Source organism: Sardina pilchardus, chromosome 1 (genome assembly GCF_963854185.1).
Source record: "Sardina pilchardus chromosome 1, fSarPil1.1, whole genome shotgun sequence".
In the NCBI taxonomy this organism is placed as follows: domain Eukaryota; kingdom Metazoa; phylum Chordata; class Actinopteri; order Clupeiformes; family Clupeidae; genus Sardina; species Sardina pilchardus.
Window position 1 is genome coordinate 27,647,174 of NC_084994.1, and position 60,000 is coordinate 27,707,173.

General features: G+C 43.1%; 2 protein-coding genes across 2 annotated transcripts in view; both read right to left on the bottom strand.

Annotated features, from left to right (window-relative positions):
- Positions 1-22,144: 22,144 nt before the first annotated feature.
- LOC134087335 (NACHT, LRR and PYD domains-containing protein 3-like) lies at positions 22,145-54,321 on the bottom strand. Its single transcript, XM_062540774.1, has 13 exons — positions 54,253-54,321; positions 51,785-51,918; positions 49,210-49,365; positions 46,782-46,895; positions 45,431-45,544; positions 40,698-40,792; positions 38,696-40,514; positions 29,719-29,889; positions 29,186-29,356; positions 27,101-27,274; positions 26,681-26,854; positions 23,992-24,038; positions 22,145-23,489 (listed from the first exon to the last, which is right to left on the bottom strand). Exons 3-13 carry the CDS (start codon positions 49,362-49,364, stop codon positions 22,903-22,905), a joined length of 3,621 nt encoding a protein of 1,206 aa, XP_062396758.1. The 5' UTR covers position 49,365; positions 51,785-51,918; positions 54,253-54,321; the 3' UTR covers positions 22,145-22,902.
- A 5,580-nt stretch (positions 54,322-59,901) lies between these two features.
- The window catches only part of LOC134077831 (stonustoxin subunit beta-like), a 1,782-nt gene continuing 1,683 nt past the window's right edge, over positions 59,902-60,000 (bottom strand). The window contains exon 2 of the mRNA XM_062533473.1: positions 59,902-60,000. This exon is cut by the window's right edge and continues 1,101 nt beyond it. The gene's annotated coding sequence lies outside the window, so the exon portion shown is untranslated.

Sequence of the window (60,000 nt, forward strand, 5' to 3'; positions counted from 1 at the left end):
TTTAGACAAATTAAATCGCATTACTGACAAGCCAGACCCGCATCAAGATAGGGTCTGGGAACTCACCGTAGGCAGGGCTCAATCGGAGAGGTGGGATAAACAGTTGTCTTTCAAATTCCCTCTCCTCAATAGGATAACACTAAACGAATCATCTTCTTGTTTTCAAATAGCAGGATGCGTTACCGTCGAAACTTATGGTCGCATGTCAGTCACCATTATGTTAAGCCCGCCCACCGACTCTATACACGCTATTGCCCGTCTGTTTCTCGGTTTCTCGCGCTCCCTACATGTAGCTCTACGGATCGTGCCTAGACTGCGCCGCCAGCCAAATTACATTTGCTGCCGCTAGGGGCGTCTGGATTTCTAGGCTAGTAGAGAGACTAAATTAAATCCATGGAGATGTGATGTTCAAACACACACACTTCGTTTACACACTTCTCATGAACCACACAGCAACACAGGACCATGGAGCCCATTACGGCCTATAATACGGCACATTTTGGAATTCTAATAATTTGAAGTGAACACCACCTTACCTGTTCAGTCCTCAGTCTTGTCCCCTTCTCCCCACTCTCACATGTTTCAGAAGACAGGAGGATCTCTGAAGTGGCTGTTGTCTTTAAGATGGCGCCCGACTGAATTTCGACAAACAAGACGTCTGAATTAGGGATGGCGAAAACTACAATTTTTCTTGACCGACCACCGAGCCCCATTAACCGGTTGAAACCGGTTAACCGATTCGTTTAAAATATGCTACGCTATTTGAAATAACAGCCACGCAATTTCGCAACTCTGTCGCATCTCTCTGTCCCCCGCTCACACACAGCCCCGGCGCCGTCCTTTCACTCACGTCACTTTTTTTAAAGTCCCCTACAGCGCGAATCTAGCCTAGAAATCTAGACGCCCCTAGCGGCAGCAAATGTAATTTGGCTTGCGGGGCAGTCTAGCAACAAGCTGAGAACCCCCAGCACCAGCGGGCCAATCACAGGGCTTAACATAATGGTGACTGACATGCGACCAGAAGTTGCGACGGTAACGCATCCTGTTATTTGAAAACAAGAAGATTATTCGTTTAGCGTTATCCTATTGCGTGGAGAGGGAAGGTTACGCATCCTGCTACTTGAAAACAAGAAGATGATTCGTTTAGCGTTATCCTATTGCGTGGAGGGAATTTGAAAGACAAATGTTTATCCCACCCCTCCGATTGAGCCCTGTCTACGGTGAGTGTCCAGACCCTACATCTTGATGTGGGTCTGGCTCGTCAGGCTAGCGCGAATCATGAGTCCCGCAAACCTAAAAGCTTGCAAGTAAGTGGAGGACAAATGGCTCCTTCGTTTCGAAATGGTTTGGGTACAAGGTCATCGCGTTGCAAATAAAGGCGTTTGTCTAGCGTTAGAAGCTAATTGGAAAAAGAAATTGCCACGGCTCACTTAAGAAAATGACAGCTCCGAATAGACGGCGCTTAGTTTGAGGAAGTGCTAACAATAATAAAGAATGATCATCATCATTACCTTATTTGTTACCATTGATGCCCCTTCCTGAAATGTATATGTAATGTATTTCCAAATCTAAGCCCATCTTATGCGAAAAGTTGCCTAATAGATTGCAACACGATCAAACCAATGGATAAACAGGCGCCTCCAGATTGCAAAAGACGCGTCAGCCAAGGCAGAGCGCTCAAACCTCGTGACAAATGTTTTTATTGGTTTATTAAGTAGCCTAGCCTACAAGCAGGCGAGTTATGAAAAATGTAGTTTGAGGTATGTTAACTTCACACAAAAAAGATCTTGGAATGAGATGACTAGCTGTAGTAGCACTTAGTCCACAGTCTATAATAGCCTAATTTAGAGATCGTTTTTTTTCTTTTTCCCCGACTAGCGAAAACTTTGATCGGTTGACGTGGATACGGTCAACCATCGGTCAAACAGTCACCGGTTAACATCGTGTGTGTGTGTGTGTGTGTGTGTGTGTGTGTGTGTGTGTGTGTGTGTGGGCGTGTTTGTGCATGTGTTTGTGTACCATTTTATGTACATATGTGTGTGTGCTGGTGCGTGTGTGTGTAGGTACTGTATGTGTCTGTGTGTGTGCGAGTGTGTGTGTATGTGTGTGCGCATGTGCCTGTGCGTGTGTGTGTGTGTGTGTGTGTGTGTGTGTGTGTGTGTGTGTGTGTGTGTGTGTGTGTGTGCATGTGCCTGTGCTTGTCTGTGTGTGTGTGTGTGTGTATTCCTGCATGTTTGTGTGTGTGTATGACCGTAGTATCCAGCACCCAGAGCAACCCTTCGCGTAATACCACCATCTACAGGCCGATGGGTATACAGTCCTGAATGTACACATAAATTCATTTATTTTATAGCCCCCCATGGATGGAATTCCACTGGAACTTGCCATACTCCCAGAGGATATCAGGATAATCATACACATGAAATTTGGTGCAGTTCATAACATCTCATCCAAAGATAGGGGAGATTGAAGCAATATAATATTGCATTTTCCTTTTTTACCATGGGGGTGCAAATCACAAATGACTGGTTAAAAGCTAAGTTGATGTGGGCTCTTGAGACCAACATACCATAAACATTCCGTCATCCTTGGTGCCACGGTTCAGGTAGTTATTGAGGAAAAACTGTCATTTTTGGGTTTCGGGGGGGCCAGCCCGGGGGTGGAGTGGACCCCGGGAAGGAAACAAAATTTTTCCGTAAAAGTTTACTGTCTGGGGCTACATGCCCACCAAGTTTCATGTGCCCCGGGAATGATGACAAAATGTTTATGGTATGTTGGTTGAATGTCGACTTCCTTGTTAAAAGGCAGCAGGGTCCTTTTTTCGTGTTTTTTGCCGCCCTGTGTAAACGAGAATGCTGAACTTCTTGCACGCCTACAGAGGAGACCGGGCAGGAAGCTTGTAAGTTGTCCATTTGAGGGCTTACTTTCTAGACATCGTTAATGGCCAAACACTTACTGCGCAATGCACTGACATATACTGGAGCTAACTCAACTGTGTATTTTGGAAGCAAAGTCCTCTGCACTGAACGGTCACAAAACCAACCGGGCTTATTTCTGTAAAATAAAATGCAGGGGCCTTTGTAAGGTCCAAATGCATATCACACAAGTAAAGATACAGAAATCTGTTTTTAGTAACTAATGTATGTAAAAACAGAGCTCAAATGATTACAAATACAATTAAATCTGCTATATGCCATGCGTGTTATACGGATTCACCCTTGAAAAAAATCCATATTAATTTGTGAGTAAAATTAGGTTAACCAGTTTCCGGTGGGATATAGACAGGGTCAATTTTCAAGAAATCAGAACCCCGAAGGCATTTTGTGATTAATTATGTTATACAACTTTTCTAAGGGTATTAAAGGGTGCTGAATCCAAATCTGCTGTATATGAAGCTCAAAAATGTCCCATAATGCCTCAAAATTGAGATTCAAAATGGCCGCCTCCACTAGGCTGAAATCTATTTTTCAGTATATCTTTTTGGCTAAACAAGGTACAAATATGAATTAAATGTACTTTTGTAGGTTTTCCTACATGGGCAATTGGATGCCATATTCAGATTTGTGAAGTAATGTGAAGAACCTGCTTAGATATTGTAAATATAGTTGTTTTTAGCTATCAGTAATGACTCAATTATTATTATTATTACTATTATTGTTGATACTGTATTATAAGGCTGCATTTACTTTTTTTAATTTTATTTTGAGGTCAAATGTACAAACAAATACAAAAAGTTACTTTAAACTTTAAATATAGCTGCAAGCGGCGATGGCGGGCCCGAGCACCTGTGGTGCACAACCTGTGACATTTTGAAATCTAACAAAGCAACATGTGCGTTTGTCAAATGCACATATCTCATGTGTGTGCTCTTTGTTTTTGTTTTCTACATTGGAAGCACTTGCTCACTTCTTGTCGGGTGATGTTTTACATTGATGGTCACTAGGTGGCATTTCACCACAAACATGTAGGGTACAATGATACGCTTCCAAGTTTTTAGTTTGTGAAATACATTTTGTGATATGCAGTGCAATGCAATAACAGTTGGTAGTTATCCTACAAATCTGCTTCCAGCCTACCTGCTTGGAGGGGCGAGGGCTATACCAGACATGTGACTTAGGCATGTCAGTACAAGCCTTATCATAGTATCTAATATTTAAGAAAGTTTCAGACCAATTAACCAAAGTGTCAATGTCTGGGACATTTCCTATTTAGTCAGCTGGTGGCACTAGACCAGGTTAGCAGTTTGGGCATGTGGACATCATCAGATCTATTGAGTTGTTAATCAAATAAGATCAAAAAGCAGGAAGATCCATGAGTCATGGTGATATTCATTGAACTATGTAGAAGTTACAGGGACAGCTTATTTGCAGTCCTCTTCAGTGTTCTGGCAAGTATTGTCAAGTTTCCTGCAGTTGCATGCGCCTACATAGCCTGTAAAATCCAGACCCTGATAATCTAGAGAGATTAAGGGTCTGGCCAGGAATAATGTAATGGGCCAACTCGAGGGGCGGCACCAAGCATGCATTTGAAAATCTCACTGCACACAACTGGATAACAGTATGACCAATGTTTACTCTGACTTCCAATGTTGGAGTAGCCTGGCACGCCAAACTATACAGAAATGTATAGTCTGGGGTCGGACCATTCACAGAGCTGAAGACTGTGGGTGGGATGAACAGTTGTCTTTCAAACTGCCTCTGCACGTAATAGGCCAGCATTTGTGACCAATCGTAGCCGGTCGGCAAAAGGGTAAATACATCCTTCTTTAAAACGAAAGTCTAACTCTTCCCAAGCAGATTCATCCTTCGTTTTTCTCTATGGTTGTGCAACACGGCCTCACACCCAACTCGTCGAACGAGGACGCATGGTCCAGCCCCCTGGCGTGAATATCGGAAGCCGAAGGTGAGCTAAGGCGGGCTCAAGGACTCTGTAAACAGATGGAGCAGTCTGATTGGCTAGGCTGGTCTGGAGCCTAGCGCAGGCTTGGCCTCAACGGTGCGACCCTAGACCATCCCACTAGGCAAAAATATTTTTGCCCGCTAAGGTGCCTCTAGATTTCTAGGCTAATGTTGGAGTGCTGTCATCAATTTATTTTGCCTCTAGCCCACCTATATCATATACACCGATTTGATTGGTTCTGCCGATGCAAGCGGTAAAAGTAACGTGCATCAGTTTGTTGCCAGAGTGTCTCGCTGAGACAATTCATATTGTGCTCTCGCAAGAACTCTGGATTTCCAGGGTAGCATCTACATGACATCCTTCTGAACAGAATAGGTTAAATACAATAGAATAGTAAGATTACAACCAGTACAAGTACAGGTACATTGGAATACTCTACTAATCTATTATATTTGTGAGGCATCCCTTGGTACACACACATGAAGGGAACTCCCTGCAGGCTTTAGGCATCGGTAACAGAGACATTAGCTAGGAAGTTGAACCCCACTAAAGTGAAAGTATACCACTACCAGTGCCTTTTGCTTTTTTTTAGCCAGTTGGGGGAAAGCAAAAACATTAATGCAAGAGCATGATGGTTAAAAGTGTTGTGGGTGTCAAAAATGTTTAGATATGGGTTTGAGGTAAAGGGTATGTGTGGTGGAATGTTCTAATAAGAATAGCGTTGTATCCATCATGGTCATGCTGATGTATTTGTCTTAAAAGCAAACCCTTGGTGCGATTAAACCAACATGTTACGCCAAAAAGAGAGGCTGATCATTTAAAGTACATCATATCAACTCATAGGTTCACAGAGCAAAATGGATTGTCAAGCAAAACTGCACTGTGTATGTTTTGTGCAGTGCAACATGAAGCCATTTTTGTGACTGAAATGGGGACTGACTATGCCAGACCCAAGTTTTCGTCCTCACAAAAATGCTTGGTTGGAATGGCATGTAATACCCAGAATACAGTATAGTCACACAATCATGATTTACTACTTTTGTTTTGCTTACATCAGTACACACACAGAGACAAACACACACACATATACACACACAAACACATACACACACATTCAATGCAACAGGTTTTGTGAACTCAATGATCTGAAGCGAAGATATTCATGTAAGCCTTACATGTGCATGATTTACAGTACACCATATCAATACACTGATTATCGTCTTAATGGATTAACAATCAGAACTGTACATTTTTGTGATTGAACTGGGGGCTGACAATGCAGACCCAATTCTCATCCTCACAAAACATGCTTGCCTTATGTCACATACAGTACCCTCCAGAATTATTGGCACCCTTGGTAAAAGTTGACTAAAAATAGGTCTAAAAAATAATCTTTAGGTGATTTATTGAACTCCCACAATGAAAACAATGAGGAAAAATACACCCTGCAAGGGAAGCAAATTTATTCTGAGAAAAAGGAAAATCTCATAAAGAAATAAATGTTTTTAATAAAAACGCGTCACTCACAATTATTGGCACCCCTACTTGTAATACCTTCTTAAACCTCCCTTTGTCAATAAAACAGCATGTAATATTCTTTTCTGACACCCCATAAAGATTGAGAATACAAAGTAAGGGATTTAAGACCATTCATCTTTACAAAACCTCCCCAGATCGTCCAGATTGCTAGGTCCACACTTGTGCATTCTTCTCGTTGACTCATCCCACTGTTTTTCTATGGAGTTTAGATCAGGGGACTGCTATGGCAATGTCTGAAGCTTGATTTTGTGTTCAGTAAACCATATTTGTTTTGATCTGTGCATTTGTTTTGGTTCATTGACCTGATGAATGATCCAATCATGACGAACTTTTAGGGCTTTGGCAGAGATTGTTTGATTTCCTTTGGAAATGTTCAGGTTTTTCTTGGTGTTCATGATGCCATGCACCTTAATTAGGTTCCCAAGGCCTTTGGGAATTAAAACAGCCCCACAATAGCACAGCCCCTCCACCATAATTCTGATTAGGCATGGGGTTCTTTTTAGTATGGTCATTCTTCTATGTACCCCAAAGACACCTTAAGTGTTTTTAGCAAAAGAGCATAATTTTATTTTCATCTGACAATAGACCACACTCCCAGACATGTCAAGGTACCATTCAGTAACTCCTGCCATTTACATTGTTCATTAAATGACTCTACTGGCTTTAACCTGACATGCTGTCTAAACTAGATGTACCGCAAAGCGATACACAATATGACCGCCGCTCAGTCCTGCACATTCTCTCCGCAAATATCAATCACGCTTGTGTTTCCATCGCCTACTCCATCCCTACTGCAACTTTTATGTATGTAAATGAGTGTGTGCAAGTGTGCGCTTGCTTTTGTGTATGAGTGCTTCTCTGTCTAGTGTGAGTGTGTGTCTGCTTGTGTGTGTGTTTAATGTGTCTCTGAGTATATGTTCACTGTGTTCTCTGCCGTCACTGTCACTCCAATATCAGATAACACACACACACACACACACACACACACACTCACATGCGCGCGTGTGCACACACACACACACACAAACATACATACACAGGTTCACACTCACACACACACACTCGCACACACACACACACACACACACACACACACACACACACACACACACACACACAAACACACACACACAGGCACACCCAGAGAGAGAGAGAGAGAAAGAGAGAACACACACAGAATACACACAGATAACACAGACATAGAGAGAGAGAGAGAGAGAGAGAGAGAGAGAGAGAGAGAGAGAGAGAGAGAGAGAGAAAGAAAGAGAACACACACAGAACATGCACATACACACATATACACACATGCAAACACACTGATGGGCACACAGAAACGCACCCACACACACAGGCTATAGTACATCACACACACACACTCACTTCTCAGCTCCGGTGGTCTCACAAAATGTACTCAAAGATGTGTGTGTGCATGTGTGTGTGTGTGTGTGTGTGTGTGTGTGTGTAGGTGTGTGTGTGTGTGTGTAAGGGTGTATGTGTGCATGCGTGTGGGCGTGTTTGTGCATGTGTTTGTATAATGTTTTATGTACATGTGTGTATGTAGTGGTGCGTGTGTGTGTAGGTATGCGTGTGTGTGTGTGTATTTATGTGTGTGTGTGTGTGTGTGCGTGTGTGTGTGTGTGTGTGTGTTCCTGCATGTTTGTTGCACCCAGAGCAACCATTCTCTTTTAACCCTTAGATGCATAAGTGGGGTCAAAAATGACCCCAGAGGTTGTTTTCTTGCAGTATCTTCTTCATTTTATTTTTTTTTCATTTAACCTTCTATGTATTCCTCAAATAGGTTGTCTTTGACATGAGGCCATTTGGATTTGTGTCTAACTGTTATATTTTTAAAGTAATTTAATGTTTTGTATCAGTACCACCGATCCGCATACTGTAGGTGGGGTCAAAAATGACCCCAAGCATTTTCTATGGAATTTCAAAAGTTAACCCTAGGATCTTTTTATTTTTATCAACTGTGGCAGTCAGGTATACATTTACTGTTGATTATCACATCTCATGTCAGCAGTTTCACCATCCTGAAGGCTATTTTTACACAACAACATAAATCTAAGTATCATCATATAATGTGGCGGCCAAGCGTTCATAGCGACGTCGCTTTTTGATCCTTCGATGTCCGCTCTTCCTATAATTGTGAAGCAGAATTCACCAAGCGATATTTACAGAGGGATTTGTTGATATAGCGTTCTTGGCCTGATTTGTATGACTTTTTATGCCTAAAAATAGGGCAAAAATCAATTTTTTAAGCCAATTGGCAGTACCTTCTGATTTACTGGATAACAAAAGAAGATATTCATAATCACCTCTGTAAATGTTTTTTTATTTGATATATTAACACTACAAAAAAAATATTTTCAACCTGGCTTTTTCCAATGGTCAGATTCTTCGCATCAAAACATATATGCAAATTAGCGCATATTTAATTAGACATGACCTAATTAGCATATTTAAACATAAATATAGAAAACTTGCAATTCGTTTTTTTCTCCTATTTATGTGAGTATTCAACTGGTAAAGTTTCATGAAGATATCTCTAAGTTAAAAAATTTACCCTGTTCACCTATGTTGAGATAATTTTAGGATGTTTACCTTTTTTGCCTATCTAAAAGCTGTTTTGTAATAAAATGTTAATAAAAAGTGATGCATCAATATGTCCAACATGAAATAAAAACATTTTAGACAAATATATAATAAAAATCATCATCTTTAACCAAAATGAGAGACATTATTTGAGTTTACAGCAAAAAACGCATGCATTCTAATTGGGGTCATTTTTGACCCCACTCATGGAAGAGTGTAGGTATTGGTAGCCTATGCATCTAAGGGTTAAAACATATTTGGAAACTAGTTGATTAAAGGTTTCTAATGGTGTCATTTATATGTTTCTAGGACAAAAACTAGCAGAGATTGAGATGTTTGGAACAGTTTTTGAAATCCCCAGGGGGGGATTTAGACTCCAGATAATACCACCATCTACTGGCCGATGGGTATACAGTCCTGAATGTACACATAAATCCATTTATTTTATAGCCCCCCATGGATGAAATTCCACAAAACTTGGCATACTCCCAGAGGGTGTCAGGTTAATCATACACATGAAATTTGGTGCAGTTCATAACATCTCATCTGAAGATAGGGGCAATTAAAGCAATATTACATTGCATTTTCAATTTTTACGATGGGGGGGGGCAAATCACAAATGACTGGTTATAAGCTAAGTTGATGCAAGCTCTAGAGAACAACATACCATAAACATTTTGTCATCCTCGGTGCCACGGTTCAGGTAGTTATGTAGGAAAAACTGTCATTTTTGGGCTTCGGGCGGGGGCAGCGCGGGGGTGGAGTGACCCCCGGGGACGAAACGAAAATTTTCCATAGAACTCTACTGGGGCTACATGCCCACCAAGTTTCATGCGCTCCGGTGTTACGGTGTCCCGGGAATCGTTGACGAAAAATGACGGGAAAAAAGAATAAAAAAAAAAAATAAATAAAAAAAAAAAAAACTTTGACAACAACTATATGACCGCTTCGCTAGCTACGCTAGCGGCGGTCATAATAATCTATTAGCAGTGAGGTCACTTTTGAAGATTTTTGGGGGGGACTTGGTGACCCCAAGATGATAGCTTTGTCTGTAACTCTCAACGGTGGTTCTTATGGATTTTTTTGCCTATCATACCATCGTCCATACTGTGCGTGGGAGCAAAATAGCCATGGGTCTTTGTCCAAGCATGTTTGCCACATTTCCAGATGATTAGAACCTTTTAGTCATCATTTTAACTGAAAATATAGGCATTTTCAACAAAATACCTAGTTTCCATAGACATTCTCTTACTTACAAATGTCAACACAATTTCTTTTTATTTCAATTTAGTGTATTCTCTTGTCTCTCCAATGTTGAAAAATGACTAGAGGATTTAGCCTCTGAGTGACTTCATTTTCATACCATAGTGAAAAAGAACGTCATGAACTACTTCTGAAAGTTCACAGACACTCTGATTTACTTTAAAACGTTGCATTTACATAGGAAAATGCTCCTGTTAAATGATGTACATAATATGTTTCAGGGGTGCCAATAATTGTGAGCAAGCTGTTTTTGTTAAAAATATTTATTTCTTTATGAGATTTTCCTTTTTCTCAGAATAAATTTGCTTGCCTTGCAGGGTATATTTTTCCTCATTGTTTTCATTGTGGGAGTACAATAAATCACCTAAAGATTATTTTTTATACCTATTTTTAGTCAACTTTTACCAAGGGTGCCAATAATTCTGGAGGGTAGGCTACTGTATTAATATCCAGAATTCAGTATGCATGTGCAAGTTTTACAGCACACCATATCAACGCACTAGTTAAGATTTTAAATATATGGATGTCAAATCAGAACTGCATTTCGTATTAACCTGCCATTCAATAGAAAGCCATGCTTATGATTAAACATCCTCACAAAACATGCTTGTCTTACATGTCACATATTAATATCCACAATTCTGTATACATGTGCAAGATTTACAGTTAAAGGAGCCGTATGTAGGATTTTGGCCAAAACGAGTACTGCAATTACTTTCAAAATACTGTAGAGCGGTGAATCGCCTCCCCTCCCCTCTGAGTCACGGTTGCCAGCTGCTTTCAATGGCAAGTGTTTTCCTCAGCATAAAAACAGAGAAACGAACTCTGATAATGCATTGCTAACGTTAGCAATGACTACTAGATGCTTTTATTTCCCAAACAATTCCTTAGCCTACCTTTTCAATTCAATTACCCACCTCCTCCATATGGCCAACATACTTTGCACGAACTTGCATAATTTGTTCAACTGTCATGAATAGGCTATTTAAAATGTCCATATTTACAGTAGGCTAGCCGACAAGTAAGTTAGCCAAACTGATGAATCTTTACCTGTCCAGGAGCAAATTAACAACATTGACGTCTGTCTTCAAATTCTTCTCCGTTTTCAGCCGTCTCAATCTCCTAAATCCTTGTTTTATTTAGATGTATTTCGGATTCATAACAAGGTATTTTAGGTTCCATAACGTTAGACATTTTTTATCCAACACGTTTGTAGCTGCAGCTGTCTATGGTGGTAACTAGCATAGCTGGCAACCCGGATGGCGAAATACTACTGACTTCGTGATTCGTAGATAAGTGTAGGGCGGCGCATCAAACCAAAACACAACATAACAACATCAACATCAGTTGAGGGCTGCAACTTCACTTTTAAATGAAAATATCTTGGCCGGACTACTGTTGTCAGTGATATAAGTATTTGAAATTAGCATGATTTCTAAATGTCTAGTGACATATCAGGGCCATTTTATGATTAATTGAAATACATTTCCTACATACGGCTCCTTTAACCATATCAACACGTTAAGTTGTCAAATATGGATTACCAATCAGAACTGCATTTAGTAGATATCACAATCAGATTCATCAGATTAGGTGTATATGACATCTAAACACATAATATTCCTGTCTGGTGTAGCATCACCAGCTGGCCAAAGTCAGAATCATTGGAATTTATTTACAAAATATTAGTTAAATAAATCTGATGATATCCACATGCCCAACTGCTAACCTGGTCTAGGGCCACAAGGTGACTAAATAGGAAATGTCCCAGACATTGACATCTTGGTTAATTGGTATGAAACTTTCTTTATATTAGATAGTATGATAAGGCTGGTACTGACATGCCTAAGTCACATGTCTGGTATAGCCCCCATCCCCCCAAGCAGGTAGGCTGGAAGCAGATTTTGTAGGATGCCTACCAACTGTTATTGCATTGCACTGCATATCACAACGTGTATGTCATAAACTAAAAACTCGGAAGCGTATCATTGTACCCTACATGTTTGTGGTGAAATGCCACCAAGTGACTGCCATCAATGTAAAACATCACCCGTCAAGAAGTGAGCAAGTGCTTTCAATGTAGAAAACAAAAACAAAGAGCACACACATAAGATATGTTGCTTTGTTAGATTTCAAAATGTCACAGGTTGTGCACCACAGGTGCCTGGGCCCGCGATCGCCGCTTGCAGCTATATTTAAAGTTTAAAGTAACTTTTTGTATTTGTTTGTACATTTGACTTCAAAACAAAATTAACAAAAGTAAATGCAGCCTTATAATACAGTATCAACAATAATAGTAATAATAATAATAATTGAGTAATTATTGAGAGCTAAAAACAACTATATTTGCAATATCTAAGCAGGTTCTTCACATTACTTCACAAATCTGAATATGGCATCCAATTGCCCATGTAGGAAAACCTACAAAAGCACATTTAATTCATATTTGTACCTCGTTTAGTCAAAAAAATATACTGAAAAATAGATTTCAGCCTGGTGGAGGCGGCCATTTTGAATCTCAATTTTGAGGCATTATGGGACATTTTTGAGCTTCATATACAGCAGATTTGGATTCAGCACCCCTTAATACCCTTAGAAAAGTTGTAGGCTATAACATAAATAATCACAAAATGCCTCCAGCACTTTAAATAAGCACATTTTCAGAAATTCTGCCTAGACTAATAAAGGAACTTGTTTCCCCCAGCCGTGTTACACAACTTACAATTAGTAAACTATGACCCCCATAAACCCAGTTCTAAATCCTCTTGACGAGAAGGTGAATATTATCTGAATTCACAAATTAGATTTACTATAGCCATGTCTTATAGGCTACATCATAGAAGTCTGTCACTAAAAAAGTTAGATTTGGTTGAATCTTTCTGTGACTTTGATAAATAGGTCCCCTTGTCCCTCCACTGACGACAGCCTATGTGACCATAGGATGACTTTTAGGAACCAACACAGATTAGCTTCTGCAATAAATAGCCCAGTCCCTACCAACAAAGTCACACTACAAATACGAATGCTGGGAATAGGGAGCATAAAATAGAGATTAACTAATCCTTCCATATAATTTCTACTTGTTGACCCTGCACTCCCGACTAAGGATTTTGATTCATAAACGGAGAGAGCCTCTTCCTTGTAGGCCTATCACTCCTTTCGTGCATCCTAAACACGTCGAAAAGGGGCCTTTGCAACAGACACGAAACTCTTACTACTTCCTCTTTTTCGCAGAGCAAAAGCCTAGCGTCGAAAAGGGGAAACAAGCAATCTTTAGCAAGGCGGAAATCTCTCGCAGAGTCTAAAGTTACAGTAGGCTAGTTGCACCCACACCACCCTTTTTAGCAAAGTGGGGGATTCACTTCAGTTCAGTTCAGTGGGGGAGTCTAAAAGGTTAATAGGCAACAAAATGCTGCAGGTGGAAAGTTGATTTTCAAAAAATAAATGAATAAAATAGCCTACATTTAAAAAAATAAATGTTCTGTAATTAGGGCTTATTCGTGAATAAATAAATTATTTTGAATCGGGTTATAATTATATGTAAACATGACATTAAAGCAACACTAAAGAGTTTTTGTAGGCCTACTTTAAAATGATTCCAAAATCATTTCAGTGGTTCATCAACTCCTAACAGGGTGAACGGCACTTCTACATTCGCTTGCGTCCGTCTATCCGCTATAACCACAGAATGTAGCTACATGTCCTTAAGGTAAATAATTTGTAAACTCTAGGCTACGTTTTCATTAAAAAGGCAGCTTATTATTTAAAAGGCAGCCTAATAGCCAATAGATAGGCCGAACTAATTATTTTGCAACTAGGTTTCAGTTTATCGATTCGACAGATTCTTTTACAAGGCACGTTTAGACCTATTTTGACTGAAATGTAGGCCGCCTAGTCAACGAGCAAATCCGACTGGTGTGGAAATCGACATCAATTTACACTTCTCAGTAGGCTAATGGATCGAACCGTTTATTTAACTCACTTCATCTACTTACATCCATGTAAATCGTCTTGGCTGAACACCAGATTCGACGGTCTCTCCAGATGTAGGCTACTTCCGATTTGACTTGTTCCGTGTTCATCATGTGGGCGAACGTTTCCAGCCGCTAGGCCACACGCCGTATTGTAAAAACAGCCAGCAAGATCATCAGTGCCTATCCCCAGAGAAAACATAGCTAATAATGGGAACTCCGCTCCAGATCCAGCAAGATGCTGAACGGCTACTTTCCACTGTCTGTTAGGATTTTAATGAACTGTGGCCCCTATGCCTGTCCTGAACGGCACTTTGTTTGGACTAAAAATGCAGTCATGCTTTGAACTTGCAATAGGCTGCTGCTATTCTGCTCAAGCAGCTAGGCCTACTCTCCACTGCACAGTCTCCCATATGTTTATGCTGTAGGCTATTTTGCGTGTTTTTTTTTTAAATCCGATTTATTGCCCTGTTTGATGTTGACACAAGGGGAACAATATTTCATTGAACTGTGTGTAGGCTAGCCTACCAAAGTGCAAATGAAAACAATATACTGAAAATGAAGTAAATCTCGACAGAGCTGTAACTCTCTACAGTAGGTTTACTAACCTTCTTAAAACTTTAAAAAATATCATTGAGCAGAGGAAGCAGAGTGGACCGTTACCCTACTATGACTTGCCCTAAGCGCGTATTAAATGGTAAACACTACACTCTTGTGGCCATAAAGTGGTACTGCATTCTCGTTGTTCAGGTCACAGTTGACACTATGCATATAACATATCTGACTGCAGTAAATTAACATCCACTTCAGACCTCCTCATATCCTTACCCACAGTCATCTTTACAGACTTTAAAATGCCATCTCCATCAAACATGTCTGTTATTGTAAAGTCTCCAAAGTGTTCATATCCTGTTGGTTCCAACTGTAGGCCTACATGTAACCAATAGGGTTAAAACAATTGCTGCACTCTGAATGCTCTAATAAAATTGTTACAGAATCTTAACTGGAGAAAGAGAATCATCATACTGGTTATGTTCTTTACAAAGACACATTCTAAATTGTGTTTCTATTTATTTCTATTTATTTTGGGCATTTTTCAGTACACATACAAAATACAACAGATGCAAATCTTGCCAAATACATTCAATCAAACAACTTTGCCTGCCTGTTGGTACCAGTGACTGAACATATAAAGGCATAGGCCTACAATCTTACAGGGGTGGACAGTAAATACATTTACTTGATTACTGTACTCATGACACTATACAGTACTTATGATGATTTTTAGTATAGGTACTTTACTTTGAGTATTGATTATTTTGGACACCTGTGACTTTTACTCCACTACATTTGATATATGAGCATTTAGTGATTACTTTACTTGTAAACACATTTGAAGTGATTCAGTAATGCAATAGACCACTGTGCTAATGATGGTGACAGCAAAATCTTCATCAGAACATCCTCCATGTAGATGAGAGAACCAAGACAAACCTGTTAGCAACTGAGATTTGAGAAGTGGTCTGGTGTTAACCAGGCTATCCTCCATGATCATTGTGAAGTTGGAATTAAATGAGACAATCTCCTGACATTCATCACATATTTAGCCTACGTCATTAAATTATGAAGAATTAGGTTTTTGAAAATGTTTTAAAATATTGTAAAATTCTGACTTAGCAACGTTCACTTGTATTGTAGTAATATTAGTGAAGGTCTATCTCTATTTCACTTCAGTAAAAGAGTTGTGTACTTGTATTGTAGTAATATTAGTGAAGGTGTATCTCTATTTCACTTCAGTAAAGGAGTTGTGTACTTACTGTACTTGTATTGGAGTAATATTAGTGAAGGTGCATCTCTTTTTCACTTCAGTAAAGAAGTTGTGTACTTGTATTGTAGTAATATTAGTGAAGGTGTATCTCTATTTCACTTCAATAAAGGAGTTACTTCTATTGTAGTAATATTAGTGAAGGTGTATCTCTATTTCACTTCAGTAAAGGAGTTGTGTGCTTGTATTGGAGTAATATTAGTGAAGGTGCATCTCTATTCCACTTCAGTAAAGGAGTTGTGTACTTGTATTGGAGTAATATTAGTGAAGGTGTATCTCTATTTCACTTCGGTAAAGGAGTTGAGTACTTGTATTGGAGTAATGTTAGTGAAGGTGTATCTCTATTTCACTGCAGTAAAGGAGTTTTGTACTTGTATTGTAGTAATATTAGTGAAAGTGTATCTCTATTTCACTTCAGTAAAGGAGTTGTGTAGCCTACTTGTATTGGAGTAATGTTAGTGAAGGTGCATCTCTATTTCACTTCAGTAAAGGAGTTGTGTACTTGTATTGGAGTAATATTAGTGAAGGTGTATCTCTATTTCACTTCAGCAAAGGAGTTGTGTACTTGGTCCAGCTCTGCATTGTGACATGGAGCTCAGAGTGAGGTCTGGGGCAGCAGGGGCGGTGGACAACTTGGGAGGGTGTGGCGAGCCGAGCGATCAGCTGGGCAGAGTTCTGGAAGCTGCCACAGGCTAGGCTCAGTTTCCTCATCAGGGCAACACACGACACCCTCCCGAGCCCTCAACACCTCCACCAATGGCTTGGAGCAGAGCAACCCTGTGACCTCTGCGGGCCCATCAATGGCTCACTCACTCCAGCATGTTCTGTGGGGCTGCAGAACAGCACTGACAGGGTCGGCTCAGATGGACACACCACCAAGTGCTCAGGAAGCTGGCAGAGGTGCTGGAGAAAAGTGGGCAGGAGGCAAACAAGCAGAGTCCATCAGAGAGCCCACGCAGGATCCACTTCCTCAGGCAGGGGGAACCCGCAATGCAGACCAGCAAGAGACCACCCGCCAAGCTACTAACACCAGGGGCGGTGTGGAAGATGGAAGTAGACCTGGGTAGGCAGCTCCAGTTCCCACAGGAGATATGCAGCAGCACCTTAAGACCAGACGTGCTGCTGTGGTCTGCAGCTGTGAAGGCAGCAATACTGATGGAGCTGACAGTGCCATGGGAGGAGGGACTGGAAGCTGCCTACGAGAGAAAGAAGGCCAAGTATGCAGACCTGGTGGCGGAGTGCAGAGAAAGTGGATGGAGTGAGTGTGAGGCTGTAGCCGGTGGAGGTGGGAGCCAGAGGCTTTGTGGGCAGATCAACATCACGCCTGCTCAAGGACCTGGGACTACGTGGAGACACACTGAGCACATCCACCAAACAGCTCTCTGAGGAAGCTGACAAAGCAAAGCCACTGGTAGGCTACATAAAACACACATCACACACACACACACACACACACACACACACACACACACACACACACACACACACACACACACACTCCTCATACTCGTTACGTAATGAGTGTGGTAGGCTACATAAAACACACATCACACAAACACACACACACACACACCCTGTACCCGTTACGTAATGAGTGTGGTAGGCTACATAAAACACACATCACACAAACACACACACACCCTGTACCCGTTACGTAATGAGTGTGGTAGGCTATAAAACACACATCACACAAACACACACACCCGTTACATAATGAGTGTGGTAGGCTACATAAAACACACGTCACACACACACACACACACACACACACACACACACACACCCTCTACCCATTACGTAATGAGAGTGTGGTATATAAAACACACATCACACACACAGAGACATAAACAAACATATCAACTATGAATGAAGTCCATGATCAATGGTGACTAGAAAGCCAGTATAGCGCATAATGATATTGAAAAGTCCAACAGCCAGTGACTGGGCTGTAGCTTGATGCTCTTGAAACAGTCCTAACTTAATGCTCAATATGAAGTCCATGGGCAATGGGCAGTTTAGGCCTCAGGGAAGAGGACGCCCCTGCCGTGCACAGTCCACCACAGGCACCGCTGGAGGTGCGACAGGCCTAGATGGAGACGGAGGCAAAAGCCAACTCCTTCATCCTTCATCAAATGGCTGGGCCTACCGCGCTGCTTCTCAGCTGCTGGCCTGTATGGATGGAGCTCACTCCAGCTCCCCCTGAACTCCATCACCCTGGGCTACAGGCAGGAGAAGGCAAGGCTGGGGATGGAGCTAAGGGACTCCTCCCACAGGGCAGTGGCTGATGCAAACGCCAGAGTTGGGACTGGAAGGAGGTGGAGGAGGTGCAAGGAGGAGGTGCAGAAGCTGATGGGGAGACTGCAGCATCAACACGTGCTGGGCACGGTCCACTCCAGGGCGGCCAGGCCTTGGATGGAGCGCCCCACCCATCCTATGGTCCAAGGCAAGCAGGAAGGAGAGGAAGGACCTTGTTGTTGCAGAGGTCACCAGGATTGAGCAGGAGGAGCTCAGAGTGAGGGCTGGAGCACAGGGGCAGCAGGGCCCGTGGACAACTTGGGAGGGGGTCGCCAGACCAGCCATCACGTGGACAGAACTCTAAACACAACTTGGGAGGGGGTCTCCAGACCAGCCATCAGCTGGACAGAACTCTAAACACAACTTGGGAGGGGGTCTCCAGACCAGCCATCAGCTGGACAGAACTCTAAACACAACTTGGGAGGGGGTCGCCAGACCAGCCATCAGCTGGGCAGAACTCTGAACACATTATTGTGCTGTAAAGCACATTATTGTGCAATAAAACACATTATTGTGCAACAGAACAGATGATTGTGAAATAGAACACATTAATGTGCAATAAAACACATTGTGCAATAGAACACATTGACATATGTGAAGTGATGTATACAGTATAAAATGTATGCACCAACAACATACTAGATAGATACAGTAGATAGATACTTTATTCATCCCAAGTGACATTTTAGGCATCCAGTAGCTTACAGTGTAATCACAAGCACACTATCTATATAAATCACTCACAGATATGATAATTATAAAAAGCTAAACATTTGTGAAGTGACTACAAAGGTCTGGTATGGACTGGCCATGAGATGCAATGATAAGGTGCTACTGTATGTATGTATTGCTATTGCAGCACTTGAGAACAGGCTTATGACGGGGCTTGTGCTGATTAACCCAGGCCTCAGCCGCTGCCTTTTCAACACCATGTGTTTTCCTTCAGCCTACAGTGTCCTGCACAAGTCCTGCACGGCTACATCATTCATGTGTGCATTTGAAATGGCTTCTGTTCCATCGCCCCCTAAAATGGCCTCTGCTGCATCTCTACGCAGGCGTCCATGTTCATGTAGTATTGCGTGTAGAAGCTCATCAGGAGCTCCTCCTCCTCACACATGAAATGAGAAAACACTCCACAGTATTCACACTTCTCAGTTCCTCATGGATGCATTCATTACAGCTTTTCACAATCGCTAAAACACTCAACTCTGATGAGTGGAATCATTATGAAACGTACATTGAAGCATACAATGAAGTGTACATTGCTGTTGAAATTCTATATTTTATTTGGAACAAAACATGCAGGCTGAATCCCTTAACAGTAAGCCGATGGCGATGGTGGCGAGGAGAAGCCTCTGTTTGAGCCCTCTTGTGCCCTAGACCGCTCATCTCCTTCTCCACTGTTTCTCTGCTAACACACTAAACTCCTTTCTCTGAACCACATGCTCAGTTGCCTGAACACATTGTGTTGAACGGATCCCACGTTCAGGTTGGCGTGCCTGTGTGAATGAGTACAGGAAGTAGTCCAAGCTGCTGTTGGAGGAGCATGGCGCCACAACACACTGCTCCTGTTTGCAGGACTCTGCATCAGTGCCAAAGAGTTGGGTGGACGTCCTACTGCCTGGAGCGCTCGGGCAAAGTGTTTCCTGGTGCAACACAGTGGACGAGGAGGCTTGGGGAGGGATGAGGTTTGAGGACGCTGCTCCATCTTCCCCTGCCCTTGGCCCAGAGGTGGCAAGGGGCGACGCCACAGCTTTCTTCACGCGGCGCCTGAGTCGGGCTGTGGATGCGTCTTCATCAGATTCCACTTGCCCCTCCGTAGCTCCGCTCTTGCCTTGAGCTGAGAGGCCAGCGGGAGTGTGTTGACCAGCCGCTCTGCTCTCTTGGGCAGGTGCTGAGGGCAGTGGTGGCAGGTGTGCACTTACCTGCTGAAAGCTCAGATGGACACAGAGACCAGAGAAACATGAAGGACACAGCACACACCAGCCTCATCCACATCTGTGTTCTCCAGCTGATTGGATTCATGAATGTTGGCATCACTTTCATGGAGTGGATACAGCTTATATAAAGGTTGCTAAAGTCATTAGATACCACTCAGTGAGAGGCAATACAATATATGCCCATGGACATTAGGACTGTTAAACTAGAGATCTGGACACACACACACACGATAGCCCTGTTTAATGTCACTTGTTCATGAAGCTTATTTGTGTTTAGCTCATGGACTGGAGCCCTCATCCTCAGCTCTGGACACACACACACACACACACACACACACACACACACACACACACACACACACACACACACACACACACACACACACACACACACACACACACACACACACGATAGACCTGTTTAATGTCACTTGTTCATGAAGCTTATTCGTGTTTAGCTCATGGACTGGTGCAGCTGCCTACTCTACTCTGCAGCTGAGCCCTCATCCTCAGCTCTGGACACACACACACACACACACACACACACACACACACACACACACACACACACACACACACGATAGCCCTGTTTAATGTCACTTGTTCATGAAGCTTATTAGTGTTGAGCTCATGGACTGGTGCAGCTGCCTACTCTACTCTGCAGCTGAGCCCTCATCCTCAGCTCTGGACACACACACACACACACACACACACACACACACAATAGCCCTGTTTAATGTAACTTGTTCATGAAGCTTATTTGTGTTTAGCTCATGGACTTGGTTTCAAGAGGACCCACTGTACCATGCAGTATCGTTCAGTAGGAGGAACACTCTCCTCTTCCATACTTTAAATATGGTCCCCCTGGAAACCTTTCCAATGTCCTCTCTGCAGCTTGCAGTTTGTTCCCCTGTTTGCTTGTGCTGTGAATATTGGCAGCCCACGTGTTGTGACATCTATGAAGGTGTTCTCAGAATGTGCAGGTGTTTTTTGAATATGCAGTTGTGGTGTGTGCATGTGTTGTGACCCTTCTCAGCCACTTCTCAGTACTGAAGGTTACTGCACCTTTGCATAAAATAACACCCTAGTAGCCTAGTAGCATCAGTTCACATGGCTGCTCCCCATCACACGTCACCTTTCTGTTCCCCTCAGAATGTACCAAAAACGGGGTAGATAAGGGAAATGTCCAGTGGACACACACAGAGCAGGGAGCAGCACACACACACACACACACACACACACACGGAGCAGTGGGAAGCACACCTTGAGCAGTGAGCAGCGCACACACACACACACACACACACACACACACACACACGTGCAGCAGTGGGCAGCACACACACACACACACACACACACACACACACACACGTGCAGCAGTGGGCAGCACACACACACACACACACACAGAGCAGTGGGCATCATACACACACCTGGAGCAGTGAGCAGCACACACACACACATGCGCGCGCGCGCACACACACACACACACACACACACACAGAGCAGTGGGCAGTGCGCGCGCACACACACACACACACACACACACACACACACACACACAGAGCAGTGGGCAGCACACACACACACAGAGCAGTGGGCAGCTGGATCCAGTGCCCAGATCCATTTGGAGGTTAGGTGGTCCTCTGTGGATGGGAGATCACCATTCAACCCCTCCACCCCCACCTGGATGCCCACAGGATTAGGTCAAGTTCAAGTGGAGTGATTTCTACTAACTGAGAATGCACATGTGACATACAACTTGCTACACAAACACACACACACACACACACACAATTTTTGTTTAAATTCTTTATTTATTTGTATTTCAATTTCCTATGGGCTACATTATGTTCCCCTTTGTCACATAAAACCAAAGACATTTTAATCAATTCACCAATAACATATTTCATTTATTATTCAAATAAAAGGACTCCCCTTTCCTCCCTCTCATTCTCAAGCATATCAGAATATAAATGTAAAATAACGGTGGATTAAGAATTCCAGCCCTGAGAACACCTGCCCACTCACTGTATGTTCATCTTCTAATCTTCAGAACATAAACACCACACAAGGGTCAAAGTTCATATTGTAAGAAATTCAAAACAGCATCAGATATCTGACATGTTTACTGTAGATACTTAATTAGAAATTGGTAACACAGAAGGAAGGGAAGGAACACAAAACCATACATTCACAAAACCACACACACACACACACACACACACACACACACACAACAAAACAGAAGGAGCAGAGAGATGCACACAGAAAGAAACAGAAAAGAAACAGAGGGAGCAGCATACAGTGAACAGGGGGAACAGTGAGAGTGAAGATGCTACACAGAGGAGGCAAGAGAAGGAACACACACACACACACACACACACACACACACACACACACACACACAGATACGTAGGAGTGTGAGAACAGGAGTCTCCTCTCCTGCAGGATTAGGAGGTGTGAGAGGGAAGATGCAACACAGATGAGGCAAGAGAAGGAATACACACACGCAGATATATGAGTGTGTAAACAGGAGTGTGTGACTCTCTTCTCCTGCAGGATTAGGAGGTCATGTGATCTGGCACAGGGACACTGAGGAGTAAAAAGCATAAAACCCAGGATAGAGGGGCTCAGTGAATGTGGAGTGGAACGTGTGCAGGTGGGTGAGTGTGTTAGAGGAGATGCTGTAGAAGGACAGAGTGCCTGCTGGCCAGTCCAGGTACACTCCTACTCTGCTGGAGCGGGAGGAGGGGGCAGGTATGGCAGTCTCCTTATTATTGTGCAGGGCAGAGTAACTGTTACCAGAGCACTGCAGACTCCAGGACTTGTCATTACCTCCAAAGAAGCTGCTGTCCCCACTCCCTTTCCTCTCCATGCTCTTATAGGCCACTGCTATATGAACCCCACCACTCCACTCAGCCTCCCAGTAGTAGCGTCCAGACTGACCCGTGCTGACTGGACTCTGACCCAGACTGTCACATCTCTCTGGGTGGTGTCCAGACAGACCCTCTCTACACAGCACCTGAAGGTAGAAGTCAAATCTCTCTGGGTGGTCAGGATACGGCTGCTGCTGCCCACATGTCACCTTTCTGTTCCCCTCAGAGAGAGAGAGATCTCTGCATGCTGTGTTTGGGTCCAGTGTGAGCTCACAGGCATCTGCACACAAGAGGAGAGGAGAGAGGAGAGAACATCCTCATCAGAACATGGGGTAGGAAAGGGCATGTGTACAACACACACAACACACACAACACACACAACACACACAACACACACAACACACACACACACACACACACACACACACACACACACACACACACAGGAGTGTGTAAACAGGAGAGCGTGGTTCTCCTCTTCTGTGGACTCACACACACAACACACAAACACATACACAACACTCCCAACACACACACACATACACACACACACACACATTCCCAACACAGACAACACACACAGAGACACACACACGCGCACGCGCACGCGCACACGCACACGCACACGCACACGCACACGCACACGCACACGCACACACACACACACACACACACCACACACCACACACCACACACCACACACAGACACACTGCAAGAGGGAATAACATGTCCTTGTAAATCATGTGAACAGCTTTTTTTCAGGAAAAGTAAAACCACTCACATTTTCTGAGTCCTGGTTTAATCCTGCACTCTCCTCCATGGTCATACCTTAAGAAGGATGAGAGAAGAAAATACAGTTTTGACACATCACTGAGTTTAGTATGAGATGTGTTTATTATGAATTTAATATCAAGAATATCAAATTCAATATCAAGAGTAAACTTCCATTAACTTCTCAACACATGATATACTGCAAGGATCTCCACTTCATGTTAGAATGCTGTTCCCCAGCTCCATCTCAGCATTTAATGATGTTTCTAAACAAAGTTTGGGAGGAGCCCATAGGGTTGATTGACAGCCCACTCACCCCTCTTCCGTTGCTAGGGAATAAAAGCCTCCTTACTGCCGTTTACATCCCCCCTCTTCCCTTCCCCCCTCCAACCCCCCCAGCCAGGACTTCCCTCCCAGGCTGCCCCCTTCCAGTTGTTTGGGGGCAACTGCTCCCTCCCTTTGCCCCTCTACCCTCTACCCATTCCATGCCCGGAGCCACGCTGGACTTCCCCGCACCATCAGCTTGGGCACCCAGCAGTGCCATGGAACAACATTCCATTCCATCTGCCTACTCACGTACAGTATGTCATGCCCATCATTTCATGCCATCTACCTACTCATCATTTCATGCCATCTACCTACTCATCATTTCATGCCATCTACCTACTCATCATTTCATGCCTATTCACGCCTTATCTGCCCATCATGTATACTGTGTTGTATGTTGTATGGTGCTGAATACTGGATATTAATCACGTAAATAGTATTCTGACACTTTTCTTCCAGCTCAGGTCCAATTGTTGCTTAAGGCTGCCACAGATAGGATGAAATGAGCCCTTGGACCCATGCAGCAACAGCTCTGCTGAGACCCATGCAGCAACAGCTCTACTGAGACCCATGCAGCAACAGCTCTACTGAGACCCATGCAGCAACAGCTCTACTGAGACCCATGCAGCAACAGCTCTGCTGAGACCCATGCAGCAACAGCTCTACTGAAACCCATGCAGCAACAGCTCTACTGAGACCCATGCAGCAACAGCTCTGCTGAGACTGTCACGAAATGGACAGACAAGAAGTATATTTTATGTCTTTTACTGAAGGACTCCAACACAGTACATATCGTACATTGGTAAACTGAATCACAAGAACCACTTAACTCCTGCAGTGCATGTGAAGTATCATACTCTATTGACTGAGACCTTATCAAAATAAAAGCTGTCTCGTCACAGAGACCCATGCAGCAACAGCTCTACTGAGACCCATGCAGCAACAGCTCTACTGAGACCCATGCAGCAACAGCTCTACTGAGACCTGAGAAATGCTGCAAAAGCCCCACTGAGCCCCAACACCTCCACCCCACTTGCACAAATATGGAGGCACACTACACCTCCACATGCCGCGTGGATGTAATAGTCACACACTTAGCCAGCACCGCATGCACAGAACGCAGACGCAGGATATGCCAGACCCCTGCGCTGCTCTGATAACTCACAACCTGCTCATGATCTGGAATGCAGAGTTTCCACCTTAAGTCATGCAGGAGGCCCACATTTATCATAGCAACAGATTCTGTTCCAGGCTCACTTTCAGCCTCGCACTCATATTTGCCATTTGGCCGTTGAGATGTAGTGAGGAAATGTGGCATAGTGAGGTTAATCTGGCATAGATCTGCATCCACGTGTCCTTATCTACAAGCCATGGATCATAGTAGCCTAAAGGTTCATATCAAACAGAGCATATTGACCAATCAGTAATGCTGACTGAATTACGCTTACTTGAGCCTCTCCTCCACTCTTCTAAATCACCTTTCTGTCAATGTATTCCAGTGTCTAGAACATACTTTCCATAACATATTTTCTAACAGTCTTTCGACTTCTATTCTAACTGTGGCAATGCATCCCCTTACCTCGCTGCAGCCATGGCGATTCTACATTGTCAGTCTCCTATTATACTGCCACCAATCTGGTCAACAGAGAAGATGCTCACTCTTGCCTACACTTAATCACTACATCTCATATCATTACACAGTCCTCCTCATCCAGCTCACTCTCCATCACAGATGCTTTTCCCACCGGTCTCAGGCTAAGTTGGGCAGATACGCACTATTCAGCCTTCACTTTTAGTCATGGGCACAAACGTACCCCTAGCAATGGAAATCATATGCTTGGTCATTGGACCTTGGACACCTACTAATCTACATCCACCCAAGATTAGTCTAATGCAAGATATCTGACTAGTTTAACAGGTTTCCAATTCCTGTTTACTTCCCCTCTGCTAGTGGCCTGTGATGAAAGCGATCTTGAGGTCTTGGTCTGAACAGTTGGCGACAGGTGCGTCTAGATTTCTAGGCTAGGCGACAAGCCTACTATATATTTCTTTTCTCAACCCAGGGAAGCAGTTATTGGACATCACTCGCATGTGATCTTCACTACTGGCATCCCAGGACCATGGCCAGCTACCAAGCCATACTCACTATTCTCAAACTGTTCACAAGCCTCATATGTGTGTGTGTAAGTCTGGGGGATTGCCTTTTACTTGCAGTACTTAAAGGGCCACATCATGCCCAGTTTAATATGTGGAAGGGAATCATCTGGAAACGTCACAGAATATTCAGTCTCCACACAGAAAGCTCTCCAACACAGGACACAAATGGATGAACAGCTCCACTAGAAAGACATCTAAGATGTAACACATCTCACCTCAACGTCTCTAGTTTACAGATGGGATCATTCAGTCTGTCTGTGAGCTCTCTGACACCTGAGTCTCCTGGGTGATTGTAGCTCAGATCCAGCTGTTTCAGGTAGGAGGGGTTTGATTTGAGGGCAGAGGACAAGAGAGAACAGCCCTCATGTGTGATGAGACAACCAGACAGTCTGAAACAAGAGATGCTCTTTCTTAATTATAAATGAAGGAAAATGCATTGAAGGTGTACAAAGTAACCATTTGTATATTCAGTCAATTTTGACTGACACTCCCTAAATGTCGCCATTTGGCATTATAAGTCCAAATCATTAAAAATATTCACAGATGTCCAATTTGACATCACACACAGGCACACTGGTGTTTCTTACTATGTGGTGGGTCAAATACTATATTACATAACATTCCTAATTACTGACCTCAGTGTCTCCAGCTTGCATTGTGGATTTCTTAGTCCTGCACAGAACAGCGCCACTCCTTCATCCTGCAGGTCATTGTTACTCATGTCCAGTTCTCTCAGATGGGAAGGTGCACTTTGCAGCACGGATGCCATCATTTCACAGCTTGCTTTAGAGAGGTGGCACAGATTGAGCCTGTTTCAAAGGAGAGTGGAAGGTCAGTCTTTGAACACTGGACATTTTCAGGTCATCCTTCAGCACCATGAGGTCACTGTATCTCATGAGGATGGACACAGACACAGATGTGTGTAGCACTCACTTTATGTACACAGCAGGGACATGGACTGGAGAAACACTACATTACACACTCTGCAGCCATGTAAACAACTTGTTGTTGTTGTCTTGTGGTGTCATGTGGGCAGCAGGGGTGATTCATGTTCTAGGGGTTAACTTAACTTAAGGCAAATAATTGTTCTCTTCCTGACTAATCAGATAAGTCTAAATGTATCTAACTGACTTTTGCAGTCTCTTTTCCACTATTCTGAAATTCCTGCATCAAGGTCAAGGTTCCTTTATTAGGTCTCCCAAGGGAGAAATGTGTTTTGGATAAGGGGTAAGCTGCCACAGCCACAATACACAACACATCACAGAACATAGCACATGTTATACGTAGAGTAAATAAAAACAAAATACAAAAAGGGCGCACATTCGCAGCCATAAATGGCATTCACATCATTTTAAAAGGCCAATAAATAGCCCATAAATAGCACTCTCTCCCAACCAGTCCCATCAAGCACAGTCCCAAAGTAGACACTCACTCTCTCTCTCTCTCTGTACTCTCCAGTCACACACAGCACATCCATACACCACAGCCTCAGCACATCTCCACTCAGTTCAGCCCCCATACACAGCCCCCTACTCAGCACTTAGTATTGGTTTTGGGCCTTCCTACTGTTCTGCCCACGTTGCCCATTCATCATGTTGACTGACAGGGGGACAGAGGAATGTTTGTAGTGATTGTGCTAAACAGAAAGGGACCCTGTACCTCCTTCCTGTGTTCATGAGCTCATATTCTTGGTACAGCACATGGGAGGGGTCAGACAGAATTCTGTCAGCCTGCTGTAGAGTGGACTGCTCAGATATGTCTTGGAGAGTGAGGAGAGAAGGGACTCCATCATTTGTCCAGCTGTTCTGACCACATTACCTGGTTGGGCCTTGACCTTAACTGTCAGATGTCCAAACCAGCTGGTGATGCCATAGTGCAAGATGGACTCTATGGTGGCTCTATAACAAATGAACATGATGCTCTCACAAACCCCAAACACTCTCAGTCTCCGCAGGAAATGGAGACGCTGCTGCATTTTTGTCTAAATATTTGCCACGTGTGTGCCAGTTTAGATCTGTATCAAAAGTGGATCCCTAGATATTTGTAAGATGTAACCTGTCTGATGTTACTGCCATATATGGATATTTTCAATAAACATCATTTTATAGGGAATGAATGAATGAAAGATGAGTGAAATGTCTGGCACAGTTTTCAGCATGTGTGCACCCTTCTGTTTCTACACACACTAACAATACACACAGCGTGGGGAAAGAACAATGAGTACATGTAGTAATGGAGGACAGGAGTGAAGTTATCAGCATGAGTGAGTTCAAATGGTAAAATGCAGATGAAAGCTCATAGCGGCCGCCATTAGGACGCGCCTATGAGCTGCCACATCACACTGGGAATCTATAGAGAGCTGAAAGAGTGGATGCCAGGCCGGTGGGAGTTCCTCTGCAAATGTTTAATTAGAAAAGCAGACATGCCATCTGGCCCTGTTGCCTTGTTAAAGCATGTAGATTTAAATACCCTGGTAATCACCTCTGGATCTATTGTTATTCTGTTAATATCAACATGACAATGTACTTGATCTAAAACTGCATCCTGCAGGTCAGAGCTGGGAAGGTGTCCCTTTCAGCACTGATGCCATCATGTCACAGCTTGTTTTCAAAAGCTGGCACTGACTCTGTCTGTTTTAACACATACTGCAGCTGATGATTTATTCTAAAAATGTACAGACGGGCAGCCAACAGTGCCACAATATGTGTGCACATACAAACCTTAATGTCTGCAGTTTACAGTGAGGGCTACTGAGTCCTGTAGAGAGAAGCTGAACTCCAGACTCCTTCAAGTCATTGTGACTCAGGTCCAGTTCCTTTAGGGAGATGGAGGACTGCAAAGCAGAGGCTACAGCCTTACAGGATTCCTCTGTTAGCTTACAACCAGCAAGTCTGCATAGAGTGAGAGGGCAAGAGACAGACGTTAGAAAACAGAAAGGTGGCATGAATACATTCATAATCTAATCATTATTATGAATATTTTTAGCTTTGAAAAAAATAAAATAAACATAGTCATTAACATTCTTTAACAGAAATGGACAAATTATCATTCAAATAAGGAGGGAAATTAATATTGACATTGACTAAAATTATAGTTTCTGTTTGTAAGAACAGAGTTGTGCTGAAAATTAGTTTTCAGCACATAGACATAGGTAGTGACTCAGTCTGTTTCAACACTACTGCAGCTGATGATTTATTCCAAAGATTTACAGACAGGCAGCCAACAGTGCCACAATATGTGTGCACATACACACCTTAAAGACTGCAGTTTACAGTGAGGGCTACTGAGTCCTGTAGAGAGAAGCTGAACTCCAGACTCCTTCAGGTCATTGTGACTCAGGTCCAGTTCCTTTAGGGAGATGGAGGACTGCAAAGCAGAGGCTACAGCCTTACAGGATTCACCTGCTAGCTTACAACCAGCAAGTCTGCATAGAGTGAGAGGGCAAGAGACAGATGTTAGAAAACAGAAAGGTGGCATGAATACATTCATATTCTAATCCTTATTATCAACATTATTAATATAGAATAGATAGAACAGAGGACACTGACTAGAATAATGGCCTCTGCTATTAAGCATTTAGTTGGAATGTAGTTGTCATTCTGCTAATATCAATATGACAATTTACTTGATCTAAAACTGCATCCTGCAGATCAGAGCTGGGAAGGTGTCCCTTGCAGCACTGATGCCATAATTTCACAGCTTGTTTCCAAAAGCTAGCACTGACTCGGTCTGTTTGAACACATACTGCAGCTGATGATTTATTCCAAAGATTTACAGACGGGCAGCCAACGGTGCCACAATGGCTGAATCCCAAAGTGAGCCCTGAGGACTAAGGACTAAAGACTCACAGGGCTCTATTATCAGGATCAGGGCGGTCCTAGCGCAAAAGGCTATAATGACTGCATGAAAAGTGAACATTGCGATCGGCGCAAACTCAAAAAGAGTTGTCTTAATTTAGTTAATTAGTCGTGGGTGTCTTTTGGGCGTAGCATGCAATAAACCAATTAGATTTCACACTCTCATTCCCTTTAAAAGCCTGGCGCATTGTTCAATGGCCTGTTGGTATTATCATGGCGGATTTACCTGGGCATCTACTCCAGAGACCGGTTTGCTCGTGCGTGAGGCATGGGCAGCGCATAATGGAGGCTAAGACTTCCCAAATTTTATGCTGGAAAATTGTGAAAATAATGTAGCCTACATGATGTGTGAATATTATTTTCTAACACGGATAGTTCCGGTCCTTGATGATGATGTCTGAATCGCATTCGATGCTGTTATAAAATCCAACACAAACATATACCTTGACCGCATTTCGTTAATACGCTACCACAACTTGCACAAAAGTTAAAGTAGCGTCTCGATGTTGCATGGCAACCATTCATATGGAGGAAATATTTATTGGCGGAAGAATGATTATGTATGAGTACATCGACGTATAGTTACCGTTTTAGAAAAGCAATACGCCACTCGAGTCCGTAGTTTACACTGATTTTAGAACAGCTAAGGGGGGTTTTAGGCACTTGATACGGTCTTTCGGGACTTATAAATAGATTATTTCAGAATGAACGCAGCAGCCGCAGCAGTAGCCAGGAGCCAGTTCTCATTATTGATCATCATTATTACATTTCCCTTGTGTGTGTGTGTGTATTCCCACCAAATTGGCATGCCATACCGTACCCACCCATGGGGAATGAACAATGTGTAATAATGGAGGAAGTGAAGTGAAGTGAAGGGAGTGAAGTTATCAGGATGAGTGAGTTCAAACGGAAAACTGCAGATGAAAGCTCATAGCGGCCGCCATTAGGACGCGCCTATGAGCTCCCACATCACACTGCAGTGGGGAATCTATAGAGAGCTGAAAGAGTGGATGCCAGGCCGGTGGGAGTTCCTCTGCAAATGCTTTAATTAGAAAAGCACACATGCCATCTGGCCCTGTTGCCTTGTTAAAGCATGTCGTTTTCAATACCCTGGTAATCACCTCTGGATCCTTTGGTTATTCTGTTAATATCAACATGACAATGTACTTGATCTAAAACTGCATCCTGCAGGTGAGAGCTGGGAAGGTGTCCCTTGTAGCACTGGTGCCATCATTTCACCGCTTGTTTTCAAAAGCTGCCACTTGCTGCGTTTACATGAGAGCTTTAATTCCGAATAAAACCAAGTTAAATCGGAATAAAAGTTAATTCCGCTTTAAAAGAGACCATGTAAACGCTTATTCCGCTTGAAAATGATTATTCTGAATTAAACTTAATTCCGATTTAAGTGGTTGGTTTATTCCGATGTTAAAGCGGAATTAACTCCCCTCCTTGATCATGTAAACCTTTATTCCGATTAAAAGTTTATTCCGTTTGTTTGGCGCATGCTCGTACAAGGAGGAAGAAGAAGCGCATGCTCGTTTCATGGTTAATTCGGCTCCGTCTTCTTCCCCCCTTCTCCGACAGTCTTCTCCTCCTCAGCTAGCAAACGTGAAGCTTGACAATATTCTCGAGCTGCTGGCTAAATAGTAGGCCTATTATCAGAGTTACTGTGAAACCCGTTTTCATTATGTTATTGTCCATGCTGTAACGTTAACCCGAGATGACAAAAAAGTTGCTAGCCAGCTAAAGTTTGTTTTCTTCCGGTAGACCTTATTAGGCTACGTTCATGCGCCGCCTGTCCAATCGGAACCCTTCCCGACCCCCAGACGTTCAGCAGAATACAATAAAGCGTAATTAACGTATGTTCCATGTAAACGCCAATTCGGAATTATTATTTCCATGTAAACTCGAAGGAGAATATTTTAATTCCGATCTATTTAATTCTGAATAAACTAATTCAGAATTAAAAACATCATGTAAACGTGGCCATTGACTCAGTCTGTTTTAACTCAAACTGCAGCTGATGATTTATTCTAAAGATGTATAGGCGGGCAGCCAACAGTGCCACAATATGTGTGCACATACTGAAACAATTCACTCCTTTATCTGAGTAACTAACTGCCATGATGCATATAAGATTACAGAAGAATCTAATAAGCAACGTTAAGCAATCAGACTAGCTAAATGTAGGCCTCAGTTTAACTTCAACTGGCAGAAGGCCTGGCCATCCTCTTAATGACAGTGTATATTAAATAGGACTTTATCTTACAACAGGAAACACAAACATATGAGATTGATTCATGTTGTTGAGTGAGTGAGTGAATACGTGAGCGAATGAATGAATGAATGAATGAATGAATGAATTTGTGGCCACCTGGCGGGCAACCAACAGACCGAGCTGAATGTCCGACACTCAGCAATTAATTAACAGGTTATGACACCGTGAATCCTGAGGTTTTAGTAAAACTACGTTCACAGTTAACACATACTTATAGTTGCCATCTGGGATGTTCATGAGAATGGTATGTCAACTCGCAAGCGTTCCAAATTTGTGGTCAGATTTGATTTTGTGCCAGCATTTATGAATAATCTTTCTGAATTCAATATATCACATTGGGAGCATGTTAAACAGTGTGCAGATATATTAGAGATATATCAAGTTTAAATACACATTACAACAATATTCATGATTTGTGCACAGGAGCTCATTGTCAGATCTAAAGGAATCAAACTGGTTTACAATCTACAAGGTTTAACATGGAGATTTAAATTGTATCCTTTCCCTTTATTTACTGCTTTATACTGTTATGAATGAAATATGACACAACTGTATACAGTATACTGCCACCTAATGAGCCAGAGAGCAACAGACTGACCCAAATCATTTCTGAAGAGTTTATGCTGAATTTCACCTGTTGGGCCTTCCTTATACACCTGTGGAACTGTAAATGTAGTGATTCACTGTGAGTATGGGCTGTGCTGAACTTTGGTATGCAGTAGGTAGCTTGATCAGACCTAACTGAGAGGTCATTTTCAGTGTGGAGAGGACAAGATACTAGATAGAGATGTGCATGGTACTTGCATTACATTTGTCAACTGACCTCAGTGTCTCCAGCTTGCATTGTGGAACTCTTAGTCCCACACAGAGCAGCTTCACTCCTTCATCCTGCAGGTCATTGCCACTCATGTCCAGTTCTCTCAGATGGGAATGTGCACTTTGCAGCACAGATGCCATCATTTCAAAGCTTGCTTTAGAGAGGTGACACTGATTCAGCCTGTTTAACAAACACAGGTGATGTGTAAGAAAAGGGTGTTGAAAATGAGTTGAAAATGAGTTTCTTTGGTTGACGCAGCGTTCAATCTTCATTCAAGTAAAAAACATTAACAAAGCATGTGAAACAAACTCAAAATCTCTCCCCCTTTTCTGTGATGATTATCAATGGCCAGCCCCCATGCCCATAACAATTGATGAAGTCTCACCTCAGTTTGCTTCCTGGCCCTGAATGAGGTCACCGCCTAGATTTACATTTACATCTATTTAACAGATGTTTTAATCCAAAGAGACTTAAATTCACATCTGTTACAAGGGCATTCCCCCCAGACTGAATTGGGATTAAGGTCTCAACGATGGAATTGAACCCACAACTTTTCCATCTACTGTATGCTAGCCCAGCATGGACCTTTTGGTACATACTGTAGGTACATTACTCCTGGGTTTCCCCCATCTGTGTTTGTATTACAGTCTGTCAATCAAATGTACCGTTCTATCTGGAGAACCCACAGTAGGAGCTAAGCTAATGAATGCAATCCCATGAATCCTCACTTACGTAAAAACAACCAACTCAATAAATGATGATACATAAAAATATAAAAGCATAGAATACAGAGCATACTGAATTGCTTCAACTTTGTGGAGAGGATCTTCCAGTGTAGCAGATAACAGCTTCTGTGCTGATTCTCCAGGATGATTGTTGCTCACATCCAGGTCTTTCATACAGGAAGGGTTTGACATCAGAGTGAGAGCCAGTAAAACATAACCTTCATCTGAGATTCCACACTTACTGAGCCTGAGAGATAGATAGACACATAAAACACAGAGGGGCAGATGTACTAACGTTTTTGTGCCCACTTCAGGCGTATTTGTTTCGCAACGTGCGCATAGAAAGATGGCGAGGTATGTATCAACATGCCGCAATGAGGTGAAGGCGCAGACTGCCTGTCGCGGGAGCTGAAAATGGCAAATTGCGCTTTTCCGTCTCATGCATATGGATTTCTGGGAGTGTCAGCTGATAGTAGGAGGTTTGTGTAAAAAGATGGGAGGAGAAGCGTTAAATGCGCCTAATTATGTATTCCCCTGTATGTACTAAAACTGCCCATGAAAGCGCACGTCTATTTTGCGCCTAAATATTTCCGCCTTGTAAAAGCAGGTGTTAAATGCGATTTGCTGTTAAATGCATCTATAAGAGAATCATTCAAATACAACAAAATCGCTAATTAGACCACCAGTTTTGCGTCTTTGTACTACATCAAAAGCAACCTTAACTTTCGGTGGCTTTTCGAATGTTTACTTTCACTTTCACGCCATCCGCTTAAACTTTCCTACTCGACAGATTTGATAAATCTTCCATAGCCTACGTGCACAAGTAAGCCTCGTTTGAGTAGAACTACTACTCTAAATTATCTTCCTGCTTGTTGACATTATGCATTGTATTATTTCATGATCGCTAAACGTCGGATTCCTTTTAATGTAGTCATCAGTTAACTTCATTCAACTGCGCTTCTGATTGACGTGTCGTTCAGTTGTTGTCCTTCGCAAACTGCGTTAGGGGGCGGAGAACGGCGCAGATTACCCAACGAATTTCAGGATTGGTAAATAGGACGTAAACTGAAGTATGATAGCGTGTGCTTTCTGCGTGTTGGCCTTGGCGCAAAAAACGTTGCTATTCTTAGTACATCAGGGCCAGAGAGAGAGAGAGAGAGAGATAGAGATACATTGTGTGTGTGAGAGAGTGTGTGTGTGTGTGTGTGTGTGTGTGTGTGTGTGTGTGTGTGTGTGTGTGTGTGTGTGTGTGTGAGAGAGAGAGAGAGAGAGAGAAAATTTTACAATAACACAGTAACCACTCAAAAACTATGACTAGAGATGCCTGACCTTAATGTACACCAACCTTAATGTCTGCAGTTTACAGTGGGGACTAGACAGTCCCTTAGAGAGGAGCTGAACTCCAGGATCTCCCAGGTTATTGTGACTCAGGTCCAGCTCCATCAGGGAGTTTGATGACTGCAGAACCGAAGCCACAATCTCACACGATTTATCTGTGAGCTTACAGCCAACAAATCTGCAATACATTTGACAGAATTATGACAGATCTCAACATCATACGCAAGGTTACTAAAAATCAAATTGTCTAAATGTTGTAAAATGTGCAAAGAGAAAAAGTGTAAATCACTGTGATTTCCTCACTATGTAGCTGGTATGGACCTTTACTTGATGCTGTATTCAGATTTGCAGATACAAGAATACATTTTTGCTCCCATTATTATTATTATTCTTCACCTAAGAGTGTTTGTGCAGCAAAAACCATCACTACTGTATTTTCAGCATTCAAGGCCACTAACGCACGTTACTCAATTCACCAGCCGGCTCCAAACAGGCAGCAACATCTCCATTTAAATAAGTGCAATAAAAGTCAAGCTGATATCAAATTTACACACGCATTAAATAGTGAAAAAATATCAACTGACTAAATATTTGTTTCTGCTTGTAAGAATGCAGCTGTGCTTTAAATTAGTTTTCATCACAGAATTCTCCACCTACATAACAATTACAGACTTGTTGTCACGATCTTCTATTGCAAGTTTAGCAGCGAAATACACCTTCTGTCATCTTTTATCAGGGATTTTCGAAATCCCGGAAGAACTTTTTCAGATACCTCACAACCGTGTGTGCCTAATATAACACAACAGAATTTGAATTTCACTGCGAAACTTGCTATAGAAGTTCGTTGAAGACCAGTAACCACTCGGTGAGCTGCACAATTTTAAAAATGAACGTTCAGAATAGTCCATGCACAAAGCGAGCGATGTTAAGGCCAGAGAACATTCTAAAGCTTCCAAATTGCACAAACAGGCTCAATCGGTGTCAAACATTTGTTTTCATGCTAGGCAATACAGAAAACAGGCTTAACACTCGGAGGTCCGGGGCCTTTTCAGGCACTTTGAGGCAGTCAGCTATACTTTGAGATGAAGTTTTTCCATCTAATTAAAAACATCTATGCAAAAGTGGCATATACAGTATGGTTATATTCTAGAGGTCCTCCACGACAATTATATGAGAGTAAAGTGAATATAATGAAATTACTTTTTATTATAATTCAGTGTAAACACAACTAAAGAATTTTCAAAGGTTAAAGGTCAAAGGTAAAAAATACACTATAAATATATCGAGCTAAGACTTTTGAAGTATGAACCTTGAAAACAACGGTGTTGGCTCCATATAAATAAAAAGAACATTTAAACATGTTATGTAGTTTAACTACAAATTGGAAAAAAGTCAGACTAAATGGGTCACTTAGTGAGTGTCTCTTTCAAATGCAAATTAAGTTGAATGGGCTTTTTGAATGGATCTGCTGCAGATGAGAGGACTGAAATCCAAGGATTTTCTTTTATTGTTTTTACAAAGTGCCATTTGTACGTTCTCTTTTTCTATGTTTCTAGGACAACAACTAGCAAAGATTGAGATGTGTGTTTGGAACAGTTTTTCAAATCCCCAGGGGGGAATTTAGACTCCAGAGGGTTAAAGTGTAAAATACTGAAATATTCCTTTAATGAATCCTCCCCTCTGTGCACACCACATCTGTCTCAAGCGGCAATATTTTGAGCAATTTCCCTGGTAGACCGGCATACCTTTGGGCTGATCAAATTAAATTATTAATTGTTATACCACTGCTTGGTCAAATTTCCTATTGTGATGCGCTATTTGGAACGTGCATTATTTTTCTATATACCGCACGGCTATGAAGTAGTTCGTTTTTTTTGGGCTTATTACACTTGAATATCAATTCGCCAATGTGAATGTAACGGTAAAAACAGCAACGTTGTATCTGAGACAGCGGCAATATAAACGAAAATGATAGTAGCAGTGGTATAAGCGGGATAATCAACTCCGCGCCCTGTGCGTTTATAGGAAAATAATGCACTTATCGAAGTGTAAAGTCCCCTCCGCCTGCGGCGTCGGGTCCTTATTACCACTTCGAACGTGCATTAGTTTCCTATAAACGCACGGCGCGTCGTTGATTATCCCTTACTTATCATTATTTTAAAACATGGACAGTCATTGGCCCACTGGTTAATGATTTTTATACTGACACAAGACTGGCCCAATAACAACTCTTATCACGTCCCACTGCTCACATATTGGCTCAGAGCCAAAATGCTGTAAGCCTGTCAAAATCATAGAGGTATTATACAGTAGGTGTGTCAATTAACAAAAAAATAGGTGTGGTCTGGCACATGATCCAAATTCTAACTAACTAATTAACTAAATTCCCGTTAAAATTGGGTTGGGCAGTTGGGTTGCCTTGGTCAACACACTACATATGTAGCTGCTGTGACTGTTATCTGTTATCAAAAAAGGCACATATTGAGGATGCGGATCAGCCTGATCCAGATCAAACTCTGAAACCAGATCCCAATCTGAAACAGAGCTGAACAGTCTAACCAGTGAGATTAGTTATGCTATCTATTTTTTTAGAGTATTTTCAGGCTTCAACCAGTCCTGGCCAAGCAGAAAGGTGGTTTAGGAGGAGAGATAGATCTAATGTTAGATAATGAAGAAAGAGATGTGCGACAAGTCCGATCTGTTCGGCACACCTCATATTACACCAGTCTACTGCGGCACACAGTTTGGGAAACACTGGTCTCGGCTTTGCAGTATTTGTCTGCCAAGAGTCAATATTACCGACCTCAATGTCTCCAGTTTGCAGTTTGGACTCTGTAGAGCAGAGAGCAGATTTTCTCCTGACTCCTGCAGGTCATTCTGACTCAGGTCCAGCTCTCTTAAGGGGGAGTTTGCAGACTGCACAGCTGAGGCCACAATCTCATAAGACTTCTCTGTTAGATCACATCCAGCAAGTCTAGACATGCAAGAGAGGGGAAAAAAACAAAACAATGCATGTCAATACTGTGTGTGTGTGTGTGTGTGTGTGTGTGTGTGTGTGTGTGTGTGTGTGTGTGTGTGTGTGTGTGTGTGTGTGTGTGTGTGTGTGTGTGTGTGTGCGCGCGCACGCGTGTTTGTATTACAGTATTAAACAGAGCACTGCATATTAAGCAGTGCACTGCATATTTAATGATTGAAGCGTTTATTGTGATACTCACAGGGCCTTCCTGCAGCATCTCACAGCTGGCACTAGTCTTCTCCGTCCCTCGTCGGTTGTTGTGTTGTACTTCTTCAGGTCAAACTCATCTAGCACCTCATCAGACATCAGAAGCACATGAGCCAAGGCTGAGCAGTGAGCCAGTGAGAGCTGTTTCACGGCACCTTCCTCTGTCTTCAGGAAAGCCTGGATTTCATCATGAACAGAAGAGTCATGCATTTCCACCAGGCAGTGGAACAGATTGATGCACCTCTCAGGGGAGATATTTGGTTTCTGCCTCACTTTCAGGTTCCTGATTGTTTTCTTCACACTCTCCGGGCTGCTGTGTGTGTGTGTCAGGAGGCCAAGTAAAAGTCTCTGATTTGATACCAGAGAAATGCCATGAAGGAAGCGAACAAACAAATCAAGGTGTCCATTCTTACTTTCCAAAGCTTTGTTCACTGCATTCTTCAGCAGCTCATCTAGAGGCACATCTGGCAAAGGCCTGGATTTTCTGCTAAGGAATGGCTCCAGGACCTCCATGTTCTTACTCAAGAAGGAGGCAAACAAATGAAGTGCAGCAAGAAACTCCTGGATGCTCAGATGGACAAAGCAGTAGACCTTCTTGTGATGAAACACACATTCCTCCCTGAAGATCTCAGTGCACATGCCAGAGTACACCGAAGCTTCTCTGACATCGATCCCACACTCTCTTAAGTCCTCCTCATAGAACATGAGATTGCCATTCTCCAGATGCTTGAAAGCCAGCTCTGCCAATTTCAATATGACACCCTTGTGTGATTCCAGGAGCCTCTGTCTATTGGTCTTCCTTACCTTTTGATACTTCTGGTTCTTCCTGGTGGTCTGGATGAGCAGGAATTGTATGAACATTTCAGTTAGTGTTTTGGGGGCTTCCTTCCCATCATCCTGTTCCAGTATCTGCTGAAGGACAGTGGCTGATATCCAACAAAACACTGGCATGTGGCACATGATGTGGAGACTCCTGGTTGTCTTAATGTGTGAGATGATTCTGTTGGCTTGATTGTGATCACTGATCCTCTTCCTGAAGTACTCTTCCTTCTGCGGGTCATTGAACCCTCGTACTTCAGTCACCTGACTGATGCACTGAGAAGGGATCTGACTGGCTGCTGCTGGTCGGGAGGTTATCCAGATGAGAGCAGAGGGAAGCAGAGTTCCCTGAATGAGGCTCGTCATCAGGACATCCACTGATGATGTTTTTGATCTGATCTTCTTTGTCACATCAGACAACTTTTCATTCTTTTGGAAATTTAGTGGAAGTCGACTCTCATCCAGACCATCAAAGATGAACACAATGTGGCAGTCTTTGTATTCACCATTCTGTAGCTCTCTAAGCTCTGGGTGGAAGTCAAGCAGGAGCCTGTGAAGACTGTACTGATCATGTTTGACCAAATTCAGCTCACGAAATGGAAGCACAAACATGAAATCTACATCCTGGTTAGCTCTCTCCTCTGCCCAGTCAAGGATGAACTTCTGCACTGAGACCGTTTTTCCAATGCCAGCAATCCCCTTGGTCATCACAGCTCTGATGTGTCTCTCCTGTCCAGGTAAAGGCTTGAAGATATCATTACAGCTAATTGCTGTGTCTTCTGTAGTTTGTGGCCTGGATGCTGACTCTACCTGCCAAACCTCATGCTCATTATTCACCCCTTCACTCTCTCCCTCTGTGATGTAGAGCTCTGTGTAGATCTTGTTCAGGAGTGTTTGAGTCCCTGACCTTATGATGCCTTCACATATGCTCTCAAACCTCCTCTTCATGCTGGCTTTATGGGTCATCAGTACTTTGGTCAGGACCTTGTCATCTGTTTGGCATCAAACAAACAAGCAAACAAACAAACCATAATTGATAACTAATTAGTCAGTGTTTCTAAAACACATTTCCAGCATAAAAATTTTAGATGATGAATCATTTTCAGTTCTTTTAAATAAATGGTCTTTATATTCAGCATGAATCCTGCTCTTCCTAATAGATCTCCCAGACTCACCTGTTAGTTTGGCCCTTTTGACTGGAGCATGCTCAGTTGGCAGATGGGTGCTGCCTCCCATGACTGTGTGCTCATCTCGTCCGTGTGTCTGTGGTCTGGTTACACAAGGAGATAACACACACACACAGCGCTGTGAGAAAGTGTTTGCCCCCTTTGTGATTCGTTCTATTTTTTGTTCTATTCACACTTTAATGTTTCAGATCATCCAACTAACTTTAATAAAGACAACGCAAGTAAACATAAAATGCAGCTTTTAAATGATAATCCATTTATTGAAGGTAATGACTTATTCACAATGGGTTGCTGCGGAAGGTGTTCCTCCAGCTCACAGTTTCAGATTAGGTTTTATCCTTTGCTGTTATCAGTTACTGGCCTATAGGGGCCATAGCATACATTGTTGCTACCTGGGCTGATTCCCAGAGTTTCAGCGTTTCAGAGTTAGTGACATTCTGTTGGAGCACAATGTTAAAGAACTATTCTAAGACATATTATTCCTACAATATAATGACACCCATGTCTTCTGAAACGTTCCACTTTTGACTCATCAGTACACAGAATGCTATCCGAAAAGTCTTGGGGGTCATCAAGATATTTTTTGGCAAATAGAATAGAATAGAATAGAAGCTTTTTCCTAGCAGCAGGTTCCAACCTTAATGGCAAGAGGGGGGGGGGGGGCTATTGTCTGTTCAGTGTCCGTATGGCCCAAGGGAAGAAACGGTTTGTAAGTCTGGTGGTACGTGCCCTCATGGACCTGTAACGTCTCCCAGAGGGGAGCAGTTGAAACAGGTGGTGGACAGGGTGGGAATTGGGAAACATCCTTGAGAATGCATCCTGTCCTGGAAATGCAGCGGTGGTTGGCAAGATCCTCCAAAGGAGGCAGGGGGCAGCCTATGATCTTCTGGGCTGTGCCTATAGCCCTCTGCATTGCCCTCCGTTCTGCCGCTGTAGTTCCTGCATACCAGGCTGTGATGCAATATGTGAGGATGCTTTCAATTACTGACCGGTAGAAGGACACCAGCAGCTTCTGTTCAAGATGTTTTTTCCTGAGAATTCTCAGGAAGTGAAGTCGCTGCTGGGCCTTCTTTGTTATTGCTGTGGTGTTCGTGGACCATGACAGTTACTCGGAGATATGTACCCCTAGGAATTTGAATGATGAGGAGACCCTTTCCTCACAATCCCCATTCAGGTTGAATGGAGCAGGTGCTGGGCTATTGCGTCTGAAGTCTATGATGATCTCTTTGGTTTTGTTTGTATTCAGCAGAAGGTTGTTGAAGGCACACCACGATGACAGCTTCAGAACCTCATCCCTGTACTGTGTCTCGTCACCGCCAGAGATCAGTCCGATCACAGTGGTGTCATCGGCAAATTTTATGATGAGGTTGGAAGAGTGGTAGGGGGTGCTGTCTGATGTGTACAGTGTGTAGAGGAGTGGGCTCAGCACACAGCCCTGGGGAGAACCAGTGCTGAGTGTGACGGGGGGGAGAGGTTGGGGCCAAGCCTAACACATTGTGGTCTGTTGGAAAGGAAGTCCTTAATCCAAGCACAGGTGGAGGGGGGGAGGTGTAGACCCAGGAGTTTTTTGATTAGAATGTCCAGTATTATTGTGTTGAAGGCTGAGCTGAAATCTATGAAGAGCAGTCTGGCATAATTGCCTGGGTGCTCGAGATGGCTCAGTGTCGAGTGGAGGGTGATGGCTATCGCGTCCTCTGTGGAGCGGTTTGCCCTGTAAGCAAACTGGTGGGGGTCAAATGATGGTGGGAGGCGGGCCTTGATGTGCTGGGCAACCAGCCTCTCCATGCATTTCATCACCACTGAGGTGAGTGCGACAGGCCTAAAGTCTTTGGGACTGGAATGATGGTTGCTGATTTCCAGCAGGACTGTAGCTCGGGTCAGGGAGATGTTGAAACTTTCAGTGATGACACCTGCTAGTTGGTCTGCACAGGCCCTGAGTACTTTTCCCGGCACACCGTCTGGTCCAGCTGCCTTCCTTGGGTTGACTTGTTTCAGAGCCCTCCTCACCTGGTGTTCATGCAGGGTTAGCGCGGTGTTGGTGAAGGCAGGGGGGGTGTAGTTTGTCCACTCACCTCGAACCGGGCAAAGAAACTATTTAGTTCCTCGGCCATTGCGGTGTCGGATGAGGTAGGCGTGATGTTGTGGCCCTTGTAGTTGGAGATTTGCTGTAATCCCTGCCACACTCGACGTGGATTTCTGTCCACAAGCTGTCCTTCAGTTTTTGTTTTGTATGCTGCCTTTGCAGCTTTTATGCCCCTCTTGAGCTTGGCTCTGGCTGTGCTGTACTGTGACCTGAAGGCAGTGTTGCGGTCCCTGATCAAGAGCCGCACTTCACTAGTCATCCAGGGCTTCTGATTTGGGAAGAACCTAGTCCTTTTAGTGGTGGTAACAGTGCCTGCACAGAATGTAATGTAAGATAGAACTGTCTCTGAATACATCCAAATCCGGGCTTTCAAATAGACTCGAAGCAGTCTTGGAGCATGGGTAGGGCGTCCTCTGGCCAGATGTTGATTTTTCTGATAACAGGTTTGTTTCTCCTGTTAAGGGGGGCGTAGGCTGGTATAAGATGCAGTGAGAGATGGTCAGACATGCCAACGTGTGGTTGGGGCACTGCTCTATATGCTTGTTTAATGTTACAATAAACGTGGTCAAGTGTATTGCTCTCCCTGGTGGCACACTTCACATACTGGGTGAATTTAGGGAGGACTGTTTTTAGACATGCCCGATTAAAATCACCTGCTAGGCTACTATATGTGTACCCCATCTGGGTGTGCCTGCTGCTGTTTGCTGATGCACCCAAGGAGATAGTTAAGGGCTATGCTGACATTAGCGTCGGGGCTAATGTAAACAGCCATGATGATTACTACTGTCATTTCTCTGGGCAAATGAAATGGGCGACAAGTGACAGTCAGTACTTCGATATGGGGGGAACAATATCTGTGTTACCTGGCTTTGTGAACACCAGTCATTGTTAATGTAGATAATGAGTCCGCCTCCTTTACTTTTTCCAGAGTCGCTGCTTCTGTCGTGTCTGTGTGTGGTTCGGCCAGCTAGCTGGACGCCGTTATCAGGGATAGCGGGACTGAGCCATGTTTCAGTCAGGATCATCACAAAACAATCCCGTACAAAGTTGTTAGTTGCCATCCGCAGCTCTAGGTCCTCCATTTTGTGTACGATGGATCTTACATTAGCAAGGAAGAGGCTGGGGAGCGGGGGCTTATGTGGATTCTTCTTTAGCCTTGCCAGTAGACCCGCCCGACATCCACGTTTGCTTCCTTTCCCTCCGCCACCGCCTTCGCCTGTCTGAGCCGACAACAATCCAAGGAGACCCCGGTAACCTGGATTTTTCCAGTGGTATGTTGTTGCGCTGGAAACACTCTGTGATTGCGACACTGCTTTGTAGTCCAATTCGGATCAGGTTCGAGCGATTATACACCCGCTGTGCTGAGCTGAAATTGCCATACTTAATCAATAAACAAAAAGCACCGAACGGGAGAGCATACAGCCGCTGCACTCACGCGCGCCGCCATTACCACGCAAATGTGAGATGAGCATTTGTGTTCTTTTTGGTCAGCAGTGTTTTTCCTCTTTCAACTATCCCATGGATGCCATTGTTGCCCTTATTGTGGAATCATGAACACTCATCTTAACTAAGGCCTGCAGTTCTAAAGATGTGAGTCTGTTTTATGTGACCTCCTGGGTGAGTTGTTGATGCAATCTTGGAGGATCTTTCCAGACTGATAGATGTCAGTGACTTTTATTATCATCTGTTCCTGAATTTCTTTAGATTGCAGCATCATGTGCTGCTTTTTGAGACCTTTTAGGCAACTTCACATTGCAAGACAGGTTCTAATTGATGTTTAGATTCAACAGGGTTGGTAGTAATCATACCGGAGTGTCCAGTGATATTGAACAAAAATGGTCAATTAAATGTGGTTAATTGGTTAATTTAGTAACTAAAGGGGCAATTACTATTTCACAGAGGGTCAGGTAGGGTTCGATAGCTTTTTCCTTCTATAAATGAAATTATTTAAAAACATTTTTAAAAAATCATATAAAAACATTTCAAAACTCAAAAAATAGAGGAAATCAGGAAGGGGGTAAATGCTTTTCACAGCACTTTTACCAGATTGAGACGACACATTTTCACAATACTAACAATAGTTAGCATGTCTATATACCCTCTCCTTCAAACACACACAAACTCTATGACACACACACAAACTCTCTCTCTCTCACACACACACACACACACACACACACACACACACACACACACACACACACACACACACACACACACACACACACACACACACACACACACACACACACACACACACACACACACCTGTCTACTTTTGTATACTTAAAAAGGTGAATTCTCACTCTCTCTACTTCTCATATACACAAAATCATGCACAAACATGTTAACAAATGAACACACACACACACACACACACAGACAGTCACACTTGCTGAATTCTCACTTTGGGTCAGACTGTGGTGGAATTGTGAGGGTCTCCCTCTCGCACACACGCACACACGCGCACACACACACACACACACACACACACACACACACACACACACACACACACACAATGGCTACAAAAACAGAAATATCACTTTGGATCAAACTGTGGTGGTCCACTACTGAAATTATGTCTCTCTCTCACACCCACACACCCACACACACTAGTAAAAAACTGAAATCTCACTTTGGATAATGCTGTGGTGGTCCACTGCTGAAATTGTTTGGATGTCCCATGGACCGGTCACTCTTCATGGACACACAGCTGGGCACTGGAGACACTGGTCTGTGTGTCTGTGGTCTGGATACACAAGACGACAGAATACAGCATAGATTGATCCAACACAGTTGAAAGGTTAGCATGTCGGCAAACAAAAACAATAAGTTGCTTCCACCAACAGCTAAAGCAGGCAGGTAGCTACAGTGCTAAACTGAGGGCATGTTTATGAGCCCCGAAAATCCCCTTTAAAGCAACACTAAAGCACTTTTCCTCTGTTGCAGGCACACTAGTTGTTTATCCAGCAACTAATGATGTCCACAGACAAGGTAGAGTGTGTTGCATGATTTTATGAAAGTATGATGTATTGCGACATCGAAGCAAGTCAAATTTGTAGTTTTTTATGTCTCATTTCTAGGGGTGTCACGATTCTCCAAATCCTCAATTCAATTTAATTTTTGATTTTAAAGCAACCATTTTTTATTAATGCATTCCTTATGTTATTATTAGTATTATTATTTTTTTTTTTCCCTTTTCCAATTCTATTTCGGGGGGCTTTTTTTTTTAAAGGCATTTTTATTTTGAAACCGTTCCAGCCGTGAGGTTGTAAAAGAAACGTTAAACATAGACATGTGAACATAATGAAATGAAGCAACACAGAATGATAATTTGAATGTTTGTGCACACTCTGAAGAGACCCAAGGTTAGTGTTCATGGAATAATCACTTAGCAATGTGCATTTTAACCCTTAAAGTCATTTTGGACTGTAGGCTAACTAGATCATCTTTTTACTGACTAAGTTGAGAAGGCTAAATTGGTGATAGGCTAACTGATGTGAATGAACGCAAAAATACTTCCACACCCGTGATTTCAGAGTAACAAGAGGGCCTTCTTTTAACTGGCTGCAGCCTAAAATTAGAGGAGTGTTGATGCTGCAGTTTAACATGTGTGTGCTTTTGCGTCTTGGGCATACATGCTGGACGTGACATTGGGGGTGTGGCTGCATCGTCGATTCTACTTTTGACTTCTGAAACCTCACTTTGGATCAGACTGTGGTGGTCCACTGCTGAAATTGTGAGGGTCTCTCTCTCTCTCATACACACACACACACACACACACACACACACACACACACACACACACACACACACACACACACACACACACACACACACACACACACACGTAAAAAGCTGAAACCTCACTTTGGATCAGTGGTGGTCCACTGTTGAAATTATGAGGGTCTCTCTCTCATACACACACACACACACACACACACACACACACAAACACACACACACGTAAAAAGCTGAAATCTCACTTTGGATCGGACTTTGGCGGTCCACTGCTGAAATTGTTTGGATGTCCCATGGACCGGTCACTCTTCATGGACACACAGCTGGGCACTGGAGACACTGGTCTGTGTGTCTGTGGTCTGGATACACAAGGATACAACATACATCATAGATTGATCCAACACAGCTTCACAATAGTCAGTAAGGTTAGCATGTCGGCAAATGAAAACAGTTTTACCACTCAAGTTGCTGCAGCCAACAGCTAAAGCAGCCAGGCAGCTACAGTGCTACACTGGGAGCATGTTTGTGGGATAAATGTTATGTATGTCATTGTATTAACCATTTACTATAGCTTATAATGAACTCTTGTATTAACCATTGACTATAGCTTACTTATAGAATGAACTCTAGTTGCCATCCTGGCCTTAGGAATGTGGAGATAGCCAAAACCCCTGCTGTGGCAATGTGAGGATGGTGACCCCATGGTGACCCCATGGCATACAAACACAAACACGGTTTAGGTTGAGGAGTTCTTGTAAACATTCTTATCTTTGTTAATTACCAGGTGGTTAAAGACTCACCAAAGTGTATCTAATGATTTTCCATGTGTGTGTGTTAAAGGGATAGTTCGGGTTTTAAGACACAAAGTTATATGGGTTCCCTGTCAGCAACGTTGTGCATCAGCACTGACTTACCCCGCAACAGCGTCCTGTGAGCCGAGATCCAGACGGTTTTTGATGCTGAAGAAAGTAGTCCGGCGAGTTGCTGGGGTCACGAAAGTAAAGTGTTTTTCTTCTCAAAACCATATGCGTTCAAAAGAGTGATATATTTGCACCACAAAAATGTTGTCCAGGAAAAATTCAAACCTCGTTATCACTTACTTATTTTTTCGCGATTCCTATCACTGCACGCTACTGACAGCTGGACAACGTTTTTGTGGTGCAAATATATCACTCTGTTGAACGCATATGGTTTTGAGAAGAAAAACATTTTACTTTCGTGACCCCAGAAACTTGCCGGACTACTTTCTTCAGCATCAAAAACGATCAAAAACCGGCTGGATCTCGGCTCACAGGACGCTGTCGGGGGGTAAGTCAGTGCTGATGCACAACGTTGCTGACAGGGAACCCATATAACTTTGTGTCTTAAAACCCGAACTATCCCTTTAAGGGTATAAGTCAAGAACGGGTTTCACCCACAGATGTGTGGGCTTGTTACTTTGACTTTCAGGTGAGTAACATGCTCCCGGTATCGTGAATAAAGCTGCAATCTCACACCAGTTGTCTTGGAATAATTTTGACCACATATTTGGCGACGAGCATGAGCCCCGAAAATCCCCTTTAAGGACATTCATCCAAGCACACCAGCGCTGTCTTTGCCTTGTGTTGCTGGAGACTCATTGCTAGGGTCTCAGGACTAGGCAGATCACTGGCCTTCTTGACAGTGCACTCTTTAAATGTGCAATATACATACCGTATAAAATGGGAAAATACTGTAATACTGCATCTTCCAATTGAGGTTTTTCTTGATCAGTGACATTTTCAGTGGCTTCAAAATAGAAATGTGTGATCATGCGCCTCAACACACCTCGTTTCCCATTGACGTGCCCTGTGGGTGTGCAGGGTTCAATGCCCTGGGGGGAGGGGCGGGGGGGGGGGGGGGGGGGGGGGGGTGTGCAGGGTTCATGCCCTGGGGGTGAGCAGGGTTCATGGCCTGTGGGTGTGCAGGGTTCATGCCCTGGGGGTGTGCAGGGTTCATGCCCTGGGGGTGTGCAGAGCAGGGTTCATGCCCTGGGGGTGTGCAGGGTTCATGGCCTGGGGGTGTGCAGGGTTCATGCCCTGGGGGTGAGCAGGGTTCATGCCCTGGGGGTGTGCAGAGCAGGGTTCATGGCCTGTGGGTGTGCAGGGTTCATGCCCTGGGGGTGTGCAGGGTTCATGCCCTGGGGGTGTGCAGAGCAGGGTTCATGCCCTGGGGGTGTGCAGGGTTCATGGCCTGGGGGTGTGCAGGGTTCATGCCCTGGGGGTGTGCAGAGCAGGGTTCATGGCCTGGGGGTGTGCAGGGTTCATGCCCTGGGGGTGTGCAGGGTTCATTAACCCTATGAGGCCTGCTCTATTATCAGGATTTCTCACTGCCTTTATTTATAATTAAGTATTCATCATGGTCAAGTGTCATTCACAAATGCTAAATATAGTTTATGTCTAGAGACTACCCAGATCTGTCGCTATTCCATGTATAGACACTGGCATTGGATTTATTTAGATTTTTAAATAATAAAAAAAACAGAAAGCATATTAATTCAATTCATACCACAGCAAGCTGGCAGCTCAACATGACTTGATGGTGGGATGATAACTGTGTTGACCACAACTTGCGCCTCACACCCCAGTGACCCCACTGTAAGATACTGTAGGGCCCTTGATGGATCTTGGGTCTTGGAAACACCTTGGAACTCACCTTGGATGAGACAGCACTCTTCTTTTGCTGACCCCCAGATGTCCATCAGTGATGGGCTCCTCATTCTTCAGGGACACGTGGCTGGACACGGCACATGCTGCTCTGCCTGTCTGATTTCCACCAACAGCATCCTCAACCTCTTGAGGGACATCCATCCTAATCAATCAATGAGAAACAGAGATAAACAAAAAATAAACAGAGTGTGTGTGTGTGTGTGTGTGTATGTGTCATGTGTGTGTGTGTGTGTGAGAGAGAGATGTGTACCCAGGGGTCAGGATATGGAGGGTCAGCTTCAGCAAGTTAGAAGTCCTCCTGAGCTGCCCCAGTGGTGCGCCTTGGCACCTAGTGATTGGGCCAACTAGCCAGTCAGAGTGCAGTGTGTGTGTGTGTGTGTGTGTGTGTGTGTGTGTGTGTGTGGGTGTGTGTGTGTGTGTGTGTGTGTGAGAAAGAGAGAGAGAGAGAGAGAGAGAGAGAGAGAGAGAGAGAGAGAGAGGAAGCACAAGCTATTCTTTCATTTATCAGGAAGCTCATGAAGCCGCTCCAGCTAAGACTTTCTCAAATCCAGCGTAACTATTTTTAGGCAACTGGGTCATTCCACGTCAAATCAACCAGAGCCCACGCACTTGCGTCTCAAAAAAATCGTGATTATAGAAAAAAATATTTAAAAAATCTTTGTATATTCCCACAAGGTGTAAGGGTGCTCTGAATATGAGATCCACATTTATTTTTCAAACTTGTGAGGTCTGCTGTTCAGTCCCTGATGGATTTTCCTTTCTCTTCATTGCTTTTTTGGAGAGTGTTTCTACTTATCTCTATAACAAAAAAAACCCAAGAGCCTATGTTGAGTAAAAATGTGTCTTCTGAAGGCCTAAACAGAGCCCAGCCAAGAACTCCAATACAATTTTGATCAACTTTGAGGGACTGCTATGACCATGCAGGATCATCCAGACTACTCATGGTGATTTTACTGCATACTCTTCCTATTTATGCACCAGCCTGCAACATTTGAGCCTCCTACAGATTCTTGTTCTTGAGCAATGAGCTTGTGAACTTTGACAAAAAAAAGAGGCAGAACAAATTTGACACCCCCCTCCCCCCATAAAACTGGCTGTTACTTGAAAAGTGTTGATCTTAGCGCAAAAACATTTTACAGAGTGTCTCCTGGGTAACATAGGTGCACATGGTATTTTTTTCAGATTTTTTTGAGACGCAAGTGTGTGGGCTCTGGTTGATTTGACGTGGAATGACCCAACTCTCATTAAAGAGACAGAATGAAATCCATGGAGATGTGATGTTCATCCCTTAACCCTTAGATGCATAGGCTACCAATACCTACACTCTTCCATGAGTGGGGTCAAAAATGACCCCAATTAGAATGCATGCGTTTTTTGCTTTAAACTCAAATAATGTCTTTCATTTTGGTTAAAGATGATGATTTTTATTATATATTTGTCAAAGAAATTATTATTTCATGTTGGACATATGATGTATCACTTTTTATTAACATTTTATTACAAAACAGCTTTTAGAAAGGCTAAAAAGGTAAACATCCTAAAATGATCTCAACATAGGTGAATAGGGTAAAATTTTTAACTTAGAGATATCTTCATGAAACTTTACCAGTTGAATACTCACATAAATAGGAGAAAAAAAACGTATTGCAAGTTTTCTGTATTTATGTTTAAATATGCTAATTAGGTCATGTGTAATTAAATATGCGCTAATTTGCATATATGTTTTGATGCGAAGAATCTGACCATTGGAAAAAGCCAGGTTGAAAATTGTTTTTTTGTAATGTTAATATATCAAATAAAAAAACATTTACAGAGGTGATTATGAATATCTTCTTTTGTTATCCAGTAAATCAGAAAATACTGCCAATTGGCTTAAAAAATGAATTTTCGCCCTATTTTTAGGCATAAAAAGTCATACAAATCAGGCCAAGAACGCTATATCAACAAATCCCTCTGTAAATATCGCTTGGTGAATTCTGCTTCACAATGATAGGAAGAGTGGACATCGAAGGATCAAAAAGCGACGTCGCTATGAATGCTTGGCCGCCACATTATATGATGATACTTAGATTTATGTTGTTGTGTAAAAATAGCCTTCAGGATGGTGCGACTGCTGACATGAGATGTGATAATCAACAGTAAATGTATACCTTACTGCCACACTTGATAAAAATCAAAAGATCCTAGGGTTAACTTTTGAAATTCCATAGAAAATGCTTGGGGTCATTTTTGACCCCACGTATGCGGATCGGTGGTATTGATACAAAACATGAAATTACTTTAAAAATATAATAATTAGACACAAATCCAAATGGCCTCATGACAAAGACAACCTATTTGAGGAATACATGGAAGGTTAAATGAAAAAAATGTAAAATTAAGAAGACCTCTGGGGTCATTTTTGACCCCACTTATGCATCTAAGGGTTAACAGCAGACACACACAATTTGTTTACACACCTCATGAACCACACAGCAACACAAGACCATGGAGCCCATTGCGGCCTATGATACGTGGCTCATCTTCAGAATTGTCATGATTTGAAGTGAATGGCACCTTACCTGTTCAGTGTGCTGTCTTGTCCCCTTCTCCCCACTCTCACATGTTTCAGAAGGCAGGAGGATCTCTGAAGCTCTCAAGTGGATGTTGTCTTGAAGATGGCGCCCGACTCAGTGAACTTCGACAAGCAGGACATCTGTATGAGGTCGTTCTGTTAATGATTAATGATCACTCTGCTCATGATTCCCTCTAGAGGCCAAAGGTCGTCTCCTCACAGGTTTTATAACTCAGCGCACAGTCACAGTTTTACGCACAATAAGAATTTTCAGAAGAAGTTTTCTATCATAGTTTTTATATATCTACGGCATCTGTATAACCTGTTGCTGGTATCAAACTCTGTGTGAACTGTGTGTGTAGTTAGGGAAAGAATGTTTAAAAGAATGTTTAAATCAAGCCTGGTGAGGTATACATTTTATTAATTCAACAATGGCATCGCATCGATATCGGGTATCGACCGATACACAGACCCCAGGCAACGGTATCGGTATCAAGGCTGAAAAAGTTGGATTGGTGCATCCCTACATTTAACTCACTTTAACTACAGTAGTACTTACCCCAAAAAAACGTCCGAAATCTCCTTGCCCAAACACCAGTTTCTTGTTCCACGTAGATCAAGTGGGTAAAAATGTTCTACAGTCCACTAATTAGTCCCTTAGTCAGAGGGATTGGTTAGTAGGCTATTATCTGAGGGCAATAAGGCTATTATGGGCAATACGTCTCATAGTGAATTTTGGCAAAGTGTACCACCCTAGAGTTAGAAAATAAGTGGTAGCGTTGCATTAGCAGTAGCATATTGTGCGTTATGAACCTGTACAGTATATTATACCCCTGTGCAGGGAGGCTATTACAGGCAGGGGACTCATAGGGCCTCAAGGGAGGAGGAGGACCCTTAAAAAGTCTGGGATGTATTTCATTTCTAACTGAAACACCATAATGAATATAAAATTAAATGTAAAGTTATCTTAAGTTGCTTTGCATTTTTACAGTAACTTTTTAGTCATTGCTCTGATGAGAATGGCCTTTGTAAGCCTCATCTGCTAAATTAATATGTAAATGTGTTGAGGATTATACTGCACTCTGTACAGATTTATTTAAAAGTGTGGAAAGATTTCAGTAGACTAGTCCAGCCTATTTCCACACAAATAGGAAGGCTGTGGTTTTATGTCTTGGCTACTTTCATTTGAATTTGTGCATGTGATCACGTAGTCTCTGCATGTAGTCACATAGCTGTACGTTAAAGGAGTTACGCACGCACGCACGTACGCACGCACGCACGCACACACACAGGAAGGCTGTGGTTCTATGACTGCTTTCATTGTGTGCATACTGTCACATAGTCTGTGCATGTAGTCACGTAGCTCTGACAGCTAGTTTCATGTCCCTTAAGGGTTTTCAGCTTTGGGTGTATTTAATATTTTTATTTTCCTACCCACTGAATATCATGCAGAGGTGACTTTTTTTTTCTTTTAAAGCTGCCAGGCTAAAGTTGCTCAGGAGCTGCTATACTGATGTTGTCTATGCAAAGAGATCAAATCAAAAATGAGATAACAATGGTGAGTGAATGGTCTCCACACTATATTAATTGAATAATATTGCTTCAAAACACGCCAAATACCACTCTCTTCCTGGTCTGAAATATTGATTTGTAGACAAAAACCTTTAAAATGCTCATTTAAAAGAAAAGTGGTCAAACAGATTTAGAGGGTTTTGCAGCTGAACCCTTCAAAATATATATTTTAAGTCACAAGTTACAATAGCCCCCAGACCCCCTAGCATTCTGTCATAATGCCTCATATGGTTAATTTACTTACATAGGCCTACTGTACATTTCAAAGAGTTTAATAGGCCTACTAAATATTGACTTAATGTAAATCATCAGGCATTTACGTTTTGTGGGAATATCTATAAGTTAAAATGTTTAGCCTTCACCTAAGATATCCATCCGTAGCCTACATGTTGGACATAAAGGCTGACAAAAACATAAATTCAATGCTATCAGACATTTTCTAATTCCAGGATTGCCTTGTCAAAATCACTATGAGACGTATTCCCCTTACATGGTAGGCCTACTAGATGACCTAAAAGGGGGCTAGCTCAAAGATTAGGCCTACGTGCACAGCCACCACCGGGCGTACTGTAGGCTATGCTGCTAGGCCACATTCCACCTATAACTCTGTAGGTTAGGCCTACCAACAATGGCCTTCTTGCTGTCATGCGCCATAATGTGTAGGCAGAGACACTTATTTAAAAAGACTTTGGTGTAGGCCTATAGTTTGTCAACAGTCTGTAAGCTATCGTGCTACATCAAATCTATTTGCTGTTGACGAGAGTAGGCCTAGCCCTAGATCTCCTTTTTGCCCAAAATGAGCATTTCGTGCACGTAGCCTATTATCTCCAGGCTACGAAACCGACATTAACGCTTAAGTGTAATCGACCACAACCTTACATTTAACTCATTTTGTCTACTTACCCCGATAAAAACGTCCGAAATATTCTTGCCCGAACACCAGATTCTGTTACGATGTCTCTTGAGATTTACTTTCGATTTCACTTGTTCCGCGTTCATCACGTGGGCAAACGCTACGTTTCCACACACACCCCATAACACAGCCAGCAAGATCACCAGTGCCTCTCTGCTCCCCCGTGAGGTGCTACAGGAACCTCCTTTCCAAATCCAGCAGGCTACTTTCCACACGATGTTGGGATGTTAAATGGACTGTAGCCTACCCCCTGTGCCTGAACTGCACTTATTTGGACTATGACTGCATTTCACTTGCACTTTACAAGGCCTAGGCTACTGTGCTGCTGTTGTGCACAAGCTGCTACTCTCCTATTTATTGTAATAGCCTACATGTATTACCTTGTTTGATGCCGACAAGGGAACAATATTTAATTTCTTTGTGTAGCCTAGGTAGGCCTACCGAAGTGCACATTAAAACACTATACTGAAAATGACGTTAATCTTGACATGGCTGTAACTCTCTAGGTTTACTAATCTTAGTTTAGATTTTGTTTTAGAGCCAACAACGAGCAGAGCAGAGGGAGCAGAGTGGACTGCTGCTTATAGGCTACTATGAATTGTCCTAAGCGCTTAATTACAGTAAAAGGTAAACACTACACTCTTGTGGTCATTAAGTGGTACTGCAAGAGGTCCACCTTGCATACAGCATTCATATCTGACTACAGTAAATTACCATCCACTTCAGACTGCTCTTATCCTTACCCACAGCCATCTTAACAGACTTTAAAATGCCATCTCCATCAAACATGTCTGTTATCGAGATGGTTCCAACTGTACATGTAACCAATAGGGTAAAAACAATTGCTGCACTATGAATGCTCTGATAAAATTCCATACAGAATCTTTACTGGAGAAAGAAAAACATCATACTGGTAATGTTCTTTACAAATAAACATTCTAAATAGTTTTTCCGTACACACATAAAAAATACAACAGCTGCAAATCTTGCCAAATATACAGTACATTCAATAAAACAACTTTGCCTGCCTGTTGGTACCAGTGACTGAATATATGAAGGCATAGGCCTACAATCTTACAGGGATGGACAGTGAGTACATTTACTTGATTACTGTACTCATGACTGTACTAATTACTGTACTTACAGTATGATGATTTTTAATATCTGTACTTTACTTGAGTATTGATTCTTTTGGACACCTGACTTTTACTCCACTACATTTGATAGGCTATATGAGCATTTAGTGATCTTGACTTGTAGATAGATAGATAGATAGATAGATACTTTATTGATCCCCAAGGGGAAATTCAAGGAATCTTGTAAACACATTTGAAGTGATTCAATAATGCAGTAGACCACCTTTAGGATCATGTTTTTCAATAGCTCATTTTGAATTTGGCTGTGGTAGTGATGGTGACAGCAAAATCTTCATCAGAACATCCTCCATGTAGATGAGAGAACCAAGACAAACCTGTTAGCAACTGAGATTTGAGAAGTGGTCTGGTGTTAACTAGGCTATCCTCCATGATAATTGTGAAGTTGGAATGAAATGAGACAATCTCCTGACATTCACCACATATATAAATATTTAGCCTACATCATTAAATTATGAAGAATCTGGTTTTTGAAAATGTTTTAAAATATTGTACAATTCTGACTTAGCAACTTTCACTTGTGGAGTAATATTAGTGAAGGTGTATCTCTATTTCACTTCAGTAAAGGAGTTGTGTACTTGTATTGTAGTAATATTAGTGAAGGTGCATCTCTATTTCACTTCAGTAAAGGAGTTGTGTACTTGTATTGTAGTAATATTAGTGAAGGTGTATCTCTATTTCACTTCAGTAAAGGAGTTGTGTACTTGTATTGGAGTAATGTTAGTGAAGGTGTATCTCTATAGGTGTATCTCTATTTCACTTCAGTAAAGGAGTTGTGTACTTGTATTGTAGTAATATTAGTGAAGGTGCATCTCTATTTCACTTCAGTAAAGGAGTTGTGTACTTGTATTGTAGTAATATTAGTGAAGGTGTGTCTCTATTTCACTTCAGTAAAGGAGTTGTGTACTTGTATTGGAGTAATGTTAGTGAAGGTGTATCTCTATTTCACTTCAGTAAAGGAGTTGTGTACTTGTATTGGAGTAATATTAGTGAAGGTGTATCTCTATTTCATTTCAGTAAAGGAGTTGTGTACTTGTGTTGTAGTGATATTAGTGAAGATGTATCTCTATTTCACTTCAGTAAAGGAGTTGTGTACTTGGTCCAGCTCTGCATTGTGACATGGAGCTCAGAGTGAGGTCTGGGGCAGCAGGGGCGCTGGACAACTTGGGAGGGTGTGGCGAGCCGAGCGATCAGCTGGGCAGAGTTCTGGAAGCTGCCACAGGCTCGGCTCAGTTTCCTCATCAGGGCAACACACGACACCCTCCCGAGCCCTCAACACCTCCACCAATGGCTTGGAGCAGAGCAACCCTGTGACCTCTGCGGGCCCATCAATGCCTCACTCACTCCAGCATGTTCTGTGGGGCTGCAGAACAGCACTGACAGGGTCGGCTCAGATGGACACACCACCAAGTGCTCAGGAGTCAGGAAGCTGGCAGAGGTGCTGGAGAAAAGTGGGCAGGAGGCAAACAACCAGAGTCCATCAGAGAGCCCACGCAGGATCCACTTCCTCAGGCAGGGTCCTGCACGGCTACATCATTCATGTGTGCATTTGAAATGGCTTCTGTTCCATCTCCCCCTAAAATGGCCTCTGCTACATCTCTACGCAGGCGTCCATGTTCATGTAGTATTGCGTGTAGAAGCTCATCATGAGCTCCTCCTCCTCACACATGAAATGAGAAAACACTCCACATTATTCACACTTCTCAGTTCCTCATGGATGCATTCATTACAGCTTTTCACAATCGCTAAAACACTCAACTCTGATGACTGGAATCGTTATGAAACATACATTGAAACATACAATGAAGCATACATTGCTGTTGAAATTCTGTATTTTATTTGGAACAAAACATCGAGGCTGAATCCCTTAGCAGTAAGCCGATGGCGATGGTGGCGAGGAGAAGCCTCTGTTTGAGCCCTCTTGTGCCCTAGACCGCTCATCTCCTTCTCCACTGTTTCTCTGCTAACACACTAAACTCCTCTCTCTGAACCACATGCTCAGTTGCCTGAACACATTGTGTTGAACGGATCCCACTTTCAGGTTGGCGTGCCTGTGTGAATGAGTACAGGAAGTAGTCCAAGCTGCTGTTGGAGGAGCATGGCGCCACAACACACTGCTCCTGTTTGCAGGACTCTGCATCAGTGCCAAAGAGTTGGGTGGACGTCCTACTGCCTGGAGCGCTCGGGCAAAGTGTTTCCTGGTGCAACACAGTGGACGAGGAGGCTTGGGGAGGGATGAGGTTTGAGGACGCTGCTCCATCTTCCCCTGCCCTTGGCCCAGAGGTGGCAAGGGGCGACGCCACAGCTTTCTTCACGCGGCGCCTGAGTCGGGCTGTGGATGCGTCTTCATCAGATTCCACTTGCCCCTCCGTAGCTCCGCTCTTGCCTTGAGCTGAGAGGCCAGCGGGAGTGTGTTGACCAGCCGCTCTGCTCTCTTGGGCAGGTGCTGAGGGCAGTGGTGGCAGGTGTGCACTTACCTGCTGAAAGCTCAGATGGACACAGAGACCAGAGAAACATGAAGGACACAGCACACACCAGCCTCATCCACATCTGTGTTCTCCAGCTGATTGGATTCATGAATGTTATTATGTTGGCATCACTCTCATGGAATAGATACAGCTGATATAAAGGTCATTAGATACCACTCAGTGAGAGGCAATACAATATATGCCCATGGGCATTAGGACTGTTAAATTAGAGATGTGGAAACACAGACGATAGCCCTGTTTAATGTCACTTGTTCATGAAGCTTATTTGTGTTTAGCTCATGGACTGGTGCAGCTGCCTACTCTACTCTGCAGCTGAGCCCTCATCCTCAGCTCTGGACACACACACACAAACACACACACACACACACACACACACACACACACACGATAGCCCTGTTTAATGTCACTTGTTCATGAAGCTTATTTGTGTTGAGCTCATGGACTGGTGCAGCTGCCTACTCTACTCTGCAGCTGAGCCCTCATCCTCAGCTCTGGACACACACGCACGCACGCACGCACGCACGCACGCACGCACGCACGCACGCACGCACGCACGCACGCACGCACGCACGCACGCACGCACGCACGCACACACGCACACACGCACACACGCACACACGCACACACGCACACACACACACACACACACACACACACACACACACACACGATAGCCCTGTTTAATGTGACTTGTTCATGAAGCTTATTTGTGTTGAGCTCATGGACTGGTGCAGCTGCCTACTCTACTCTGCAGCTGAGCCCTCATCCTCAGCTCTGGACACACACACACACACACACACACACACACACACACACACACACACACACACACACACGATAGCCCTTCAGCCTCTCCATCTCCTCCACATGCTCCTTCTCCTTCTCCAGCATGTGCTGCAGGAGAGCCACCAAGGCTGAGCGCTCCACACTCACCACGGGACTCTGGTGAGAGCGCTGTCTCGGCACGCTCACCTTCTCAAGCAGCGTCTGACCCAATACAAAGGAAACCATGAAGTAATACAGTAGCACAGTCACTTTCTTGAGATTTGGCGTAATGCTACAGTATATTAAATAACAACGATATACTACTTTGAGTCAAAGTCAACTCAATAATGAAACATCATCTGAAAGTTCTTTTTAGTGTGTAATGATTGCTTTATGATAGACTTAATGCTATGGTCAATATATATATAAAAAAAAGAATTAATTAATCTGAAGAGCATCGTACCTTGAAAAAAAAAAAAAAAAAATACAAGTAGTTACCTGGGATCAGCAGTAGATTTCAGGACCCTAGACAGACCCATGACCCATGAGCATCTGGGATCAGTGGACAGCTGGGAATCAACTGTTGTCTCCAAACTAAGAACATGTTTTAAATAACACTTTACACAACGGTCTCAACAGCAATCAGTGAGGACCAAAGCATCACCTTCCCTGATGTCCAGTCCAAGCAGGACCGAGGAAGCAGGAGTGGACACCGTCAGAGTTGTCTGACCCCTCACCCCACTTTTCTCTCTCTCTCTCCTCTGCTGTGTCTCAGAAGCTGGATGAAACGACCCAATGAAGAACAACTGACCAGCAAGATGATGACGTTTCCTCATTCCCTATAGGACCTTCCCCTGGGAATGAGTTAACCAGCCTCGTCCTTTACATGAGACATGAGTACTGAGGATGGTCAGTCTGTTATCTGGACTTAGTTTATCTAACACCTGCTACCAGTGGATGCCGTATATTGTACAGGAAATGTGTTGAGCTGAAGGAATGAGTACAGTATTGATTTCACAGTTGTATCTCAAAAGGCAGTGGACACCTGTACCAGGTTATGAAGTTATTCAAGTTAACATCATAAGAAATTCAACACAACATCTGATATCTGATGCATTTGGTCTAGTTTGGATACTTTTGATAACACAGAAAGAAGGGTAGGGACACACACACACACACACACACACACACACACACACACACACACAGAGAGAAATACACGCACACACCATTTTTATCTCATGACTATTTATTTGTATTTCATTTTCCTATGACTTACATTCTGTTCCCTTTAAGCCATTTTAACCAATTTCACCAATGACATATTTAA

What these genes read in the sequence shown, in the direction of transcription:
- LOC134087335 (XM_062540774.1), bottom strand. Translation starts at nt 49,364, where the DNA reads ATGGATGTCCCTCAAGAGGTTGAGGATGCTGTTGGTGGAAATCAGACA. An exon ending in AGAGTGCTGTCTCATCCAAG is followed by an intron (nt 46,896 to 49,209) that starts GTGAGTTCCAAG and finishes TTGTGTATCCAG; the next exon opens with ACCACAGACACACAGACCAG. An exon ending in TGCAAGCTGGAGACACTGAG is followed by an intron (nt 26,855 to 27,100) that starts GTCAGTAATTAG and finishes CTCTTGTTTCAG; the next exon opens with ACTGTCTGGTTGTCTCATCA.